This window comes from Pseudorca crassidens, chromosome 11 (genome assembly GCF_039906515.1).
Source record: "Pseudorca crassidens isolate mPseCra1 chromosome 11, mPseCra1.hap1, whole genome shotgun sequence".
Classification (NCBI taxonomy): domain Eukaryota; kingdom Metazoa; phylum Chordata; class Mammalia; order Artiodactyla; family Delphinidae; genus Pseudorca; species Pseudorca crassidens.
This window is the reverse complement of record NC_090306.1, coordinates 40,822,756-40,894,844: the sequence shown is the minus strand read 5'-3', so window position 1 is coordinate 40,894,844 and position 72,089 is coordinate 40,822,756. Positions and strand designations below refer to the sequence as shown.

Sequence of the window (72,089 nt, the reverse complement as noted above, 5' to 3'; positions counted from 1 at the left end):
ATCAGATTTCCAATTGCTTATTTTGTAAATAGCTTGAGAGTCTAAAACTAAAATGTAGACTCTATACCTTCAGCAATATTTAATTTATATATTTCAGGTGAAAAGGCTTTTTAAACCTGTAAATATCTGGTATCTGAGATGATTTTAAGAATTCATTATTCTAAAATGATGACGTTGGAAGTTGAGGATTTTTTTTGATAGACTCAATGGGAAGTTGTAACTTATAGCCCAAGTTTTATTCTTAAAAATCTGTAGATATAATATGTGGGTGCAAGATGGCCCTATCACCAAAGAACAGGTCACACTTATATTGACTCAAACCCTGGACAGCAGGAAAATTCAATCTTCTGATCAGCCCCAAACTCTCTCACTTTTAAGGACACTGACTATGAGAAAGTGAAAAACACAGCGGAGAAACTTTTGATAGTAATGCAGGGTTGAGGGCTTACTCTGCCAGGCTAAGCGCTCTGATGCTTTGGGTCAATCCTCCAGCAGCCCTTTTAGAGGAATTATATTATTATCCTTAGTTTACAGAGGGGGAAACTGAGATTTAGAGGGGTTATATGCGTTGTCCCAGGTGACATATCTCGAAAGCGGCAGAGCAAAAATTTGAACCCATGTCTGACTCTAGCAGTGCCCAGTTGTGTTCAAGCATTGCCTTGCTCAGCAGCGATCCTGGACCCATAGGAATGCAAGATAACAGGCAGCCCGGGTCAACAGCAGCAAATTAAGAGTAGAATTCCTATACCTTTGGTGTCAAAGATGACTTTCCTGACATGTTTTATCTGAAATTAACATGACAATTGTCCTACATCCCAACCCACAAGGGTTGCAGTGTCCCTTACTAGTCCTGGAGAAAAATTATATTCGGACACTGCATTCTGTACCAATATCACCTGCTGGGTCATCCTTCCGACTCCTGTTGAACTGCTTTTGCTAGGAAGCTCAGCTCTTTCTGCTCCCTCTGGGCACCCACAAGTCCTCTGTTATCTAACTCATCATCAAAACCAAACCTCTGCTATTACAAATCCAGATGGCTCCCCCACTCAAGACTTCCTGTCTTTAGACAAAGGGGCTAACCCTCTCTTTCAGAGATCTCCCAGTGTCCTAAGCCACCAGAGCAGCCCTTGATTTGGGGCCCAGGCCAGTTTTAAGTGCTTCTAAACTTACTAGACCAAAATAGAAAAAGAGTGGTAAATAGGGTTCCTCTCTTGACCCAAACCGATTAATTAGTAGAACTTACTGCAGGACCACGTTGAAAGGATTCTAAGACTCCATCTAGGCTCACTGGGGTAGAGGGTGATGTTTGGCTAGCAGTGTCTGTCACTGGCCTAGGACAGGAGAGAAGCAGCACATGTACCAGGAACTTGCAATCCCTCAGGGATTGCTCAAGCTCTCCAATGATTGCCCCATGAACTCTCAGGTTCATAAGGAACACGTCAGCAAAGCGAAATCAAAGGAGCCTGGGTGCTTTGCATCACCAACTTCTTGGCAACTTTCACTCTTATTCCCAAGGTAATTAATTCTAAAGTAATGCAAATACCCTCCTTCCTGGATGACTAAGAAGGCTTTTCCCCGGATGGGAGGTCATTGCCACACTCAGAGAAGACACAGGCCTGACTGCACTTGACCACAGGATGACAACAGCCCCCTGAGTCAGCTGCAGAACATGTTACAAGTGAAGGAGGCTAATCAGCCGGCATTCTAGGATGTGATTATGACACTAAGCAGAGTGAGCTCCACAGTCCTGCCACATGTATAATCAGTTCCACGAAGCTCAACAGAAGGGAAGCAGACCTGGTGTGAAAGGCTGACCAATCTGGCTTCTCACCCAGGCTCTTTCACTTACTGAACTATATTACGTGTTCACAGATGAGAAGACGCGATACTGTGAAGATGTGGACTCTCCCCAAATTAATCTATCACTTCCAAATCAAAATCCCAATAGGGTTTTGACAGACTGACTCTCAAACATCTATGGAGCAGTGAAAGACCAATAATAGACAAAACGGTTTGGAAAAAAAAGTCAAGGTATAGGGTTGTGGTAGAAGGAGCAAGGAACTCTCCCAGATATGAAGCCTTTTTTATATCAAAGCTGTGATAATCAAGACAGTGTACTATTTGTGTGGAACAAACAATTAGAATGATGGAACAAAATAGAGAGCTCAGGAACAAATACACACATACGTGGAAGGCTGATATATTTATGTTTATCCATTCACTCATCAGATATGGATAGAACACCTATCATATGTCAGGTACTCTAGGAGGAGGTAAGCAATGAAAAAGGAGGCAAAAACAGATGAAAATCACTGATTTCATTAAAATTGTGTTGAAATATGGGAGAAAAAATCATAATGAGCAAATATTTTGTACGTTAAATAGTAATGTGTTACGGAAAAGCAAAGAAGGGGGATAGAAAGTATTTAAAAAAAAAGGGAGGGGTTGAAATTTTATTTGGAGTGGCCAAGGAATGCCTCCCTAAGAAAGAGGCATTTTTAAAGAATCCCTGAAAAAGTAAGAGAGCTGCCGTGCAGATACCTGAAGGAAGACCCATCCAGGCAGAAGAAACAAGTGCAGAGGTCCTATGGTAGGAACAGGCCTGGCTTAGTCCAGCCAAAGAGGGGCGATGGGGGAGAAGTAGGAGAGGAAGTTAGGGAAGTAACAGGGGAGGAGGGCAGATTATATGGGGCTTTATATGTCATTGAAAAAAAAAACAACTTGACCTTTGCTCTGAGTGTAATAAGCTTTGGAGGGTGTTGAACAGAGGAATGACATGATCTGATTTATGATTTAAAAGGATCACCCTGGCTCTTGTGATTAAAGTAGGTCATGGGAAACAAGGGCAGAAGCCATTGTGACAATCCAGGAAAGAGAGATGGTGGCTTGGGTCAGAGTGGAATCTGTACATGACGGAACTGGGATTCAAAGCAAGGGAGAAAACTATACTGTTAGGAAAAAAGTGCTGTAACTACTGGGAGGAAGGGAAAGAAATTAATTCCAAATGGGTTAAAGATCTATTGAAGAAAGCAAAACTTTAAATTTTTTAGAAGAAAACATAAGGGAGTATCTTTATGACCTTGGGGTAAGGACCTTTTGTGTCTTTGCGACACACAAAACCACAAACCACACAGTAAAAGATTAATAATATGATTACATTAAAATAGAAAAGTTCTAAATGTAAACAGACAATATAAACAGTAAAAAGACAAACCCCAAACTGGGAGAAGACATTTACAAAGCATAAAACTGACAATTGGGGCTTCCCTGGTGGCGCAGTGGTTGAGAATCTGCCTGCCAATGCAGGGGACACGGGTTCGAGCCCTGGTCTGGGAAGATCCCACATGCCACGGAGCAACTGGGCCTGTGAGCCACAATTACTGAGCCTGCGCGTCTGGAGCCTGTGCTCCGCAACAAGAGAGGCCGCAATAGTGAGAGGCCCGTGCACCGCGATGAAGAGTAGCCCCCGCTTGCCACAACTAGAGAAAGCCCTCGCACAGAAACGAAGACCCAACACAGCCATAAATAAAAATAAATAAATAAATTAAAAAAAAACAACTGACAATTGATTTGTATCCTAAATAAAGTACTCTTATAAATCAAGGAAAAAGAAAAGATAAAAAAACTGAATTTTAAAAACGACAAAGGGTATGAATAGGCAACTTTAAAAGGCCAAGAAATATATGAACTAGCATCAGGGAAATGCAAGTTAAAACCTGACATCCTACAGATTAGAAAAAGTTTAAAAGTCTGACAGTTCCAAGTGTTGGCAAAGATGTGGAGAGGTGACTCATAATCTATTGAGAGGAAACATAAATTCATATAAACTCTTTGGAAAGTGTACTATAGACGCAGAAATTACACTTCTAAACATAAACTCCCAAAAGCAGTGATTTTCAAACTGTGGGTCTCAACTCTCGTGAAGTCAAGTTGGTAAATTACAACCAACAGTTTTGGTATAAAGTAAGACAAAATAAGAAGAATAGACTATGTCATAGTGCATTGCAGATAGTAAAAGTATGTATAATTTTGTGAAACTTTTGTTTGAGTTATATTCAGGTGGGTATGTGCTTACACATGTATGTATGGGTTTTCTGCCCACAATATACAGAATTTATTTCTTACTGGGAGTTGTGGTCAAAAATGGCTTAGACTAGCAGTTCTCCAAATGTATGGATACCAAGGGGGAACCGGATGGGGTGGGAGGAATTGGGAGACTGGGATTGACACATATACACTATTGATACTATGTATAAAATAGACAGCTGACGGGAACATACTGTATAGCACAGGGAACTCTACCTAATGCACTGTGGTAACCTAAATGGCAGGGAAGTCCAAAAGGAAGGGGTTATCTGTATGTGTATGGCTGATTCATTTTGTTGTGCAGTGGAGGCTAACACAACATTGTAAAACAACCATACTCCAATAAAACTACTCCAATAAAAACTAATTAAAAAAAAAAGAAGTAGTTTTCAAATTGTGATCTGGAAACTTCTGTGGTCCAGAAACTTTCTGACAAGTGTGGAGTTCTCCAAAGGCTATGTGATGTGCAATATCACAATCAAGTAAATGCAAAAGTAGATATGAGAATTCAGTTACCATCTATGAAAGAGATTTACAAAAATCTAAAGCAATGCCACTCTTCTCACTATTTTTTTCCTTTTGTAAGATAGTTATTTTACAGCATGCTTTATACTATCTAAGTTATTAAAATAATTGTTATTTATAGTAACATAATTGGTTTATTCTGTTATTTTAAGTAATTTAATAAATTTTATGGCAGAACACTCGCTGACATAAATGGCAGCAATATTTCTTTTGGGTCCGTCTCCTAGAGTAATGGAAATAAAAACAGAAATAAACAACTGGGACCTAATCAAACTTAAGTTTGCACAGCAAAGGAAACCATAAATAAATGAAAAGAAAACCCACAGAAGGGGAGAAAATATTGCTACTGACAAGGGATTAATTCCCAAAATATATAAATAGCTCATGCAGAATAATATCAAAAAGCAAACAACTCAATAAAAAAAATATGGGCAGAAGACCTAAATAGACATTTTTCCAGAGAAGACATACAGATGGCCAACAGGCACATGAAAGGATGCTCAACATCACTAAGTATTAGAGAAATGCAAGTCAAAACTACAATGAGGTATCACTCCACACCAGTCAGAATGGCCATCATGAAAGAATCTACAAATAATAACTGCTGGAGCGGGTAGGAGAAAAGGGATCCCTCCTAAACCATTGGTGGGAATGTAAATTGGTGCAGCCACTATGGAGAACAGTATGGGGGTTCCTTAAAAAACTAAAAATAGAATTGTCATATGATCTTGCAATCCCACCCCTGAGCATATATCTAGAGAAAACTCTAATTCAAAAAGATACATGCACCCCAATGTTCATAGCAGCACTATTTACAATAGCCAGGTCATGGAAGCAATCTAAGTGTCCACTGACAGATGATTGGATAAAGAAGATGTCGCATATATATACAATGGAATATTACTCAGCCATAAGAAAAGAATGAAATAACGCCATTTGCAGCAACATAGATGGACCTACAGATTAACATATTAAGTGAAGTAAGTCAGACAGAGAAAGACAAATATCATGTGATATCACTTATATGTGGAATCTTAAAAAATTATACAAATGAACTTGTTTACAGAACAAAAATAGACTCACAGACATAGAAAACAAATGGTTTTCTATGGTTACCAAAAAGGATAGCAGGGGTGGGGGAAGAGAGATAAATTAGGAGTTTGGGATTAACATACACACTACTATATATAAAATAGGTAAACAACAAGGACCAACTGTATAGCACAGGGAACTACACTCAACATCTTGTAATAACCTATAATGGAAAAGAATCTGAAAAAGAATATATCTATATACACATATATATGTAAATATAACTGAATCACTTTGCTGTACACTTGAAACTAACACATTGTAAATTAACTAAATTTAAATAAATAAATATTTTAAAGCATAAATAATAAATACTAACAGACATAATAAATACTAACAGACAAAATTCACAGAAAGAAAGATCTTTGGGATTCTTAATAACTTTTAGAAGTGTAAATCAAAAAGTTTAAGAAATGCAAGCTCAAACACAGTCTCCCAATTGTTCCCAAGGCAACACTTATGAGAATGTTCACTGGCACATTGTAATAGCAAAAGAAGGAGGAGAAAGGAAGGAAGGGAGGAAGGAAAAAAGGAGGGAAGGAAGGAGGAAAGAAAGAAAAAAGAGAAAGATGAAAGAAAGAGAAAAAATAGAAACAACATAAATATCCATCAACAGGAAAATGGATAAATTAATTTTGGCATATTCATACAATTGAAGACTCTACAAACTTGAAAATGAACTAGAGCTACATATAACTCACAAATGTAATAGTGAGAGAAGAAAGAAAGTTTCAGAAAGGTACATACAAGGATGATGCCATTTATATAAAATTTTAAACCACTCAAAATAGTAATATATGTTTTTCATATGTATATACAAATAAGAACAAAAAATAAGTATTAAGTCATGCGGGGGAAGATAAACACCATATTTGAGATTGACGATTCACTGGAGTAGTGGTGATAATCAGGGGAGTAGGTTGGAAGTGAAATGAGATTGGGAAGAGATTCAATGAGAGGCTTCAATCATATTTGTAAAGTTTTGTTTATTAAGCTAAATGATATGTACATAACTATCATTCTCTATACATTTGTATTTCTTAACTGTTTCAAGAAGAGACTGAATTTGTTTTGACTTTGTGCTATATAACTTCAGCCCCACTCCCATTGAGTTATAATAACTTTATTTAACTTTAAACTATGCCACCTGTGAAAACTGAAGACCTATGGGAGCAATGGCAAAAGGAAAAGGGAACTAGCATTTGTGTATCTACCTACGTACCATCACTGCACTGGATATTATTTTTTTTCTTATTTAATCTTCACAAAAGAATAATAAAGTACTGAGTTTAAGAGGAGCAGAAAGACTTTAAAGTTGAGCAATCCCCTCAAAGACACGAGCAATCATAAATAATATGACCAAAACATTTGGGTTGTACCACATCTGTGGGGTACGCCTACATGAAATTGATTTTTGACATTGTCCCAGAACACACAGAACTGTGTCTTCTTTTTCACAACTTGTGGGGTTGATTTCATGTATTTTTGACATTTCAGAAAATGAATTTTTTTTCTTTCTGATAAGTTGGGATAACTTGTCCCTCTCCACCTCTATGATATAGGAGCAATGATGAAGCATGTATTACACCAGCAATAGACAAAAGGGCCACATCCAGAATGAGGGATTGAGATTTAATCTCCAAAACTGCTAATTGTCAAAATTAGAGATGTGAAGTTTTCCCCCCAAACTAAAGCCTCTCAAAATAAAGAGGAGCAGTAGAAAAATGAGCAAATGATAGTCATATATATATATTGCCATATATATACTCTATCTATATTCACATATATATAATATATGTGTGTCTACACGCACACACATAATGTGCCTTGCAGCAAGAATGAGATGACACATATGAGGTAAATTAAGACATTTCTGGAAAGGGACAGAAATATATAAAATATATACCATATATATTCTATATATGTATACAATATATACAGTATATATTCTATACATACATTGTATATACATTGTATTATGTATATACAACATTATGTATATATATGTGTGGGTGTATATATAAAAATATATATATACACACACATATATATATACATAATGTTGTATATATACACTGAAAATATTTATAGCCTTTCACCAGTTATTTCATTTCCAGTAATCTAGCCAAAAGAAATAATCAGTTGCAATCAAAACATATTTACACACAGACTTGTTCATCACACTACTATAAGAGCAAAAACCAAGAAACAACGTAAATGCCCCAAAATGAGGAAACAATTGCACAAACCATAGCATTTTCACAAAATGAACTGTTACTTAATATACTAGGAGAAACTGAAGCTTTCCAAAGGCTAAGAAAGTTAACAGTGATAGAGATAAGATTTGAACCCTATTTGACCAGGTCTGTGCTCTAAAAGATGGGACGGATGTTTCCCAGAGTTTCTTTGCAAAGCCATGGGTAGGTACAGTGCCATCTGGAGCACCTAGCACTGTGGGCTGTTCATAGGTGTTTGGTGACAGGATATTTTCCTAATGAAACTGGGAAATACTGGGTTAAACAACCTTAAACAGATTTCCTGTGATAAGCGAATGTGCATCACGAACCTCCAAGAGATGATCGTTTTATAGGCAACAGTTCCCAAATTTATTTAACTATAGTGCTCTCTTTTCAAGGAAATTCCCTTGGGAACACAGTCTAGGAAATGATGTACCTCGCCGTCCTACACTGCCCCACATCTCAGTAATCTCATCCTCGGAATCACAAAGGGAAATGGCACATTGTATAACAATTCATAAGATTTTGCGGGGTGGCAGTTAAATATAGATGTTGTCTTGCTATTAAAAATAATCAAATGTTTAGGATTCTGCTGATATTCTTTGAAATAAAATATCACTCTTTATGATGAAAATTTAAAGTTCCCAAGCTCTCCTCACTTATTGTATTCCTAATGGGAAGATTTCTTTTCTGTGGAAACCCTCACAAGGAAGATAGACACATAGGAAAGTTGGGGCTTCTCCCACTTGATCAGCAGAACACAGAAATGTTTCTAGAAATTTTTCTTAATACAATTTTCCCATAACAATGTTAAATACCCAAAAGAGAAAGTTCACTTTTCAGATGTCCACATGTGGATCAGTTCCTGGTGTGTAACGTCTGATTTCCTGTGTCAGTAGATCAGCTGTTAGCCTTGCTACTCCAGGGAGGGATAGAGTAGGGCCTGGGGTGGGGGATGGATGCCTGTCAGCTGTTGCATGTGGCCTTGAACCTATGTGCTTACCCATAGCTTTTCAAAGAAATGTAGTCCTATTTAGAATACTTCTAGTCACTTGAACAATGGTGAAGAAAAGTACATCACTCCTTTGCTTTGACAAAGATGCCCAAAGGATGCCGATTCATTTTCCTTTGGGACTCCACAGAATGTTAATTTCAAGTCTTCTGGAATTCAGGCTATGCTGGAAATGGTAGAGATTTTTTTCCAGCCTTTTCTAGGTACCTCCAACTATCCTTTATTTCCCCCACCCCCCAGAGGGGTCCTAAACCCTCTCTGTCTTTGATTTCCTCTACCCAGGCAACCCAGATGACCCAAACTTGTCATTCAGTGGATCTGTTATACCCAAATTCTTGACCACGGCCAACCATCCTTTGCCTCCTCTTCTGATCTGATTTGCTTTCTTGTCTTCCTTTTTTCCCTCCGTTGAGATCTCAAAGTAAAACCTGTTTCCTTTATTTTTGTTTGCACCCTCTTTATTATTTTTAGCGTGAAGTTCCCACCCGTCGTCCTTAACCTCCCCCGTGCCACCTGTTTCAATCTGGAGAAGCAGGAAATGTTCACAGAACTTCCGTGGGCCTTGGCAACAGATAAACCTGGGCTCTGACTCCAGCTGGGCCACTGTATGGATTGGACAAGTTGTTTAATCTCTGCGACCTTTGGTTCCCTCATCTGTACAAGAGATACTTCAATAGCTACTTTGTAGGGTTTGGAAAGAAATAAATGACTGAAAAGTGCCTGATACTTAATTGGTGCTAAATAAATGGAACCTATTATTATTGTTGTTACTTTAATTATTATCGTTTCGATCTGCGGGTGATGCCTTTCCCTGGACTCCCCCTCACCACCTTCCCAATCATCACCCCCTCCCTTCTCTGTCAGGAGCGCCAGAGCACAGATCCACAACCCCAACGGCTGTTTCTCTCGGCCAAGGCCATTTGGTTACTGAAGAGAGCTTCTCTCCTTCCCACGCATTTGACCCACAGGTCAGATTATTTGCTAAAAGGCAATGATAACTAGATGAGCCCGGGAGACTCTCACATAATCAAGCTACCACCTCTCTGACCAAAGTGAAAATGTACCCACCTGGGAGTGAGGACTTCGGGTGATGATGTAACAGGTCTTTCAAGGCCCCATCTCAGGTATCTCCACAGCAACAGACTTTCTCCCTTCACATTTTAACTGTAGCCACGGGCTTCAGACCGTCCCTGCATAAAGAGGAATGTGGAGAACTCCTTGTCTGACCAGAATTTGCTAAGCTGAGGGAGCTCGTTTCGTCCTTGCTAACGGGCAGCCCTGGTCCAGTTCTCTAGAGAACTCAGTGCCCCGGGGGAGGATCCCACAGCTGCGGCCTGCAGTGAGCCAGCGCTCCTCGGACCAACTCCACTTCCTTTGCCTGAACAGAGAGGAAAACTAGGCCCCGGGGCTCTGGGCCAGAGGAATTCGAACGCCTTCTCTCTGTCAGGTCAGCCATTTCCCTGAACCCGAAGGACCTCCCCTGCCTGCTTCCCTCTGCCTGTCTTTCAAGGCAAGCTAAGCCCCGCCCCCCCAAGCCAGCCCCCTTGACGCCGGAGCCTCCGCCCAACCCCGCCCCAACTCTCACTTGCTCTTCCCTGTGCGTGGAAAATTCCAGTATCGTCCTTCCCGTTGGACCTATTGCCCTGAAGGTCACCATAGAGAGGTTTCATCACTGAGCAACTATCCTGACACCAGCCACATTTGCGGAGAAGGGAGAAGGGACTCCCTCCACCCCAACTCCCTCACCCCCAATTCTCAGGCCTTCCTCATTACGACCCAATGAGCAGAGCCGCTAACAGTACGGTTGTCAGAGTAGTACGGCTCTGCCCACTGGCCTGAAAGAGGCAGCTCTAACTTCCCATGGGACCCTCACTGCACTGGCCACAGCTGATTGGATCATGGATAAACTGTTGACCCAAGAGGAGCCCATCCATTGGCTGGGCGATGGCCTGTGATTTACATGAGGGGCTCACACAGATAAGCTGGACCAATCAGATTTCTCTCCCAAATTGCGTGTCAAGGGACACACAAGCCTGTTGCTATCAGTGGTGGCTGGGAGCTCCCAGGGGCCACCTGCAAGATGAGTAGGCAGGGGAATCTGGCAAAGACAGAGGAGGAAGGAGTAAAGTAACACAGCAGAGTTGGGAAGGCCATGGGGAAACTGAGGGACACGAAAACTTACCCCACGGGAATAACTCCCAACTCCCAGCATTACCTGTAAGCTTGACTCAATCCTTCATCCTTTCTTTTTTTTTTTTTTTTTTTTTGGCATTCGGGGGGATCTTCCCCCACCAGGGATCCAACCGTGCCCCTGCACTGGAAGCACAGAGTCTTAACCACGGGACCACCAGGGAAATCATCAATCCTTCATTTTTGTTCTGTGAGATTCTCCTATAAAATTTCATTCAAGCCCTCCTGACTGGAGCTAGCTGGACCAAGGTTTTATTTCTTTGCAACCAAAAGAGTCATAACAGAAACATAGTTTCCCCCAAACAGATGCCTATGTCTACAAAGCTCTTCCAGACATGCTGCATTGTAGTTTAAGTCTCCTGTTAGCTTGCCTGTGATCGTAAACACGGCTATCACTTATTGAACACTTTGTTTTTTGCCAGGCGGTATGCTAAGAGCCTCACACACACCCTCTCACTTCATCTCAGCAGCCTTGGGATGTACTATCATTATCCCTGTTTTACATGTAAGAAAACTGAGACTAAAAGAGGTTAAGTAAAATTTCCCAAGGCCACTCACTTTCCAGGGGGCAGACCCAGCATCTAAGTCTAGTTGGTATGATTCCAAGTCTGTACCCCTATCCATCCCCAGGATGGCATCTCCTACATAATCTACGAGGCAGGATGAAGCCACGTCACTGCTCCCTGCAGGCGTGTGGTTACAGGCCTCCAGAGGCTCTCCTGGGAGTAGCCAACATCCCAGTGCTACAAACCAACAGGGATGCCCGGGTGGAACTGAGAATTATGGAAACAGCCACAGATACTGCTGACACTCCTGATGTCCCACTGTGGATCCCAAAGGACATCCGACATGTACAAGCCCCAGCCCCTGCTCACTGCAGGCTTTTGAAAGGAAATGTGGAATTAGAAGCAAATTAGGAAAGGCAGTGATGCCTGCAAAATTACCTACAGCATTGAAGACCTCCTGAGGAACAATTTCCAAATGTATTGATAGATTGATTTGATTTTTTTTTAATTCTCCTCCAATCTACCCCTTGTTAACCCTAAACATCATTTAAATTTAACAGTCTTTATTCTTTTTCATTGTAAATCAAGTGTACTTCAAAAAAATTAGTCTGTAAAATAAATTCCTGCGGGGGCTTCCCTGGTGGTGCAGTGGTTGAGAGTCTGCCTACCGATGCAGGGGACACGGGTTCGTGCCCCGGTCCAGGAAGATCCCACATGCCGCGGAGCGGCTGGACCCGTGAGCCATGGCCACTGAGCCTGCACGTCTGGAGCCTGTGCTCCGCAACGGGAGAGACCACAGCAGTGAGAGGTCCATGCACTGCAAAAAATAATAATAATAAAATAAAATTAAATAAATTCCTGGGGATGATTTTCTCTGTGAGGCTTCTAGTTCATTAACCTACAACCCATGAAACATGTTCATTTGTGTAGGAAGAGATAAAAATAAATGTAGGTGACACTTTAATGAAGTACAGGTAGTAGCATAATATTTACCAAGATGTTCAAGCCCCAGTTCTGATTAACCACTCTTGATTGTTCTCAGAGTCTCTTCTAGGGTAATAGAAGTAAGAATGTTTTATTCAAAAGCACATCTATTTTTCAGGGCAGATAAATGACTGATATTGGGGGTCAGTGCATATTAGAACACTCCAAAGGCCGGAAGGCAATGATAAAGTCAGATAGTAATTAAATGTGCCCTAGAAGTTGTTGGGTTTTTTAACTAGAACTGTAATTACAGGGCTACTAAAGATGTGAAGGTTATAGTTAAGGTTTCGTCAGCGTTTTTATTGTAATACTTAGTGAGATTAGTCATTTTAGTTGTTCCCTTTCTATTCCAAAAATGGAAGACAGCTGTTTGTGCTCTAAAAACTGTTTTCTTAAGGATAGTTCTCTCTGTTTATCAAGTGTATTTTGCCACCAGGGAAACATATTTTAAAGCTTTGTGCACCGTCAAAATGAAGTGAGTAGGAATGATTGCTTTAGCTGTTACTCCTGGATAATGACAGAAAGCTTGAACACATAGAAAAGCCACACAGGGATGATGCAGAATATCTGGATGCACAAATATTCCAATTTCCGTCTCTACCTGTAAAGAGGGATTTCTGATGGCACTGATCATTCTCCAGATTTATTCCCTGAGCTGGAGAGTTACTGCAGCAGTATTTAGAGGCAGTTCTGTGAAGGCCGGTAACCTAAATCACCATGAGCAGAAAGCCAGCTTCTTTTCATAAAGCTGTGCTCGAATCTAAATCCAGGAGTTGTGACTGGCCTACAGGAATCCATTTCCCAAAGTATAATAACCCCCAGGAATTTGTTTCCACGAGTATCTTAAATATCTGTAGCCTAACACACCTTAAAATTTGAAGCTAAATTAAATTTTAAACAAAGCCCATGTTTATCATTTGTTCTTAGTGCCAACTTGTCAAGTTTCTCTAAGAAAGGTAAGATTTATCTCTCTTTGTGTGGTTTGATGACCATCATTCTTTTTATTCCAGAGGCATCCAGTTATTTTTGTTGCCCAGTTCAATCAATGATCTAATAAGAAACCTCAGGTGCTGCTTTGCAGAAGGGGTTAAAAAAAATCCATAAAATGGCGGACTCTTTTTTTGTTTGTTTGTTTTTACCATATATTACTTTGGGGGGTTGGTTGTTGTCCTGAGGCCCTAACTCTTTTTTTTTTTTTTTTAATAAATTTATTTATTTATTTTTGGCTGTGTTGGGTCTTCGTTTCTGTGCCAGGGCTTTCTCTAGTTGCGGCAAGCGGGGGCCACTCTTCATCGCGGTGCACGGGCCTCTCCCGTTGCGGAGCACAGGCTCCAGATGCGCAGGCTCAGTAGTTGTGGCTCACGGGCCCAGTTGCTCCGCGGCATGTGGGATCTTCCCAGACCAGGGCTCGAACCCATGTCCCCTGCACTGGCAGGCAGATCCTCAACCACTGCACCACCAGGGAAGCCCAGCTCTAACTCTTAACAAGGTTATAATCTAGTTAGTGAGGTAAGACCTCAAGACAGAAAACAAATGACAACACAAATCAGCAGACTGAAAGATGCAGCTCAGATCCCCCCTTCAGGAAAGAAGTCCCCGCCGAGCTGTGAGGACCATGGTGAGCTGACAGCCTCCAGCTATGAGCCCCTTCAACTTTTAGCCAGGGTCACACTCTTCTCAGGAGCAAAAGCCCCGCCACCTCCAGAGAATAACTGAGCAAGGTAGCACTCAAGGGCCTGGCCATTTCCACCTGGTGAGTATTCCCCTAACAGCCATCTCTGCTCCAGAACTCTCCATAGGGCTGGCAGGGACTATATCACGTCTGCATGAGGTTTGATGGTCCCCATGCCCAGTCTTGCGGCCCCTGCTTTTCCTCTTACAGTGGCCACTCCCCAATAAACCTTTTGCAATCCTCACTGTGTCTCAGAGTTCGCTTTCCGAGATCCTAATCCCAACAATGTCAAACTATAAAGAGAAATCAAGAAGCGGGTGGGACCAAGACTCTGTGTGTGCCTTCAGGGAAGTGAGAGGTGTTGGAAGAGGTATTTAAGTCCTCGAGGGAATTGTGATGATTAATGAGCTTTGGGTTCCACTGCCTGAAATGATACCTGCTCTTGGAAATCTGGGGAGATCAGGAACAAGTGAAGGAGAGACCTGGGTGGACCAATCCAGTGTAGGTCAAAGAAGGGCACCCAGGAAGAGAAGAGCTCACCCTCCATCATCCGTCCCTTATCCCTCCACTGAGGAAAACCTTGCAGTGATGTAGTAGAGGAACGTACCTATCCTGCATTCAGAAAAGCTCAACTTGTACCCTAGATCACACTTTGATGACCTGTGTGGCACTGGACAGGTCACTTCATCTGAGATCTCCCTGGACCTCCCTTGTTCACTGGGAATGATGCTGATTCTCCCGACACTTACATGGAATCAAGTAAAATGGTACACATGAAAGTGTCTTATTGGCTGAATGGCCCCATGAGAACTTAAGTTATTACCTTGCCACATCTCAAAGGCTAGGAGGAAACCATGGAGCACCACCTACTCCTCCTCCAGACATACTGTGTGAGGCTCATCCACCCTGGTGTGCTCAGCTCCCCACTCCCAGCATCACAGCCCCCAGTCTGAGTACTTATGCTGAAAATATAGTTAGCAGATACCTACCTTTCAAATGTACATCAGTTAACCATTTTATTATCTTCTTCCTGGTGTATTTATAGTTTAATTTGGTGATCCTGGCACAAAATATACACTCAACAAATATTTGTTGAGTTGAACTGATTTGATCCTTTAATTTGTCTCTTGGTCTCTAAATGTTTTGTGATAGCTTTTGCAAACTAAGTTTTTTATGATACTGTAACATCCTGTTCTTTATGTCAGAGTGAATGATTTAGTCACTAGTTAAATAACATGTTAGTTACTCCTTGCATTAGGAGATAATGACTTGAATTTAATGTCAATTTATCAAGGCTGCATGAAAAATAAATATTCAGGGACTTTAGCTTATCTTTAGTGAATTTTGTCCTAAAAAAAAATTTATTTTTTTTTATCCTAGAATAAAAATAAAGAATTTTATCCTAAAAAAAAAAATTACTTAAAACCCTAAGATAGGGACTTCCCTGGTGGCGCAGTGGTTAAGAGTCCTCCTGCCAGTGCAGGGGACACAGGTTTGATCCCTGGTCCGGGAAGATCCCACAAGCCACAGAGCAACTAAGCCCACGAGCCACAACTACTGATTCCCTGGGCCACAACTACTGAATCCCGCGCGCCTAGATAGAGCCTGTGCTCTGCAACAAGAGAAGCCACCGTAATGAGAAGCCGGCGCACCGCAGCAAAGAGTAGCCCCCGCTCGCCGCAGCTAGAGAAAGCCCACGCACAGCAACGAAGACCCAATGCAGCCAAAAATAATAAATTAATTAATATTTTTAAAAACCCTAAGATATTTCTTATGATGTATAGTCTTAAAAATAAGTGTCGTCTAGACATGGGGGAGGGGGTAGATATTTTATTTTGTCTTTGTTTTGTCTTGCTTTTTCCTGTTCAGCACCCCTTCCCTCAATTTCTTCTGATAATAACACTCCCACTTTGCAGGGAGAGCCACTCTCCCTACCTCCATTTAGCTTTGGTGGAACTGCCAACCACAGTAACTATGGCCCTGGCCTCAGGGTGAGCTCACAGCCCAGATGGGCTACACCATGGCACTCATCCCTCTGGCCTGGGTGACCGACCCAGGCCCATAGACACAACCCAAGCTGGGCTAATTGAAGTGATTTATGGATGGATAGTAGGAGAGCGGGGGGTCAAGATTGGGCAGGGGTAAACTTAGAGTGATCTAAAGTCAAATTCCTGCTTTTCCTCACCACGTGGAGGTCTGTGCGAGGTGGGAGAAATGAGCTCAAATTCCAAAAGAGCAAGGCTCGGGGAGGAAGAAGGGAGAAGAGAGGCAAAGAGAGGGACAAGGAGAGGGAGAGAGGAAGAGGGAGATGGGGAGGGGAAGGGGGAGTGGGAGTGTGGGAAGGAAGAAAGATGGAGGAGGAAAGGAGAGAATGAGGAGAAAAGAGAAGAGGTTTAGAGAGAATGAGAAAGAAGCAGAGGGAGGGTTATAGAGAAGGAAGAAGAGAAAGGGGGTAATAGAGAGGAAAGAAGGGGAGAAAAGAGGAGAAGGGATTGGAGAGACAGAGAGAGAAGAGAGGAAAGAGGAACAAGGGGGAAAGAGAGGTCAAGATTACCGAGGACAGTTGTATAAACACACTACAGACAAAGTGAAATGTTTCAGCATTATCATGTTGGTTTACTTGTTAAACCCCAAAGAATTCTGAGAAAGTACATTTTGTGATTGAGAAAATAAGACTTTTCTAGAAGAGAGGGTACAAATCATCATAGAGTAATTTTAAGATCATGACATTGAAAATTTTTGAAACAGTATGCAAAACAGAACAACGTTACTATTTTTCCACCTTATGTAATTAAGATTCCTCAGTCAGAAATTACACCTTTGTATTCCCTTCAGTGCCTTGGACATAGTAGATACTCAATAAATGGATGTTAAGTGAACACGGGATAGATGGACAGAATAAACACGTTAAAATTTGGAGGCTCTCAAATGGCACAGCCAAGGCTACAGCTAAGACCCCATAAGACAGTAAGACTAACATTTGCCTGTGGCTTTCTCAGCCTCCTCTTTATGGACACTTTCATGCCTTTTTGGCAGCCACCATGCCCCCCACTGCTTTTCCCACTTCCCATCTAATAAAACCTGCTTTCAAAGGACAATCCAACACTCCTGCTATAGAGTTGTAAAGGCCCAGGAGAACTTAATGGTCTGTTCTCGATGGGGCCCTTCTAAGGGCATTTTAAACGGAGACAAAGGAAAGAAAGCTTTAAAAACCACAAAAATAAATGTTTAATTCTGGAATTTCTGGCCAGTGCTGGAAGCATTTCGAGATGATGGCGCAGGAAGGCAGGGGCCTTCTGGGGCCCCGTGGTTGTACAAGTGGTCACCTACATGCTAATTCTGGGTGACAGTGGTGCAGAGTCAGGGTTCAGACTCCAGATTCCTGAAATCCTGACCACCGCCCCCCGGAAAGAAACCCATCTATTTGAGTCTGATTTCATTTGTTTATGTTTTGCATTTTTCTTGTAGGAAAGTACGTAGTTAGTTTGGCCACGTTGTGCCCACTGAAATCGCAGAATGTTTTCCAGTGCTTTTAATGTCCACCACAAAAAGAACAAATTTATAACTATTCCACAACTCCAGAGAGTTTTCTCAGGACCTAAAACCAAAATATTTCTTATTAATAAGCTAACACACACAGAGAGAAACCAAAAAGGGGGCAACGAAAAATGCTCATCAGTGATTAATGTGAACCACCTTACCATAGGATTCTTTTAGTCTGTTTCTGCCTTGAGTTACTGGTGAGGAAAAGAATAGCTTTTTCTAGAAATTTCCAGGTATTTTTGCATCAAGGGCAGTGTTCATCTTGCTTGGCAACTCTGCTGCATTGTTAGTGGCTGACTACAGCACTGCATTGACAAGGTTGTCAAGACCACATCCAGGTACAGTGAGACAAAGTACCATGACTGCTGATCAATGTCTGCCATGGGTGCAGGAGGGAAAAAGGTGGCTCCCAGGACATCAATTGTTCTTACCGCTTGGCATTCATTCACTTTTCTCTTTGTAACTGAACCCAGATTTCCCCCTGGGAAACAAGTCATCCTTCCAAACCAGCCCATATACTCAGGGCTCAGAGTAGAACATAAGACCTGGTCCAAGCTAATCAGTATTTCCTGTTCTCTGAATCATAATGACAGGTTTATGGTGGTCAAACGACCCTATCAGAGCCAATAACACTTCAGGAGGAGATGCCACAACAGGGACTCTCACTTTTTTCTGCAGGGTTTCACTTGGAAGGATTCTATAGCTCCTAGTAAATATCTTGCAACCATGAAAGAAGATTCTGCCTGAGAATGAATTCAACCCAGAGGAAGTGGAACCAAAATTGACAAGGGTAACTCTCCATGGCCTTATCATTGAGCCTTATTTAAAGTCACACCTGAAGTCATATTTTTGCTTTGCTTAAGTTGCTTTGGGTTAGATATTCTATTACTTGCAACCAGAAGATTCCTAACTGAATAGCCATTAATGCTATTTCCTCCCCTGGCTATGCCCTTTAACCAGTACATTTTAAAATTAGTTTACCCTAAGGAAGACATCAAACAAAAATTGAGGGTGAAGAATTGTTGATAGATTGTTAAGGGGCCTTTTTCACAACTTGGGGGGGGGGGTCCCAAGAGGTCAGAGAATTTCCAAGCACTCCATACCAGAAAAATTTAAGCTTCACAAAAAGGATCTGGACCTTACCTCCATCCACACTCCCGGACATCCTCTCTACACGCTGAGAAATCAGAAGTGATTGGACAGCACAAGAGGGAATCCCTAGAATATGCGGGGGTTCTGTTAAAGAACCTCGATAACAATCAATAGGATATTTACTGAGCACCTGCCACGTGCTAGGCCCCGGGTCAAGGGTCTGAGTCTACAGGGATGAAGATAAAATATAATCTCATCAGGGAGCCGATGAGGTAGCACAGGACAATAGCCCACATTAGCCACCTGATCAGCATTCCAACAATGCCTTCTCCAGCCCTTGTGGGAGAAGCAGCTTGTCCAGATCATCAAGGTTCCATGCATATTAATGGAGAGCATGCACTAGAGATTTTTTTTCACTCTTAATCATTCATTTGAGCACACACAGTACTCTGTCAGGAAAGAGAAATCTCTTCTTCGCCTTTGCATCACCAGAAGTTTGCCTTGCGAAAGGGAGGGTTCCCTGGCCAGTTTAGGTTTGCTTCAGCCACACCAGGGATAATTCTCAAAGGTGCCAATATCAGAACTCCCAACACCCTTCCCCTAAAGAGACTATGAAAACCTTATATCTTTATAGCATCACACTTTAGGGGTCCCATCAAGACGGAGGGAAACAACAGCTCCTTCTAACACCTCTCTCAGGGCACTCCTATCTACTCTCCTGACTCCCTAATATAAATCTCCAGCCCACATCCTTTTCCTGATTACGAGACCTGTAACGACTACTGGACACCTCTACTTGCTACAACATGAGCATTTAAAGCACACCATGCCATAAACAGAACTCACTATTTCTACCCCGCCCTGCCATTCCCCGTCTCAGTGACTGACCCTGTGGTCCACTGGGTTGTCCACGCCAGAAGCCAGGTCCTCGCCCCCATCTTTACTCACCACTCCCTGTTTCTCATCAAACAACACTTCCTTTTTAAAATTTTTTTTTTTGAAGTATAGTTTAGTTACAATACTGTGTTAGTTTCAGGGGTACAGCAAAGTGATTCAGTTACACATACATATGTATATATAAATAGTCTTTTTTTATTCTTTTCGATTATAGTTTATTACAAGATATTGAATATATTTCCCTGTGCTATACAGTAAATCCTTGTTGTTTATCTATTTTACATATGGTAGTGTGTATCTATTAATCCTATACCCCCAATGTATCCCTCCCCCCCATTCCCCTTTGGCAACCATAAGTTTGTTTTCTATGTCTGTGAGTCTGTTTCCGTTTTGTAAATAAGTTCATTTGTATCATTATTTTAGATTCCACGTATAAGAGATATATATTTGTCTTTCTCTGTCTGGCTTACTTCACTTAGTACGATAATCTCTAGGTCCATCCATGTGGCTGAAAATGGCATTATTTCATTCTTCTTATGGCTGAGTAATATTCCATTACACACACACACACACACACACACACACACTTCTTTATCCATTCATCTGTTGATGGACACTTAGGTTGCTTCCATGTCCTGGCTATTGTAAATATAGCACTGCTATGGACATTGGAGTGCATGTGTCTTTTTGAATTAGAGTTTTCTCCAAGTACATGCTCAGGAATGCGATTGCAAGATCATATGGCTACTCTATTTTTAGTTTTTTAAGTAACCTCCATACTGTTCCTCCATAGTGGCTGCACCAATTTACATTCCCAAGTGTAGAAGAGTTCCCTTTTCTCCACACCCTCTCCAGGCTTTATTGTTTGTAGATTTTTTTGATGATGGTCATTCTGAACAGAGCGAGGTGATACCTCACTGTAGTTTTGACTTGCATTTCTCTAATAATTAGTGATGTTGAGCATCTTTTCATGTGCCTGTTGGCCATTTTTCTTTGGAAAAATGTCTATTTAGGTCTTCTGCCCATTTTTTGCTTGGGTTGCTTGTTTTTTTATTATTGAGCTGCATGAGCTGCTTAAACAACACATCGTATTGATCTCTCATTTTCATCTGCTTCTTTCCATCGCCACTAGCACCACTTTGGACCAGCCCACTGCTGTCTCTCTTGCATTCCTGTTTTTCTCCTAATTAGCTTCCCCATCTCCAGTCTTACCTGCTCTGGTCCAGCCTCCACAGTAATTTTCATAGTTCAAAAGTATTATCATGTATCCCCCATTTAAAATACTTTTTTTCTTTTTTTTTTTTTTTGCCGTACGCGGGCCTCTCACTGCTGTGGCCTCTCCCATTGCGGAGCACAGGCTCTGGACGCGCAGGCTCAGCGGCCATGGCTCACGGGCCCAGCCGCTCCGCGGCATGTGGGATCCTCCCAGACTGGGGCACGAACCGCGTCCCCTGCACCGGCAGGCGGACTCTCAACCACTGCGCCACCAGGGAAGCCCTAAAACACTTTAATCAGACCTCATTGGCCTCAAAAGAAAGTCCTTAGTGTAACTCACCATACCTTTCATTATCTAACCTCTGTTTATCTATCTCGCTTCACAGGATCTTCCCACCTTATTCTCCATAATGCATACTGTTCTAATTGCAGCTCTTCAAATGAAAATGCCCTCTATCGTCTCTGGGATTTTGAACGTTTCTGATTGAAATGTTCTTTCATTGCCTTCTGTCTGTTCTCTCTATCAACTCCACATTCCTTCAGTTTCCCACTTTTTTTTCTGCTTAACCTTCTAGGAAGCCTTCCCCAGCACCCAGACTCCTACTTCTGTGTTGATCTCTGAAACATACTCCCACAGTGTGCTCAACTTACCTTAAACTGCAGCTTGAACCCACTGAATTGAATGGCCTTCTAGACTGTAAACTTTTTGGGAGCCAGAGCTATGACAAGTCTATTGTTTAGTTCCTGATGATTAATACAGAGACTGACACAAACAGAACATCAAGAAAGGTGAATCACATCACAGGATGAATTAACAAGGACTCTTAAATACCCACAGGTGAAGCAAAGGACATACGCATATCTGGATTTTGATGTCACATATAGTGTTTTAGCTTGTATGTTTACTCACAAAATATCTGTTATATGCTGTTTCCCATTTATCACACTTCTATTCCAGTGACCTTGTGAAGAGTCTGACAAGAGAGTGAAAATGTTTCTCAAAACTAATTACCTGGTGTTGCAATAATTTCTCCCTGAAACTATGCTAACCATAGCTACAGAGTGTGTAAGAAACCACCTGATTTTTTTACTATATGTGTACACATACACAGATATATATATATATATATATACACTCAAAACATTCCAAGTTGAAGTTGAAAGCTACAATTTCTGAATTCAGTGCCTCTCATGGTGGCTGCCCAGCTACTGTAAGTCACACGCGCTGTCCCTCTCGGGGCCCTGCCCATGGTGTTGGCAGGCTTCTAGAAGCCTGGTCTGTGCTGCGTGGTCCTGCCCCTCAAACCTCAGCTCACTGATCCGAGGTGGACATTGACCCTCACTGGCCCAATAAGACTTTCTCCCAAGAGTTGGGAATCTGGGGTTAATCTGGTGTCCATGGAACTGAATCGTTTGACTTGATCTCTATAAATTTCCACGGTGCCTCCCCTTCCCAAGGCCTCCCTGTGCAACTCTTGCTTAGGGCCTCTGAGGGTCTTCAGAATCATTTTAATAAATCACTATTTTTTTTTTGTTTGTTTCTGTTTTTTTTTTTTGCGGTACGCGGGCGTCTCACTGCTGTGGCCTCTCCCGTTGCGGAGCACAGGCTCCGGACGCGCAGGCTCAGCGGCCATGGCTCACGGGCCCAGCCGCTCCGCGGCATGTGGAATCTTCCCGGACCGGGGCATGAACCCGTGTCCCCTGCATCGGCAGGCGGACTCTCAACCATTGCGCCACCAGGGAAGCCCAATCAGTGTTTTTTTAACATCACTTTCTGTGACTTCTCACCAAAAGAAGTCACTTCTCACTAATACAACAGCAATGTTACTGAAAACTATCAATAGTGTGTTTTCCTTGTTGGTTCAAATTTCTCAAAGGCTATATTCTCTATTATTAAGCACATTTCATTCCATGAGTTATAGAATGCCTTGTTAGATAAAAGGGAAATAATTGGATTGCATCTTGTTAGAAGTCTAAATTTCAAAAAGAGACTTTATAAGAAAACCTTTCTCAATCATTCTTACAGGAAAACACCTTACACCCTGAAGCCTCACTTTAACACTCTACTCACAGCCTATGCTGTGGTACCTAGTGCAACCCTAAAGGAAGAAAGTGGCCTGAAAGATCTACAGGATGGCCCATGCCAGTGGAGCAATCCTTTTTAGAGCATTCCTGGCATATAATCTATCCCTAAGTGAAAACACTGGTATAATTCATCAGGTTCTTCTGGCAATGACCAAGTATGTTTTGAATACCAACTCTTTTTTCAGAATCCTTTCTATATTGGAAAACATTAAAGCAAACTCTAATTTATAATTTAAAGCAGGCATTGAAAATCTCAGTGATAAGGCAGTAAGAAAAATTTCTAAATTCTGAAAGAGTACTAAGTCTCTATTAATTGATTCCTGTATATTTACTATATATGCTGCTATTATTTATACTAAGGGATTTTTTAAGTGTCCTAAAACCAACCTTTTTGCATCAGACACAAATCTCTAATTAGTTGAGAATAAGGCGACAAACAACTAATGCTTAAGCATAACTTTCAATATATGTTATCTATTGACACAAACACAAGAGAAACTCAAATTCCAGAGGTTTGAGTGAATATTTTATTTTTAAAACAAACACCCCCCCAAAAAATCTTCCATTTTTTAAAAATAAATATACAAGTAAGACAAGATTAAGTTTTAATGAATGTTCTGCCATAGTGATAGACCAGAGAAATATACCTTTATCACCAGCACACAGCACCTGTTTTTTTCCAAGCCCACCTGTTGGCGGTTCTCATGACTTCTATAGCAAATGTACTTTTAACAATACTCCATAGATTAGCAGTAGACTATACAAGTAGCCAAAATTCTCCTCAAAGGCTTTGTGAATGAGTGTATCCCTTTCTGGGTTAACACTAAAAGTCCCATGGAAAGGGAATTTACCACAGAAGTCCCAAAGATGAGACTGCTCTTTCCAATAAGAGAGATCATGAATGCCCAAAGCTTTGGAAACATTAATTATTTGATTAAATTTAGGGAAATTGGTATTACCAAAGAGTCCCTGCAAATCTAACTGAGTCTGTTTCAGAGAACAGTGATACTGGCTGAAAACCATGGTTTACATTCCATCTTCAAAGTGAGATAATGCAAGAATGCCAAAAATTCCACAGAGCCTTCTCAAGTAACAGTTTTGTCCTTGAGAAAGCATTGGGATTCTGAGTTGTGGAATTTTCCATTCACTTATTCTTTCATTTTCCATCTCCCTTTGCCTTCAAGTGTCAATTGACTTCTCTCAGTCACAGCTGTACAAATCACAGGACTTTTTTTTAATTGACGGAAGACATACATTATTCATCGATTCAGTTTCATCTGAAGGAAATAAAAAAAAAAGACACAATTTTATTTTCCAACAAAATATTTAAAGCTGCTTTTTCCCCATGAAAAACTGGACAGAAGACTTCATCCGTGATCTATGTAAGTACAACATTTTTTGCCTATCAGAGCATGTATGAGTTTGATTTTACTAAAATGTAGGCCTCCTTTTTTCCTGTTATGATTCATAGTACTTGCATATAAATATGTAGCAAATTCAATGTTTTTATTAGTTTGTGAAGCGTCACATACCATAATAATACCAAGAACACCCTGTGCTTTTCCCAGCAAGTATTGACTTAAAAGGACACTTTGTTTACATTTGTGCTACATCCTTGATAGAAAGCACGTTGGTATTGCATTGCGGGATGTGTTATTCTCTAACTGTAAATACAGTGAAGCAGAAAAGTCAAGTAGTAACTCTACACCAAGTAATCACCTTGGCCTCTGGGTTACTGATTGAACCAGACCGCAGGTTAACGTCATGACCCTCATTTAGAAAGCTCTCCTGTAGCTAGAGAAAATGACCTGTGTCCAACTCAACACGCACACACCTTCCTATTTGACAAGCCGGTTCTGAGTCACAAAAATCCCATATGAAATGAAGGAAGAAAATGATGTTCACGTTGGTAGTGAGGTGTGTATCAGCCTTGCACCCTGGCCACAGCGATAGGTGCATGATATGGTATAAGGATAAAACTTTCTCTCCTCCAGGAGATAGTTTACTACCCTGCTCTGTAAAAGTCTTGTGGGACACACAGAACAGCAGAGAGAAACGTCCACCTGCGTCCCCATCTTCAACCCAGCTCACCGTGACGGGAGAACTCAATCCTTGAATAGTCGCCACCAACTACTAACAAAAACACAGAGCTCCAAGCTCTCTGTCAGAAGATAAAAGCTCCATTATAAAAGAGACAGTCACGGCTTTACAAGCCAAACAGAAATTTCTCAACATATCACAGGCATCTCATAACCGATGCTCTCTCATCATGAGTGATCATGGTTATTTAGAGTCAGAAGCAAAATATGGAGAGCTCTGTCTACAGGCAAGTGGAAACAAGGCATAATAAAGGAAGAGCTAGGTGTGTGAGGAAAGTGATGAAGTGGGCATATTTTAATGCTTAATTCATAAGGAAGAAAACGCAGCTCAGGCAGGAATTTAACCCCTTTCTGGTTGGAAGTTCAAATAGACACATAAACAATTATTGCTATTTCTTTCGACATCAATCCGCCCTATATGGTTTGAAGGTCTCTTTTGCCCCAATACTTGCATGTCTTTCAAGGCTTGGTAAAGGCACCTCATAAAAGCCTTTCACATAGAAAAAGGTACAAATTTCACCATCTTTAATTGTTTCTGAAAACTCATTGATTCTAAGTGGAAGAAGTTATCATTTGTGATGATTCACTCCCAGTGGCATCAAGTTTACCATTGAACTCACAGTTGGGCATCTCAAATGAGAGATGGAATTTTGGGGGGACCTCACACTTCAGGGGCAGCAAGGAGGGTGGCCCCACAGTAGCTGATGTTGAAAAAGACTTTAAATTCAAATAATACAGGGCACCCAGAACACACCCCAGCAGCATCGCGAAAGCGGCAAGCCTTATCTGTTCTGCAGGGGCTTGTACACAAGCCTGGAGGTTTATTTGGTGATGTCACCTTCCTGTTTCCCCATTTCAGGTTGCCCTCCTGTTCATTTTAACCTAGTATTGTCTGTGTACAGTTGTTGGCGCAAAGGAAAGAACTGTGCGATTTGGGACTTTATATTCTTTCGTGGAGGATTTTGCATTACCTTTGAGTAAAGAGTTTGCTCGAATGAATATTTTAAGAAGTAAAGGGGGAGGGAGGAGAGAAAGAGTGGTCATTGTTTCCCTGTTTTTCCTAAGTTAAAATGTTTAGAAAGTTCGTACGTTTAATGCTTATTTATATATAAATAAAAATGATAATGATATGTGACTTTTGTTTATCTCTGGAAATAGGGTAAGATGGAGCAGAAAAAGGTAGAATAAGGTGTGATGGGACAGCCTAGCTTCACAGAGCCTATGGTAGCCGGTGAGGGGACAATAGTACTAGAACAAACTCTTAAGACCTGCTAGTTCAACACAATCGTTTTGGAGCTGAGAAACTGAGCTTCAGTGAGGGAAGGATCTTTGCGCAAAGACAAATAATTGAATGGCTAGGGTTATTATATGAAAATACCACACATTTTTAATAAGAAAAACAAAAATGCAGATTTTACTTACCTGCCATTTACTAGCTGTGTTACCAGGAGAAGGTTACTTAACCTCTCTGTGGTTCATCCGTAAAACTGAGATATAATGGTCATAGGCTTACTGGGAAAAGCAAATCAGTCAATACTTGTAAAGCACCTAGAAACAGTCAGTATTTGATAAATGTCAACTGTTTTTATTATTATTATTACCGCTACTAGTGTGAATTCAGCCAGGCCTTTTTCAAGTAAGTGAGCTTTTGTTGGTTGATGAACTGGAAAACTCAAGCCACTATGGCTTGGCATGTCACAGTGGTGTAGGTGTCAACATTGTAAGATACACTGAGGCAGAGCCTAGCTTCAGCATGGAGCCGAACCAAGTGGGGGGTGCCTGGGGACTCTTGTCCCCATGACTAATGGTCACTTGTACTTAAAAACACACAGGTAGCAACTTTCATGTAGCATAAAAAAACCCTCCAAGAATGCAGTTGAGGGCTTCCCTGGTGACGCAGTGGTTGAGAGTCCGCCTGCCGATGCAGGGGACGCGGGTTCGTGCCCCGGTCCAGGAAGATCCCACATGCCACGGAGCGGCTGGGCCCGTGAGCCATGGCCCCTGAGCCTGCGCGTCCGGAGCCTGTGCTCCACAACGGGAGAGGCCACAACAGTGAGAGGCCCGCGTACCGCAAAAAAAAAAAAAAAGAAAAAGAAAAAGAATGCAATTGAAAACCCAAACCTTTCTTGAGTCCCAATTTTGATTTTTGGAAACCTTGACCAAGCCACTTCCATATCTGGTGTTAATAACAATCTTCACCTGAATTGTTATAAAGATTAAATGTATTTGAAAGCACTTTATGACCTATAAATTCTACAGAGAATTGTACGTTCTTAAAAATGTAATGATAAAGCAGAAACTAACACACCATTGGAAAGCAATTATACTCCAATAAAGTTGTTAAAAAAAAGAAAACACAATGTATTACGGTTACAAAATGTTTCTCTTATTTTGAAATCGCAGGGAAAAAAAATCATTCTTGCTTTCTTCCAGGGATTTAGCGTTGACCATGAAAGTAGGGTATATGGCCAGAATATTCATGGAAAATGTCTTCGAAAGAAAGAACACTGAGCTGGGAAGCTGGGAGGTTTGGGTTCCAGCCCCAGCTTTTCCATGGACACAGCATACAGCCTCAGGCAAGTCGTTTAGTCTTCCTGGCTCCCAGCGTCCTTTTCTGTAAAACACAGGGTGAATTAGATGATGTCCCCCACCTCATTCTATAATTCTAAATGTCATACGTACATTTGCATGAATCCTTGAGGCACGAAACCTGGTAAATTTCAGAAAATTATTTAATAAACAAAATGTCTCATAAGCAATCCGAGCGATCTTGGAACTGACTCCCCAAATATTGCATAATTGTGTTTAGGCAAAGACTTCAAACCCAAGACCAACATCTTGGAACCGGGCCTCTTTTTACCACCACTCGCAATTCACAGAAGACAGGCTGTCCAGTTCCTGTGTTCACACTCATTCTGCCCTAAGGGCTCAGATCATTTTGAAGGTCTCTCATTAATTTGGCGGGGGTGGGGGAGGGGGGGTGCTTAGTAAACAGAAAATCATATAGCTTCTTTCAAAAATGAAATGAAAGCCTGCGAACGTGTTTTACTTCTATAACAAGTTCAGCATCTCCAAATGCTTTGATAACAACTTTAGCTTTTCCGCCCCCCTCATTTCTGACTTGATCACTATAACAACTTTGTGAGGTAGTCTGGGCCCAGGAATTTTTGTGCCCGTTTTACAAATGACTATCCTGGGGACAAAGAAATAAAGTAACTTGCTTTCCTCTTGGCATTGATGGTCCTCATTCTTGGATCTCCTGACTCTCACGTGAAACCCAACCCCATCTCGGAGTAACCTCCTCGCTAGGGTCCACCTGCCTGCAGATCAGCCCCTGGAAATGCCTGCCTCAGTTCCCTTCACGAGCAAAAAGCTCTCCTCTTCCTTACTGCCCAAATCATTCTCTGGGACCCCGTATAGAACTGAAGTGGTTCTCCGAGTGCTTTAGCCCTTTGAAAGAACTTCCATGGAAAAATAAAATTCCCAAGATAGAAACAATGGACTTATTGAGGACCGAATTAGACCCTGCCTCCATGCCCTGTGGTTTTGCCCTATAAATGTTTTTCCCGTAATTCACTGGCTGCTTTGGGAGAGCTGTCCAGAACTCTTTCATCAGAGTTATTTTTTCAGCCTAAGATTTTGGCCATCTCTCAGTTTATTTTGAAAAAGGGGAAGGGATGAATCATGTCCTAGAAAGAAAGATCTTACAAGGTCCTCAACATTTTATATCCATGGGGATAATTAGGAAGATTGGAGAATTATAGCCCTCTCCATTAACTGACTGAGGAGTAGACCAACTTCAAATCACAAATACAGGATTCTGAACACAAAGTATAATTTTATGGAACTCACTTCCCGGCCCCTGTGATAGAGACAAGACAGTGACATGTTGGAAGTGCCTGCCCTGCGCTTTGCTGACAGATGGAATCCGGCAGAGGCAGAGGGCTCTGAAAGACCACACAGGGATTAGCTCCACAAGGAACGTGCCTGTGTTTGCATAATATTGACGTTTCCACCTTCATAATGGCCTCATTTCCTTTATCCCCCAAATTAAGTGGCAGAGACAGCTACTCCTGGTGGCAAACATGGTTCCATTGCTTCTTCTGCTGGACTTGTGAGGAGGGCACTGTTGCTTCCCTTCTGGCCACTGAGGCAGCATAAACACAGCTCCCCATCTCAGACTCACTTTTCACTTAAAATGGAAGATACTGGCAGCCATACACATCCCTTCACCTAATTCACCTAATTTAAGAACCTACTGTGGGCAAGGTGGTGTGTTAGGTGCCTCAGGGGACCAAAATCTGAGCTCAGTCGAGTGCGTGATGGCTGGGACGGGACTGTGGCGGGCTGGCAATGGGGGAGATGAGTCTTCAAATTACTGTTTAGAATCAAAGGTTTTATAACAAAAGCATACCTAATGATCAAACACAACAAACTGGTCCTATCAGACTAGGGACCATATCTCCTTTGAAATATCCTTGCATCCCACTCTGGTACTTAAAAAAAAATTTTTTAAGCAAAGGGAAGAGAGGTATCTTGAGGGTTCAGAAAAAGGATGATTCTTAGGGGGATAAGTAATGGTTTCATGAAGAAAGTGGCGCTGGAAATGAGTTCTGAAGGTTGAGTAGATTTTAAATAAATGGGTAAAATAATAACAAATATATATATATATATATATATATATATATATAATGCACAATATTTTTTGGCCATGCCACGTGTGATCTTGGTCTCCCAACCAGGGATCGAACCCGTGGTCCCTGCAGTGGAAGCACAGAGTCCTAACCACTGGACCACCAGGGAATTCCCAGTGCACAACTTTAAATGGCACTATTTCATATCTCACGTTACTTCTTAAGACAAAGAGAGGAGGTCCCTCCATGTAGGGAGCTCACCAGGAGCAAAGGCAAGGGTCTGGGAAGCACCAGACATCTGTAGGAACCAGCAAATACTTTTGCGTGCGCATGCCAGACCTTTAGTGAGCACCTACTATGTTCCAGGTGGGCAGCGTAGGTGATACAAGGATTCTGAGGCACAGAGGTCCGCCTCCAAGTGTCAGGCAGCCTGGAGAAGAGGTTGACGTAGTTGGTGGAAGCAGGAGATAAAGGTGGGAGGCTACCTCGGGACCAAGTGAAGAGGGTCTTTAAAACTAGGCTAATGGGGTTGTACTTATTTCAGTGGCAAGAGAGGATTATTAGAGATTTGGGGCTGAGGAGATAGGACCTGGGTTGAATACATGATTCATTTAGTGCAAACGCATAGGATTCATTCAGAACACAAAGAAATGAGGAAGAAAAACTAGTTGAGAAATGAAGGCAAAGTTCCCAGGCAAGAGATAATAGGGCTCTGAATATGGTAGCGCTAAAGAGGGGTAAAAAGAATGGAAAAAAAGAGGGGGTCAGCTAAAGTAAACAGTGTAGGACATTGAATTGTTTGAAAGGAACAGGACATGTCTGATATGGGTCATGCTGAGTTTGGAATGCTAGCGGGATGCAGAGAGGAGGCGTTTAGCCCACAGCTAAAAAGACAGTTGGGTCTGCGGTATTTAGGTGCTGGCCAGAAAGATACGTTTTGGTACTATCCACAAGGGGGTGACTGAGAAGATCATGGGACTGAACGAGATAGCTGAGGTAGCATGTATAGAAGGGAGAGGAAGAAGACATTCCTGGGGAATATGTACGTTGATGGGGTAGAAGTAGAAAGAGAAGCACATGAAGAAGACAGGAGAAAAGAGAAAAGAGATAATGCAGTGCCAGGGAACGCAAAGCAGGAAAATGTTTAAAAGGGGAGGTATCAAGAGTCAGATGCTAAGGAGAAGCCGGGAGGTATAGACTGAGTTGGGATGAACCACAGGATCTAGTGCTTGGGGAGGGCAGAGTGGGTCACTGGCTGCCTTTGAAAAAGAAATTTCAGTGAGGATGAGAACAGAAAAGTCAGCACTCATCAGCAGAAAGTGAGCGAGTGGACAGAAGGAAGGAGACTTTAGAAGATGGATGGAGGGATGGAGAGTAAAGACGCACATGAGGAGGGAAGGAGTGATGGGCAAGGGGGCAAACGAATCAGGTTTGCAGATGGACGGGTGAAGTAGCAAGGACAAGGGTGTGTACAGCCAAAGGCAAGCTGGAAAGAAGGAAGCATGAAGGGGACAGTGAAAACACAAAGGTTCTCTCCCTAGACAGTCTCGCCCATTCCGAAGGGCACAATCACCACCTCTCCCTGGGATGACTCACACATTTCTATCTCCCGCCCTAATCTCTTCCTGCGCTCCTGATCTATATATAATATGATCTGCTAGACACCTCCTGGGTTCAGGAAGGCACCTCAAACTTAACTGGCCGGAGTTAAGTGCACGGTTTTTCCTCCAAGCCGCATCACTCTTCCCTTCTCAACACATGGCATCTTTGCCCACCGAATTGCCAAAGTCGGAAACTTAGAACTTATCTCAGCACCTCGATTGCTCTCAAACGCCTCACCACCACTAAAAGGTTTTAATGTGTCTCCCCAAATCCGCCTTTGCCCCCATCTAACCTCTATAGTACAGCGAGGGTGACTTTTCCAAAACGCAAGTCTGATCACGTCCAACCCCTGCCTGGAGGCTCCGGTGGCTTCCTGTCGGGCAGGGCCAGAACCTGACACGCCTCCCCGGGGCCGCAGCCTGTCCCTGCTCACCTCCCAGCCTCGCCTGGCGCTCTCCCCAGCCTGCACACCCAGCCACACCACCTCTCTTCGCTTCCACCTCTGTGCCCCACACATGCTGTTCCACCTGCCTGGCATCGCCATTCTCTCCACCTGCTTAACTCCTATTTCAAGCAAGACGGAAGACGGTATAGCCGAGTGGTTAGGACTCCAGACTTTGCAATCAAACTGAGTTCCAATCCCCATTCCTCTACTCACAGCTGGATGACCCTAAACAAATTATTGTCTCCAAGCCAGAGTTTTCTCACCTATATGTTAACATGAGTCCATAACACACACACACACACACACACACACACACATCCATATAAAACACTAAAATCTGGACCTTTTACATAGGAACCACTTGGTAAACATCAGTCAATGGTATTAATGTTCTTTCCAAGTGTGGGTCAGTCCTCCCTTCCTGGAGATGCCTCCAGTGACCAGGTCACTGCCCCGTGCCATCTGCAGTCTCAGCCCCCTTGCACCCTCCCTTCCTTGTACCCATCACAGATTTAATGTTGCATTTACCATGAGATTTTTAGATCATGTCTGTGTTCTCCACCAGGCTGAAGGCTCTTTGAGACTCTGCCTCCTTTGTTCATGCAAATAGCCCAGCCTCTAACACGCCACCGCCGAAGTAGACATTCAACCAATACCTGTCCAGTGAATGAATGAATGAACGAGGAAACAGACATGGCCCAACTGTGGTTAGCGTGTGTAAGGGTTGGCACGTTCAGCTCATCGGCTATGCAACAACCCAGTATTTTGTCACTTAGCCATTTCATCCTCGCTTTAGGGAGGGCCAGATAAGCAGCGTGTCATCTCATCTGTGAGTACCAGCACATTGTTATTAGCCATATTTATTTTTCAGAAACCAGGTGAGTCTGGGGTACAATCCGTATTTGTGCAAGCCTCATTGATCAAGGACATTTGGTAATCCGTCGCTGAGGCAGACGATGACAAAAGGATGATCATCTCATAATTAAAAAGGCTCATGAATATTAGCACATTAAGTCCCAGAACACATTGGTCAAGTGGAAAGGACAGAACAGAAGCTCCTGAAGGCCGTCTTGTGTGCCAAGTGAGGAACACTGAGGGAGAGCCATCTCCCGGGCTCCCTTTAACCCATCTTAATTTTCTGTGTTGTAGATACAAACACAGATGTAGAACTGGACCCCTCGCCGGGATGTGGCTTCTGCAGGTTTCTGACTGTGAACCGTGACTTTTGGGCTCGTGAGGTAGGTCCCATCCTCCCTTCCTTTCACGTCACCTTCCCTCTGGGTCTCTTCCGAGGAAAACATTTTATTCTAGGGAATATTTTCTGAAGAATTCTCTTGGTGTCTGCTGGTGGGCACATCCTAAATCCATAGGAAATTCTATACAATCCTGGACAAACCTTTTTGAAGAAACCCATTATTTCCCAGAAATTCTAGTATAAAAGCACATTAGGGTTTCAAAATGCAAAGTGACTGGGAAAAAAGGCTCATGTAACATTAGAAGCAGAAACCTGATTGTAAAGTCACGTCTACGCTAAGGTTGTAACTATAGGAAAATTCTATAACATATTGATGGTAACTGGGAGGAAACATGAAAACAGCTGGTTTTTAGAATGGCAAGATTAGAGATATGTTTTCTTTCCCTTTTTTTCTTGCTTGATTTCTGTTGTTGTTATAGTATTGTTTGTACAATACACAGTTGTCAGCTAAAAATTTATATTATGCTTAAAATATGGTGGGAAACCATAATCACTTGTAGTAGAGACATTAAAAATTATACCCCACCTTAAAGTTGAATATGGAAAATATGGAGCTATTCTACCTTATCTTTTAAAACTATTACTTATTCTACAAAACAAAGCGGGAACATCTTCTAGCATAGTTCTTAAAATTGGCAGAAACGAATTTCATTTATCTCCTTCAGCATCACGGCAACAGCCTCAAAACTTTTATTTTCTTCAATGAGAAATGATAGAACAGAATAAATTTTTATTAAATTTTCTGTCTGATTAGCTAGTAGACAAGAAAACCTGTCTAGAGAAACTACCCTATGTTGGAGGAATCCTTCGTAGGGCAGAAAATGCTTCAGCGTATATTTGCCTCGTGGCAACAAATGCTTAAAGAGAGAATGCTTGTTGGGTGCTGGCAGCCAGAGTTGAAACACTGAATTACAGGTCTGCAAATTCAACTCAGAAAATAACCACAAAGTCTCCTGTTTCTTAAGCCTTCTGTTTATTCCATGCTTCATTCACAGGGACCTATTTCCTGTAAACAATACAATGTAGGGTTAGGATAAATCTCACACTGAAGGGGCATTTCCTTCTGTCCAGAAATTTCCACTTGCTTCTTCAATGAACTGATTCCTATCCCTAGGAACTGACTGCCTTGGCCCTCTGGAATGCCATTAAGAGGTTAAGAGGGCCTGTGGCTAGTTTAGACTTTATCTGTCTTAGAACTCAGGTCTCTCCTGTGTCCCTTCCATGCACGTCAGTCCAGCAAAAATGTATCCAGCTGAGTGACTTCCCAGAGCTGTTGAGTCAACAGGCTCTACCAGGAGGCTATGGAAACACCTTATTGGCCCTTGAACGCTGCCTCTCACCCACTGGTTAGTTAGCTCGGTTCATGCCGGACTTCTAAATAGTTCAATCCGGAGTCAGCTGGACTGCGTGTTCCTAACTTTCCTCTTCACATGACTGGTTATATGTGGTAAAAGTTATCAGCTGCGAAAACAAATAAGTCCAGTGCCACAATAACAAGTGATCTGCTGACCAACAAATGAACGACTCAATACTGGTAAGTTGATTGCCACACTAACGTTCATGAACTTGATTCTGGAGGCAAAGGGGACCACAGAATGATTTTTAAGAACAGGAATAATGTAACCTGGGTTTGAGATAGGAACTAAACGTAGAGGCTAGAGGAAAATAAACTGGAGAGCGTAGAGATCGGCTGGAATCAGGAAATGAAGAAGAAGCAACTGGAATAGCTGAATTGGCTCAAACCAAGGCAATGACGACAGGCATAGAAACCAAATAGATAACAGAATAAAAATGGATCAAATGATGCAACAGTTTGATGCGGATTAATGAAGAAAAACACCTGTCAAGACAGAGTTAAGGGGCTTCCCTGGTGGTGCAGTGGTTGAGGGTCCACCTGCCGATAGGTTTGTGCCCTGGTCCGGGAAGATCCCACATGCCACGGAGTGGCTGGGCCCGTGAGCCATGGCCGCTGAGCCTGCGCGTCCAGAGCCTGTGCTCCGCAACGGGAGAGGCCACAACAGTGAGAGGCCCGCGTACCGCAAAAAATAAAAATAAAAAGACAGAGTTAAGAAGACATTAAGTTTTTAGCCTAGGTTATTGAGTTGTTGATGGTGTCATTAATATAGCTGAGGAACCAAGAGGAAAGGTTTGGGGGATGAGACAGTGAACTTCTGGTTTTAGGCCTGAGAGTTTTAAAGTGTCTGGGAGATATCCATGAGGAACATTCTAGCGGCCCATAAAGAGATGCCAGGGCTACACACTTCCTTTAGAATAGAAAGGTCAAGAGGAGAAACACAAAGATCGCCAAGTGAATATCACAATACATGGGTAAAGATATATTAATAGGGTCAGTTGCTTTCTTAATCCATAAACACTCTTTCTATTTTTTTAAAGATTTGTTATATTTCTGTTGTAAGAACAGGGAGTAAAAATACGAAACACATGGTGAAAATCTCTAGTTTTTGTCATTGTTGTTTTAATTAAAGCCTTCAGTCCTAGACAGGAAAAAAAAAAAAAGATATGCCAGGGCTAGAAAAGCACTTAACAGTATAGACTTTGAGATTAAACCTTACTTCTGCCACTTAGGTTGAGTGGCCTTGGATAAGATAGTTAAACTTTTGAGCCTCTAGTTTCTTATCTGAAAAATGAAGATAATAATTACGTTATAGAATTGTTGTGAATATTGAAGAAGATCATGCATGGAAAGCACTTACAATGTCTGAAACATAGTAGGAACTCAAAAAAAGTATCTACCCTTGGGCGCCTGCAGTAATCTCTTCCTGTTCTCCCTGTTTCGTCCTTTACCTTCCTCAGTTCACCTCTGCATGGCAATCACAGAGATCTTGTTATAATAAAAATGAGCATCCCATCACCCCTCTGCTTAAAAGCCTCTAAGTACTCAGCATTCCTATCCTCCAACATGACACTCTTGTCCTAGCCCCAGGGCCTTTGCATTTGCTGTTCCCTCTGCCTGGGGTGCTCTTCCCCAGATTTCTCAAGCTTGGCTCTTTTATATCCCTCTGCTATTAGTTTACCGGACACCATCTCATGGAAGCCTTTTGATAATACTTTCTTCATCTTCCCCAAGCACTCTACATATTCTTACTCTGTTTTTATTTTGTCTGTAGAAAATTAGTATTTGAAATGAAAAATTCGTGTATGTGTTTACATTTTCTGTCTGTTCTCCCTCTTCAATAGGAATGTGAGTTTCTTGACAGCATGTCTGTCTTAGCCCCCACTATAACCAATTCCTGGCACACAGTAGGATCTCTATAAATAATTGTTGAATGAATGAATGAATACATATGGAAGTATATGGATCCTCAAATATAAAACATGCATTTCGGGGCCTTCCCTGGTGTCGCAGTGGTTGAGAGTCCACCTGCCGATGCAGGGGACACGGGTTCGTGCCCAGGTCCGGGAGGGTCCCACATGCCACGGAGTGGCTGGGCCCGTGAGCCACGGCCGCTGGGCCTGCGCTTCCAGAGCCTGTGCTCCGCAACAGGAGAGGCCACAACAGTGAGGCCCGCGTACCGCAAAAAAAAAATAAAAAATAAAACAACATGCATTTCTTCCCCAGTAAGATTGAACAGTCTAACTCAGAAACATAATCCTGTGATGTTGAGTTACTCTAACCTGGGTGCTTCACCGAGGTAAGCCAATTAACCTCTCTGGCCCCCATTGTCCTTCTCATTATGAAAAGGCCAACAATTGTCACTCTCCTGCCAAAGGCAGACGTAGTGAAGAATCAGCAAGATGAAATCTGGCCAGCGCCTGGAGTTTTACAAGAGGTAGACACTCTACTTAACTGTTCAACCCACAGTAAACATGACAGGCACAGGCCAAAACGACAGAATCAAAGTCCCCAAAGTCACACCAAGTCACTGGACTACAAATCCCCAAATGGCCCTCAAACAATAGTCTGTCAGAATTTCTACCAAGCTACAGGATCACAATTCAGTGTGGCAGTTCCTGAAATCTTATGAAAAACAAGGCCACTCCCCTAATGGATCAGTGATCACAAAGAAAATGCAAAATGCCTTCTGCCGCGGCACGGTCAACGCCCCAGTTCCCAAGCTCCTGGCTCCCCTCTCTCCATGGACAGCACCCATCCATGCCCCTCAGGTGCCCCGGAGCCCACTGCAGGTATTCAGCCAGCACCCCCTAGGAGCTTACTCTCAGAATACCTTTTCGAGATCCACCCAACCAAACGGAAGGAAATAGTTCAGTCTTGGGCATTATTTCAAGTTCGGCAAATGAAAGTTTATAAGTCTAGGATAATGACTCAGCTCAGGACCACTCTGACGTGAGCAGCATCCCTTTGCAGTTACAAACCCATTGCTGTCTGTGAAGTCTCCGTTAGAACAAGGGAATCCAGGAAGCTCATCACACCTGGTGTTGGGATTAAGAAAATGGATTTTGCTTTTTGTTTTACTTGGGTTTTCTTGATTTTGTCTTCACTTGCCAGTTGTGTAACTTCGGGCAAGTTATTCTAAATCCTCAGGGGCTTCAGTTTTCAATTTATACAATGAGGATAAGAATGCCTATCTTAGTGGGTTGTGGTAGAGGAGATGAAGGAGATAGAGTAAAACGCTAAGCATACTCAATGAATGCTAGCTATTATTGTTAATCAGTAGGTAATCATTAATTGTCAATAAAAATATCTGAATTCATGTTATTTATTTTTTATTCATCCAGCAAATATTTACTGAGCATCTACTTGATGCCCAGCATTGTGGTAAGTGCTGGCTATGCATCAACAAACATGGGAGACTGAGCCCTGCCCTCGTGCAGGCAACAGATTTGTAAATAGACAGTTACAGGGTGGTGAAATAAGTGCTACATGGGGATGGTTCAGAGTGCAGTGAGAACACCTGAAGGATGTCAAACATGGGGCAGGGAGTCATGGAAGGCTTCTTGGATGAAACGTTGCTTAAGCTATATCCCGAGAATGTCATCCAAAGGTTGGAGGAGATAGAGTAAAGAAAACCCTCTGCAGAAGAAACACTCTTCACAGATGCTCAAAGAATAGACAGCAAGGCATTTTCAAGTTGCTGAAAACAGACTTGAGCAAAGCACATTAGGCTGATAAAGGTCCTAGTAAGTCCTTGTTAAAGAGTTGCTGTCTTAATCTGAGTGCCTTGGAACACGGTAAGATTTTAAGTCAAAGAGTGGCATGGTTGCATTTGTATTTTAGAATGATCACTCTGGCTGCCGTGTGAAGAATAGATTTAGACAAAGAAACCATTATGAGTCCATGAATCAAGAAAATATCCCACAAGGCTGTGGAGAAGTGGTCATACTCCAGGGACATTTAGAAGAACAATGACGGGACTTGACAATTGATAGAGTGAGGGAGAGGGAGGGGAGGAAGGTAATGCCAGGTTACATGGTGGTTCCACTCACTGAGCAGGAAACACAGAGGAGGAACACCTTTCAGATGTTCAGTACAGAATAAGCTGAGTTTGAAATGCCTGCGGGACGCTTGGGTTGGGGCGGGGGGGCATAGGTGCGGATACTCAGCGGCACAGCTACCTTCCTTTAGTACTTACTCACTGCCACTATGTTCCAGCCTCATAGGACTTCTCTTCCTCAAACACACCAAGCTCATTTCCACTTGCAGGCCTTTGCATCTGCTGTTCTCTGCAGCGGGGATCCTCTTCCCTCAGATGGCCAAATGCCTAGCTCCTTGAAACTCAGATGTCAAATCAGACATTACCTCCATCGAGGGGTCTTCTCTGACCGCGCAGCCTAGACTCTTCCCAAAGTCACTCTCAGTCACTCCATCCTAAATAACATCATCACTGCCCTGGTAAGTGATAACTCTTGGAAATTATCTTGTTCTTTTATTCACTTACTTTTTTCGTTTGTCACCCACACGCTAGAACTGTTGTCCAATACCATAGCCACACGTGGCTTTGTAAATTTAAATACATTAAAATGAAATACAATTTGAAAATTCAGTCCCTCATGTGCACCAACTACATTTCAAACACTGAAGAGTCACATGTGGCTAGTGGCTACCATATTGGGCAAGACAGATACAGAACATTTCCATTATTGCAGAAAATTCTAATGGACAGCTCAGCTCTGGGAAGAAAGTTCCGTGTGGCCAATGCTTCCATATTCCCAGAGCCTAGAAGAATGTTTTCTAAACTGTAGGCCATGTTTCATTTGAGGATTGGGAAATTTAGTAGATAGTAACCAGTATAAGTTTGTGAAATAGAATAGAAAATAACAAAGCATATCACATTAAACATAAGAAGAGTAAGAATCTCTGAAGGAAAATTTGTTTGTATGTACGTGTGTCCTAGTGGCGTTATAAATGGTATTTCTTATTGTATGTCACAGTCCAGAAAACCTTGTACATAGTACCTGTAATATAGTATGGGCTCAGATTATTTTTTGAAATTTTTGTTGAATCAATCAATAAAACGTTTTATAGTTTATCTGAATACATTGACTCCCAACTCACACCCCAGTGAAGTGGGAATTATTATGCTTATTTTGAAGTCGAGAAAATGGAGGTTATGAGAGTTAAGTGACTTGTCCAGATGACAAAACTTAAAAGGGCTGGAATTAAGTGTCAAATCTGAATCTGGCTGACTCTATATACTATGGTTTTAACCATGGATGTGGCTGGCTTACATAATGGGAGAAGAGACGAGGAGCTTGGAGAGGACTGGAAGGGAACCTGGGCGTTGGGAGATAAGGCAAGGAGGAAGAGTCTGGAAGACAGAGAAGAGCGTCAAGTAGGAAGAGGGAGCCTGTTGGGAAGGAGGGAGTGGTGCACACTACAGAGGGGTCCAAACCTCAAGGAAAATGGAGCCTGCAAATTTCAGTAAAGTTATCATGGAAGAGGTCGTTAAAGACTTTAGCAAGAGTGATTTCAGTGAAGCGATGGGTTCAGAACCTACCACTGAAGGCTGAAGGGGAAATGAGAGGCGAACTACACTTCTGCTGGCTGGGAGGAAACGAGGTGCCGTCGAGGCAGAGTTACTGCTGATTTATTTTCAAAATAGGACCTTGTGAGCACGATAATATATTGATACGAAGGGAGAGGTTGATATAAAGAGAGAGTTCCTGAGTGCACAGGAGGAGGTGAAATCCAGGGAAGAGATAGAGAGATAGCTCGGCATAAAGGGAGGACGGCCCCTCTGATTTAACAAGGAGGAAAGGGAGGGTCGAGAAATGGGTCAGAGACAAACTAGAAGCAGGAGGTTGCCGGAGCTTCTCCCCACTGGTCTCTTTTCTCTGGGAAACAGGAGAAGTGCTATGAATGAAGAGCAGGAAAAAAAGCGTGGAAAGGGTATTTCCTTAAATTTATTTTTATTGAAGTATAGTTGATTTACAAGGTGTTAATTTCAGTGATTCAGTTATACATATACATGTATCTATTCTTTTGGAAACGGTATTTTAAAAAAATAAACAACAAGATTTTATCGACATTCACATGTGCATAAAACCCTCAAAAACCTGTTCCTACTTCTCCTAAATCAGAAAGCCAAAACTTCCCTCCATCACAGTGCCCTGAAGGAGAGGTACTATAAAATGTTGAGAGAAGGGTACTCTGATCAGGTGAAATGGATGACAGGGCTGACCCAGAAAGCAGGAATGGGGGGCAGCACAAAGGGGCCCCGGGGAAGCTGCAGCCGTGAACGTTCAGTGACACCAGTCAGCAAACTTCCTGGAAATGCCTGGACTCTGACTCTAATTGAGCTGTTTAACACACCAGACTTGAGCAGTAAGAACCTGACCTCATTCCTCCCGAGAAAACTAAAAGCTGAAAGAAACAAACCTCCAGCAGAGAGCAAAAGAGAAATATAACCAAGGGAGCCATTGTTGTGGGATTTAGACCCTCAAGTATATAAAAATCTAAACTAAACTTGTACCCTTTTTGCACCCTCCTTTTTGCCTTATGCAGTCATTGAAAGTTTCCAGTCCTGCACTTATAGGTACCTAAGATGATGTTAGTATTACAAGGTTTGTTTAAAGTTAGAGAAACATAAGCCCTCCGTATTATAAAAACTGTTCACTCTACCTCCTGAGTCGGGAAAAAAACATTTTCTTTCCTACCGCGTGTTTCTTTCCTGTCTGCCTCCTTCACTGCACACTCACTCTCACTGCACACTTCACTTCTGGTCACCAAATGTGTGGGAGGTTTTACCCACACCAAGCGCTTCTCCATGACACCAGCTGGGTATCCTACAACTTAATTATGACTCTGTCTACCTGGAGAGGCATCTGATCCCACATGCTACTAGCTCAGTCCCAGCAGACTGTCTCCCACTTTAGAGGGCTAGAGCGAGTCCGGATTGTCACCTGTGCTTCTGACCAATGGGCTATAGACCAAAAGCTCTCACAACTCCTCCTCAGGTTTGATTAATTTGCTAGAGCAGCTCACAGAACTCAGGAAATCAGTTTACTACATCTACTGGTTTATTAAAAAAGGAAATGATAAAGGATACAGATGAACACCCAGATGGAAGAGATGCACAGGGCAACGTATGTGGGAAGGGGTGTGGAACTTCCGTGCCCTCTCCAGGGGCACCATTCTCCCCACGCCTCCACCTTTTCCCCAGCCTGGAAGCTCTCCAAATCCCCTACTATTGGGATCTTACGGAGGCTTCCTCATGTAGGCATAAGCAATTCTTAACTCCATTTCCAGCCCCTCTCCTCTCTTTGGGTGGTGGGGTTGAAAAATTCCAAGCTTCTAACCAAGGCTTGGTCTTTCCGGTGACCAGCCCCCATCCTATCACTTAGGAATTTACAAGGATTTTAGGAGCCCTGTGTCAGGAACTGGGACAGAGACCAATATATACATTTTCTATTATCTCACACCCTCAAAAACTTGTGTGGAGTTGTCCTAAATCCAATTTTAAAAACTTCCTCCATCATTGTGTAGTGAGAACAGCATTCAACAATCAGATTGGCAAAGATCAAAATATTTGAAAATACGATGTTGGCCAGTATTTATAGAAACAGACACATTCCTGCATTGGTGGTGGGAATATAAATTAGCATAACCACTTGGAAAGCAATTTGACAATAATCACTAAAATTGAAAGTTCACGTATTGCTCAAACCAGCTGTTGACTCATGGATATCTATCTCACAACTGTATTCCCACAGGTGAAAATGCACCTTTGTTTGTAATATCAAAAGATTGGAAACAACCTAAATGCCTTTCCATGGAAGACTGAGACAGTTTTTTATGTATTGAGATGGACAGACCTCCAAAATATAGTTAAGGGGGAAATAGTATAGTTCAGAACAGTGTATAGAGTATGCTACAATCTGTATGAAAAGAAAAAAATGTATATATACACATATACTTATCACCTATATGAATATATATATATACACATATACATATATATGTATATGTTTGTGAATATGTAACAGAACTCTAAAAAGATATAAAGTAACAGTAATTGGGAGAGGAATTAGATGGCTAGAAGATAAAGGAAGATTTGCTCTTCAACATCTCTATGTGGATGTTTCGAAATTTTTTATTGAAGTATAGTTGATGTACAATATTATATGTTACAGGTGTAAAATATAGTGATTCATAATTTTTAAAGGTTATATTCCATTTATAGTTACTATAAAATGTTGGCTGTATTCCCTGTGTTGTACAGTACATCCTTGAGCCTACCTTACACCCAATAGTTTGCACCTCCCACTCTCCCACTCCTATATTGCCCCAGCCCACTGGTAACCACTAGCTTGTTCTCTACATCTGTGCATCTGCTTCTTTTTTTGTTATATTCACTAGTTTGTTTTAGTTTTTAGATTCCACATACAGGTGATATCATACAGTAGTCGTCTTTCTCTGTCTGAGTTATTTCACTTAGTAGAATGCCTTCCAAGTCTATCCGTGTTGCTGCAAGCAGCAAACTTTCATTCTTTTTTATGGTTGAGTAGTAGTCCATTGTGTGTGTGTATATAGCACATCTTCTTTACCTGTTCATCTGTAGATAGACACCTAGGTTGCTTCTGCACCTTGGCAATTGTAAATAACAGTGCTGTGAACATTGGGGTGCAGGTATCTTTTCGAATTAGTGTTTTGGTTTTTTTTTTCGGTTATACACTCAGGATTGGACTTGCTGGGTCATATGGTAGTTCTATTTTTAGTTTTTTCAGAAATGATCGTATTGTTTTCCACCACGGCTGCACTAATTTACATTCCCACCAACAGTGTATAAGGGTCCCTTTTCTCCACATCCTCGCCAACATTTGTTATTTGTGTTCTTTTTGATGATAGCCATTCTGATAGGCATGAGGCGGTATCTCATTGTGGTTTTGATTTGCATTTCCCTGATGATTAGCGATATAGAGCATATTTTCATGTGCCTGTTGGCCATCTGCCAGTCCTCTTTGGGAAAATGTCTATTTAGGTCTTCTGCCCATTTTTAAGTCAGGTTGCTTGTTTTTCTGATGTTGAGTGCCATGAGCTGTTTATATTTTTGGGGTATTAACCCCTTATTGGTCATATCATTTGCAAATATTTTCTCCCATTCAGTAGGTTATCTTTTCATTTTGTCAATGGTTTCCTTTGCTGTGTAAAAGCTTTTAAGTTTAATCTGGTCCCATTTATTTATTTTTGCTTGTATTTCCTTTGCTTTAGGAGACCAATCCAAAAAAATATTGCTAGATGTTTTGAATTTTTAACAGGCACTAACCAATTAAAATTATCAATGTCCAGCGAACTAAACAAGAATACCACCAACTCTTATAAACACAAAGCTCACTTAACACTGTATAAAACTATAGGAAGTCTGATCAGTGATCAGTTGGAATCACCTCCAAAAGATCAGAGCTTAAAATATGGAACCCTGAAGTTCATCTCTAATTATGAATTCTGGCTGAGCATTACAACTTAACGTTCTTGTGAGTGCAGAAAACACACGTGTGCAGTGACCAATAGCCCCACTGCTCCCAGTGAGCAGAACAGAACAATTCAAGGAGCTGATCTACGAGTCAAGGATGCTTCCTTGCCAGCCGCCATTATGTGACTGTGGCGTACTTCCAATCTCAATTGAACATTAATTTTTTAATGATTCGAATAAATATAATCACAAAAAGTAAAACAATCAAAGGAAAAAAGAAAATCCCCACATTGTCCTGAGCCAAACTAGAGGAGTATTTCCTCTGGCCCACTCAAGGAGAAGCCAAAATAGCCTCTGAATTATTTTTGAGTCTGATTAAAACCTCGCTCCCAAGACTGTACTTAGGCCCCTTTGTGAACTGCTTGTCATCACAGAAATCTGGCACATTATGTCCAAGACAAGGATTAATATGACTCCCAAGTAAACCTCACAGTGACGTTCAGCCACAGTTACTCAAGTTGAATAATTTGCAGCACCGGCTTCACTGTTGTAAGACACAGTTGACTGTTTATAAGACAGGGAAGTGATTTCTTTTCTTGCATTTTCTTCTCCAGCCTTTCTGAGCAGTTACATTAGGAGGTGGCTGTTTCCCCCTGCTGCTGGGCTCTGTACCTCCAGCCCTTGAGGAGCAATTCCCTGTGCTACAAACGCCTAGAGGCTGGTTTACTACAAAAGAAGAACTTCTGTTTGGTAAGTGAGTCGTAAGAACAGACTGTAGACCACGCACTAAACGCTAGCGTTAATCACTGCCACAAAGGCAATAGTTGAATGCAGGTAGTTTGATGAAGTTAAATACAAACTTATTTTGGTAAAATTCAGTACCTTGGACTCTAGGTCATAGGTGAACAATGAGGCTATGGGGCCAGCACACGTGTGGCAGACAACTTTCTTTTCCCTTATAATTCTAATAATTTATCTTACTGAGCTGTAGTGACACCTCTATTTTCTCATCTAAAAAATTAAGCCTGGACTACCTATATTAGGGTTGTAGTGAAATTCAATTTACTGTGCCTAACGCCATGTAAATTCTGGTAGAAGTAGCTCATAAAAATAAATCTTTTAAAACTTGTAGGCAAAAACAGAAAGTAGAAAATATGTCATTTTGTGTATCACAAAATTTTATAGCTAAAAATAACAACTGTACTCACAAATACATATGTAGTGATTTTTCCCCTCATTTGCTTGCACATTTCCATTCTTTTCTACCATAAAACAAGAAAAAAATTATCCCTGGATACTTCCCAAAGTGGATGCAATTTTTTTCTTGCCTGATGTACAGCCAATAAAGATTAAACTGGTGACCTTGGGCAAGCACCTCAGGATGCCAGTTTCCTCTTCTGTAAAATAAGAAAACTGGACAAGTAAGTCCTTCTGAAACCATAGTGTGTTCTGAAATCACCTAGGGACCGGGTATCTTGGCCATTGTAGTAGGGTCTATGCAATTACATTTTTTTTTTCCGACTCCCCAAGAGATTCTGATGCACACCAAGTTAGAGAATCGTTAAATTCAGTGATCTTTGGGTCACTTCTGGCTCTAACAATTATTAATCTTTTTGAAACATACTTGCTCTGTGTATATAGACAATTTCATAAAAATGCAAAACTGCAACCATACACACGCTCTGGGGACATTTCTTTTCTCTCTTCCTTTTTCTTGAGGTTTCTTCTGCTGCTCATCCTGTTCTACCCATAACAGTCACCCTCCTCCCACAGGACCCCATGTGAACGAACCCTCTATCAATGATCTTAATACATCAAGCAGAGGCCTGCCTGGTCCCTTATTCTAGATTTAGTGTGCTGACTCCCAAGCTTTAAGTATATTTTTTAAAATCTAACTGAAAATATCAATGATGTGCCGGTTCTCTGTCTCCTCTCATTCTGTCTCCCTTGCCGTCATCCAAGTAACCTCATGGAAAAGCAGTTGCTCCTTCACAATCACAGTTGTCTTTGCTTCTGCGTCTCCTGAGCCCCACTCAGTGCTTAGCTGGCACATGGTATTGTTTGTTGACTGACTAACTGGCTTTGGAAAAAGAGAAATTTCAATCTTTGCGCCTGATTGTTTTGTGACTCGGTGAGTCATTGTCTTTACTGAATAGATAGGAGTAAGAATGTCAGAGATGAATGAAGGCTGCAAAGGAGATGGAGAGCCAGAACCCAGAGTCTCCCATGATTCCATCTGTCTCAATTCACAGGCAAAAGAGACTCTGAAACTGGACATTGTGTATATAAAAAGAAGCAGCAGAAATAACAACTCCCTTCAAACTAGGTAAATAGATCGGACCCAAATCGAAGTACATACTAGGTGGCATCTCATAAAAGTTTTTTACCTTCAATTTAATTTGACTGTATTTTGTTAAATTTTTACATTTGGCAAGAAATTGGTAAATATTTTACTGATAGGTGGATTATCTTCATGAGACTGAAATCTGATTATTTCCTTTGGCAAACGTCTATGAATGGGAAGTTGAGATAGGACTGTGCACCCTACGTCCCCCACAATGTATTAGTGGTCCCGCTCCACGTTTGACTCTGTGTCCACCCAAATCACCCTGCTTTATAACCAGGCGTAAGAGTGGACATAACATTGCATCGCTCATCTCTGAGATGCCAGGAAGGATTCTTCCAAAGCCATCAAGAAAATGGACCGTTCTGCCTACCTTGGCATCACAAACCCATGCATAACAGCTCTCCTAGTTAGGTCACTCTTCCGGTGCTGTTAATGTCTATTACGCATTTAATTAAGAATTCAGCAAAGGAGCCAAAGATCAAAAGAGCATGGCGGATGACACACCCTCAGATCCCTAAAAAATCAATACAGAGCCCATACATTGACCTGTTCTGGAGGACATTTCCAGTGCTGTCACACTTGCCAGATAGCTCTGCCCAGAAAAGACTTTGGTCTTCAGGGCCATCGGGCAAACCTCCTGACACGACTGCAGTCAACATCAATCATAGTGACACTATTAAGTCAGATCTTTAAACAGCTTGGGACATTATTCAGAATGCCTCAGAGTCACACTTCCATCCTATGACCTTCCCACATCTGTGAGCCACGGTGACTACGTCCAGGATTGGGGTGAGAAGAGTCAGTGGAAGCGCCACAGGAAGGGGACTCTTCCACAGCCCCTTCTGGGGTCTTTTGGTGGCTTCTGTCAAGTTCTCCTCTTGTTCTTGAGAGTCTTCATATAAAATAACAGAGTTACCTCCTTTTCTCCAGATGCACAATGAACCACACTATTCTCAGGACCTAGTGTAAATGGGTGTGTATTCAATCCTCACTCGCTTAAGAGGACCAGAGCTTAGTGAGGGGTGCAGATCTTGGAACGTAAATATGTCTGAAATGTTTAATATGGCTAATCCATATTGTTTTGACAAACTTTCCATATAGTTGCTCAGTTAATGTAGAAGTGTGAACTTGATCCAAGACAAAGCAAGGAAGTCAAGCAGTTACTGCATGTGAGATCTAAACATAAACAGATAGCTAGATTCTATTGTCACTGGCCTCCACATCTGGAGAAATAAATCTAATTTAAACTAATGCCCACCAATTTTTTAAATTCCGTAAGAGACATCAATATCTGGAACTACAAAGATATATACTAATTATTATTTTTATGAAAATAAATATGAGCTATAATATGCTATTAACATTCATTTACATTCATGGTCACCAACCCTTCCATCAAATTACCCTTCGCCCTGTTGTTCAAACCCAAAACTATTATCAATAGTCTCCTTGGTTCCCTGCTTTCCCTCAATCCCACACCCAATCCACCATTAGCTCTAACACAAAATATATCCTATATTTTCCCACCTCTCCCCAGTTCCCTGGCCCCTGTTCTAGTCTGAGCCAAAATCGTCTCTCTCCTGGACCACTACAATAGCTTCCAAAATTTGTTTCTGTTTCCCTTCCTGCCCTCCTCAAAGCCATGCTCCATTAGCAACCAGAAAGATCACTGCATAACTCAAACTTCCTATGGCTTTCCTTTACACTTAGGGTAAAACCCAGACTCAGCCTGGCCTTTCACAATCAAGCCCATGTCTACATCTTCAACTCCATCACCTATCACCCTCCCCTCCCTCAGTATCCTCCAGCCACTTTGGCTTTCACTCTGACTTTTCTACCCACCTCCCCCTACTCTCTTTTGCCAGCAATCCTGCCCATCATTTAGTTTTCTAGGTCTCAATTCAATGTCAGCACTCCCCCAAAAAGCGTTTCTGAACCACTCTTTCTGAAGTAGGCTCCCAATCCCAGACTCTTGATTACATCACCCTGATTACTTCCTCCAGCAGTAATCATTCCTTTGACTGTCTTTAGCTAAAGAGAGCTGTCTCATCCAGGGTCACACCCCCTTCCTGTGGTCAGTCTGTATCCACTGATTGGTCCATGCAACAGTGGAAAGAAGAGCCCATTCTCCACAATGAAGGCATCTATGAAAAGCCAGCCCAGTCTCAGATCTCCCTGCAGAGTTGGTGGAGAACTTCCCTGAGTTGCAGCCCAATTTCCTGCTGCCCAGTCCTACTTCCACCCCTCCCATCCACAGATAGGTGACCCCGAGAGCTCTCCCTAAGAACTTCCTACATGCTAGTTGTTTCCTGAGTCAGCTTCCCAATCCCAACCTATAACAGAATTGCTCATATTCTGGATGTGTCTTGAAGGTAAAACCAACAAAATTTGCTGATGGATGTGATAGAGGGTGTGTGAGAAAAAAAGGGAGGCAATAATAACACCAAGATTTTTATCTTAAGCAACAGGAAAAACCAAGCTGCCATTTACTGTCATGAGTAGCTCTGCTGGAAGAACATGTTGGGGATGCGGATGGGACTCACTGTTTGGTTCTGTTCCAATCATGATGCCTACAAGGCACCTAAGAAGAGCATCAAGTAAGCACTTGAATATGTGCTCAAGGGAGAGGTCAGGGCAGAAGCAGAAATGTGGGAGTTGTTAGCATGTGGATGGTGAGTACTCGCAACTGGATGAGAAACTTTTAGATCAAAAAATATATCCAGGGCTTCCCTGGTGGCGCAGTGGTTGAGAGTCCGCCTGCCGATGCAGGGGACACGGGTTCGTGCCCCGGTCCGGGAGGATCCCACATGCCGCGGAGTGGCTGGGCCCGCGAGCCATGGCCGCTAGGCCTGCGCATCCGGAGCCTGTGCTCCGCAATGGGAGAGGCCGCAACAGTGAGATGCCCGCGAACCGCAAAAAAACACAAAACAAAACAAAAAAAAAATCCATTATAATTTTGGTCAGCATTCCCAAAGTAGACTATCTGCATTATGATTACAGTATTTTAATTTTGATTAATTTTAATTAATTTTAATATTTTCATGAGATGTATTTTGTCACTAATTAGCTATTCTACCTTGAACAAGTCATTTACTTAACTTATTGGCCTCTTGGTTTCTTCATCTGACATGTGGAGATAAATTAGAGATAAATTATAATCATAAACTCCAACTTTAGGGGTTAATCTGAGGGTCAAATTAGAAGATAGATAGGAAGACACTTAAAGAGTTAAAACTTATCCTAATGAGACATCTTATTTCTGTTAGGTTTTTTTTAGAAATATAGTTTCTTTGTTATTAAGAATGAAAGTGAAACAAGAATTAAACATCTATTGAATTTCATGTGGGGGACATAACAAATGAATCCAAAGGAAAATTAAGTAAGTGAAATAACATTAGCAAAATGGAAATAAACACATTGGAAAACATTAAAATTCTCGACCAGATAAAACTCAAATTTTCAATAAGCTAAAAAATACAAAAACATTTTGCAAACTAGGAAAAACAAAAAATGAGTTTACGCATTAAATGACAATTGAATAAACCATAAAAGATTTTTGAATAAAAGCGAATATTTATCAAAAGTAAGGATGTTAATTTACATATAAGTTTCATTAAAATGATAATTTTTCTTCTTAAAAAGAAACATAGAAACAAACTTGTTTCTCCTAGAAGTTAATTGGAGTTCCTACATACCTGAACAAGATATCATTACGTGTTGTCATCCTTGATCCATACCACTACTTTTTAAACCGGGAAATGCAATTTTACTTGTCTACAGAATTATCTTTTTAAAAATATTTTTAATGGGAAAATCTGAAAAGAGTAACTTAAAATATAAGTCAGTCCTATTCTTCTGATGCCCCATTTCAATTATGCTATCTAGATGTACCTCATCCTGCTCTACTCACTGCATCCTTGCTTGGGAGGATGCAGGGTGGGAGGTCCATAGAAATCCTTTTTAATTGACTTACAATATTGTATTCATTTCAGATGTACAACAAAGTGATTCAATATTTTTATAGATTACACACCATACAAAGTTATTATAAAGTAATGACTAAATTCCCTGTGCTATACATTACCTTCCTGTGACTTATTAACTTTGTAACTGGTAGTTTATATCTCTTAATCCCCTTCACCTATTTCACTACTTTCCCCACTTCTCTTCTCTGTAGTAAACATTGTTTGTTCTCTGTATCTGTGAGTCTGTTTCTGTTTTGTTATATTTGTTCATTTGTTTTGGTTCTTTTTTTAGATTCCAGATATAAGGGAAAACATACAGTATATGTCTTTCTCTGTCTTAATTATATTACTAAGTATTCAGGTCCATCCATGCTGTCACAAATGACAAAATTTCATTCTTTTTTATGACTGAGTAATACTCCATTGTGTTCTTTACCTATTCCTCTGTTGATGGACATTTAGGTTGCTTCCATGTCCTGGCTATTGTAAATAATGCTGCAATGAACACTGGGGCACATTTATCTTTTCAAATTAGTGTTTTTATTTTCTTTGGATAAATGCCCAGGAGTAGAATTGCTGGATGCTTTGGTAGTTCTATTTTTAATTTTTTGAGGAATCTCCATATTGTTTTCCACAGTGGCTTTACCAATTTACATTCCCACCAACAGTGTGCTAAGGTTCCATTTCCTCCATATCCTTACCAACACTTGTTATTTGTTGTCCTTTTAATGACAGCCATTCTGACAAGTGTAAGGTGATATCTCATTGTGATTTTGATTTGCATTTCTCTAATAATTAGCTATGTTGAACATTTTTTCAAGTGCCTGTTAGCCATCTATATGTCTTCTTTAGAAAAATATCTATTCAGGCCTTCCACCCATTTTTTGATTGGGTTGTTGGTTGTTTTTTTGTTTTTGTTTTTTTGGATACTGAGTTATATGAGCTATTCATATATCTCGGATATTAACCTCTGGTCAGTAACATCATTTGCAAATATTTTCTCCCATTCTGTAGGTTATCTTTTCTATGGCCATACCTCCCTGAATGCACTGGATCTTGTCTGTAGGTTGTCTTTTTGTTTTGTTGATGGTTTTCTTTGCCATGCAAAAGCTTTTAAATCCAATTAGGTCTCATTTATTTATTTGTGCTTTTGTTTCCCTTTCTTGAGAAGATAGATCCAAAAAATATATATATTGCTAAGACAAATAGCAAAGAGAGTGTTGCCTGTTTTCTTCTAGGAGTTTCATGGCTGGAGATTTTACATTTAAATCCATTTTGAGTCTATTTTTGTATATGGTGTGAGAAAATATTCTACTTTCATTCTTTTCCATGTAGTTGTCCAGTTTTCCCAACACCAGTTATTGAAAAGACCCTCTTTTCCCCATTGCATGGACTTGCCTCCTTTGTCATAGGAGGCATTGACCATATAAGTGTGGGTTTATTTCTGGGCTCTCTGTTCTGTTGCATTGATCTTATGTGTCTGTTTTTGTGCCAGTACCATACTGTCTTGATTACTATAGCTTTGTAACATAGTTTGAAGTCAGGGAGCATAATAACTCCAGCTTTCTTCTTTCTCAAGACTGCTTTGGCTATTCAAAATCTTTTGTGATTGCATACAAATTTGGGGATTAATTTGTTCTAGTTCTGTGAAAAATGCCATGAGTATTTTGACAGGGATTGCATTGAATCTGTAGATTGTTTTGGAGAGTATGAACATTTTAACAATATTAATTCTTCCAGTCCATGAGCACAGTACATCTTTCCATTTATTTGTGTCATCTTCATTTTCTTTCATCAATATCTTATAGTTTTCAAAGTACAGGTCTTTCACCTCCTGGGTTAAATTTATCCCTAGGTATTGTATCCTTCTTGATTAGATTGTAAATGAGGTTGTTTTCTTGAGTTCTCTTTCCAATAGTTCATTATTAGTGTATAGAAATGCAACAGATCTCTGTATATTAATTTTGTATCCTACAACATTACTAAATTTATTTATTAGTTCTGGTAGCTTTTTTGGTGAAGTGTTTATGGTTTTCTATATATAGTATCATGTCATCTGCAAATTAGTGATAGTTTTACTTCTTCCATTTCAGTTTGTATGTCTTTTATTTCTTTTTCTTGTCTAATTGTTTTGACTTCAACTTCCAATACTATGTTATATAGAACTGGTGAGACTGGGCATCCTTGTCTTGTTCCTGATCTTAGAGGAAAAGCTTTCAGCTTTTTACCATTGAGTATGTTAGCTGAGGTTTGTCATAAAAAACTTTTTTATGATGAGGTACATTCCCTCTATATCAACTTTATTGAGAGTTTTTATCATGAATGGGTGTTGAATCTTGTCAAATGCTTTTTCTGCATCTACTGAGATGATCATGTGATTTTTATCCTTCATTTTGTTAATGTGTATAACTTTGATTGATTTGTGGATTCCTAAATTTTCCTACCTGTTTTCCCCTTCATCATCCTTGTATGATTTTAAAGCTGCAAATAATTTCTTAAGAATTTAAATAAACTATTAATTATTAATAAATATCTCCTGTTTCTTTATGTATTCTTTTTAAGAATCTAATCTAAACTTGCATCTTTTTAGAGACTTTGTAAAACATAAGAATACTGCCATGTTTTTTTAAGAATACCTATTTAAAATAACATTTTAGGTCTTGTAACTAGTTTACATTATTCCAGGTCATGTAAGCATGACTTGAAAATGACTAATGATGACCAATTCATCTGGCTCATCCATGCAACTCTAGTCAAGTGACCCTCTCTGTCACCACGGGTAACTCATCTTTCTTGGCATGGCAGCAGTCAGTTTCCATGTCTGTAATACAGAGACTGTGAAGGTTCAGAAAAATGTGTCCTCAGTAGAGTACACACCCTGAAAATCTTTGCTCAAGATAGCCCAGCACATAGTAGGCATTCAGTGAATATGCAATAAGTAAATCAAACTGGTAAAATTACTGACCAAACTCACAAACATGATATCTCTAGGTGTTAAAGTTCTAAAAATTTTAACAGTTCAAAGATACTATTTCAGAAAGTCACACTTACTCTGAGTTGTACTTTTTTCACTGGATTCAAGGAGGACTGGGATAATGGAAACTAACTCTTAGATTATCAGAGTGGAAGAAAAAGAACCAAGAACACCTTAAGAGGTATCAAATCCAATAACCACTTTTTTAATTAAATCATAGTTTGGGGGTTGTTTAAATGACTTAATTTCTTTTAGTATGCCACAGTTAGATACTGAATGAAGAGTCTGGTTTCTCCTCAGAATGAAGCAGATTGCTCCCAGCCGGTGAGCTCAGTCTACTTTCTCCCAGTGTATTTTTAGACTGCACAGGAAACACTCGAGACTAAGGAAGTTGGACTGTGACTGACATTTTACCTGTAATGATACTGGCAACACTGGCATTTGTCACCAGTGTCGTGGAACAGAGCTGACAGGCACTCTTTGCTCAGCAACTGAATGGCTTTTCTTCATTTGACCTGATATCTATCCCTGCAGTTTTGCCATGTCCTATAATTACCTCAGACATCATTGATTTTAAAACAGGGCATACCACACTTTATATTATCTACTCCTTTTAAAAGGAATTGTTAAGCATACTACCATCGTTTTGGTACCCTTGACTGAAGATCCAAACAGATGAATGAAACGGCAGTCCAGCAAGATTATCCTCAGCGTATGTAGCTCGATCATTCTCTGTACATCAATTTGAGGTCTCCCTGTGTGAGGTGTCTCATTAGGAGAGGCTGAGTAAAATGTCTGAATCATTACAATGTCTGATCACATAACATAAAGAAATTTACCAACATTTTGGTCACTAATAGGTAACAGTGCAGCAAAATTATGCTTTAAAAGTCTTTCACACTCAGCCATTAAATAACTATTGGAGAACTTTGGATCCAATTCATAGAAAATCTTACATAATACCTGCTTCCTTCATAGTTCTAAACCAACAGAAGATGACATATTCTTTCTTTCCTCTCATTTATTTATATGAATCAGAATCAGACTTTTAATTCACAGAAGGTAATAAGTATACAAAAGCACCTACAGACATTTTGTATATATTAATTGAAAACATAAATTTATTCCATTACCCTAAAATTCCCCTGACAGGGTTCTGAGGTAGCAATCTGGGAGCTTTCTGAAAGGCAAGTCTGATAATGCCTCTCCCCAACTTAAAATCCTTCAATAGATTCCCACTGCTCTAAAATACAGTTCTGACTCTTGAAGAGAGTCTAAAAATGACTGGATCCTTACTGCTTTCTCCAGCCTTCATGCCTCACCCTATTGTCAAACCATGGCGTGTTCTTACTTTCTGGAGCATTCGCTAAAGAAAATTTATGTTTTCATAATGTTCAGGTAGCAGCTAGCTTTTGTAATAATAGGAGATGGATACTTTATATTATTATACAGAAAAAGCATCTTTATCAAGCTTATCGATCCCTAACCAATGAATCATTTTGGTGAAAAGGACATGAATGTGGCAAAGAGGCACATATTTTAAGTGACTAGATGATTTTATGATATAATGGCTACAATTTTTGAGCTTTAAATATGTGCCAGTCATATATACGTGCTTCACATATATTAAATCTCATCTAATTCTCCCATGAGCCCTTTGAGGTAGGTAACATACCATTTTCATTCTATTGAATAGAGTTGAGATAACTGGGTGCTGGGACCGAATCTGCTCACTTAATTTCCATCATTCTCATTGAAGAGGTTGCAAAGACAAAAACTAGATTTCCAGCTAGGGTACCGGAAGAAAATTGTGTCCCGAAAGGTAGATACATGCAAGTGAGACATGACGATATAGAAGGCGGAAGTGAGGAAACCACTTTCTTATCCTTTCTTGACTGTTTCTTCTGGCAAAAAATGAAGGCTCCTTGGCACCATGCTCCAGCATCCACTCTATAGATACTGTGGTGTTTAGAGACAGCAGCAAGTTCTTGATCCTGGCAGAGTTTTGCGGCTGGTCTCAGAGGTAGTAACCTCCAGTGGGTCAGTTTTGTAAAGTTTTGTGGTCAGAACCTGTTTCTTCAACCCTTCTAATGTTTTTAAGTGCCTAATCCCCTGTATTAAAACCCTTTCAGTTTAAAATACTTAAAGTAGGGCTTCCCTGGTGGCGCAGTGGTTGAGAGTCCGCCTGCCGATGCAGGGGACACGGGCTCGTGCCCCAGTCTGGGAGGATCCCACATGCCGCGGAGCGGCTGGGCCCGTGAGCCATGGCCGCTGAGCCTGCGCGTCCGGAGCTTGTGCTCCGCAGTGGGAGAGGCCACAACAGTGAGAGACCTGCGTAACACAAAAAATAAATAAATAAATAAAAATAAATAAATAAAATACTTAAAGTGGTTTCTCCTTTCTTGTATTGAACCTGAGAGTGTGCAAAAGCCTACGTGTTCATTGGACTACAGGTTAAGCTGAAACAAAGGCACTTAAAAAATACTGTGGCTTAAATAAAACCAAAGTCTGTTTTTCTTCCATGAAACAGTCCAGAAGTGGGTGATATCACACAGGTGGGATGGCTCTATTGTCATCAATATGCAGCTCTTCTCTTTGGCCCAGGGAAGCTCCAGTTTTTGTCTCTTCAAAGACATGGGAAAGGGGGCGGGGTGTGGAGAGAGAGAGTAAATAACCAATGATTTTCAAACATACAAAACCCCCTCTCACATACCATTGGCTAGAAATGAGTCACATAGTAAACTTAATCCCAAAGAAAGCTGAGGGAATATAGTGACTAGGTAGGCAACCGTGTGCCCTGCTAATACTTGCCAGGGGGAATTGGATATTTTGTTAGAAAAAGAAAGTAAGTAAAAATGGTTATTAGGGTAACATCACTCTCTTCCATGTCTACCCCTCTGCCTGATAGTCATGCCTACCCTTTTTTCTGCAAATAGATCACACAACCCAAGTGGAATTCTAATCTACTGGCTTCCATGTGAAAGTAACGGTAGCCAAAGATCTCTCTGGTCACAGCTCTTGAGCCTGGCCTCTCTGTTCAGCCTTTCCCTCTTTGCTTCAGTTTAATGTTGGCTACCTTTAGTGGCAACCATTTGAAACAGTTAGGAAGGCAATGTCTTTTATCCAGTCTTTGCTTTGGCCTGATATCCATTTTCTGGCCAAGTAAAATACTTAACAGCAGGTCCATGAGAAAGACCTCCATCATCAAACTTATCTACTGCTGTCTGGGGACACAGATCTTCCAACCCTGCATGGCCCAACTTTTAAGCTCTGAGCCATATTAGATTGCAAACCATAAATGAGAGCTATATTCCCTTATCAGAGCTATATTCCCTTCTATCTCTGCTTACTGACTAGTAATTACCTAACTTCTGTTTCCTCTTATAATACATTGTTAACAGTAGTGAGGACTAGCCAACATATACGTATATTCTGAGTTGTTCTCCTTGAGCTAAAGGTCAGTAGGCCCATAGCCTGTCCTCCTAGTTATAATAGGTAACTGTCTTACCAAATGATATTTCACAGAATAACAAGTGCTGTCAATGTTCCTAGATGAAATATTGTGCCCACGTCACCTCCTCTTGTTGCTATCCAATGCCACAAAATTTAGGTTTTTTATGTGGTCACATCCCACTTCTGGTACCAATTTTTGTATTCATTGGATACATGCTAAGGTCTCTTTTCAATTAAAAACAAGAAATCCCAAAATAAAATGTCTTCATAACATAGAAGCTTGTTTGTCTTTCACCTGACAGTGCAGAGGCAAGCAGGAAGACTCTGCTACCAATATGTGACTTTCATCTCTGGGACCCTAGAACTAGCTGTTCTAGTGTTATCGCCTCCCAGTCAGCAGGAATTGTCTTTTAAAAGTAATGGCATGGACATATATATACTACCAAATGTAAAATAGATAGCTAGTGGGAAGCAGCCGCATAACACAGGGAGATCAGCTCAGTGCTTTGTGACCACCTAGAGGGGTGGGATAGGGAGGGTGGGAGGGAGACGCAAGAGGGAGGAGATATGCGGATATATGTATATATATAGCTGATTCACTCTGTTATACAGCAGAAACTAACACACAGTTGTAAAACAATTATTCTCCAATAAAGATGTTAAAAAATTTTTTTTTAATAAAAGTAATATCCAGAAGATGCCACATCACTTCTGGTGACTTCCCATTGGCAAGAATTTCTTGTTCTTGTAGTCTCGTAGCTACAAAGGATGCTGTGAAATATTGTCTCTAGCTGAGTAGCTGTGTGCCTTGCTAATACCCAGGAATCCCATCACTAGAAGAAGCAAAGGAAAAGGGACCCTAGGAGATAGTGAGCATTCTCTGCCACACAAGGACCAGAGGATTACAGCTGCCTGACTCTAGATCCCTACGGCAAAACTACTTCCAAAACTCCCTTCCAATATTTAGAAAGTCTCTTATTCTTCCTCAGTACTCTGATGGTCCATATTCTCTAGAATAAGAAAGTCATGACTCTTCGTTTGCCATCTTCTTTTAACTTATTTAATCATTCATTTATTCTAGCAGCTATTATTCATTAAATACCTACTATATGCCAGACATTTAGTTAGACAGTAGGAATACAAAGATAACTAAGACAGAATCATCTGGGATCTTTATTCAAAAGTTTCTATTGATTTGGAATAGAATAGTTATTTAGAAAATTCACTATTCTCTTCCGAACATACCGTAAAACAAAAAATTTGTTTAAAAATAATAAATTCAAGAGAAGCACACAAGAGAAAGAGTTTATTTTTCACTTTCCTTCCCCAATTTTGTATCACTTACACCAACTGGCCTAACTAAAAAGTATAATTTAGTGTAAAATGAGTCACTTGAGGTACAAAAATCTTGGCAATAAGGATGACTTGCAACTCAATTTCACCTACACACTCTTTCTAATCAACTGCTATATTGATACCAGCTTTCATCATGAATATGAGACGGCGATATGCAAAAGAGTTTTTTTCCCTCTACTTCTGTTGGATCTAAGTCAACGTCAAAATATTCCCCAAAAGAAGCCAGACACAGATGAGTACATACTATTTTATTCCATTTATACCTAAAGCACAAAATCAGGAGAAAGCTAATTTATGCTATCAGAAGTGAGGACCGGATGCCCCCATTGATTGGGGACATGCAGGATGCTTCTGGAATGCTGATAGTGCTCTGTTTCTGGATCGGGGTGGTGATTATACCAGTGAATTCAGTTTGTAAACCCCACTCAACACTCTCTACTGAAACTTCTGGTAGCAGAATTTTTTGAAGGCATCTAGGGAGACTTATGGGGTGCTAAGCATTGTACCAGCCACGGAAGGTTTCCAACAACATATAGTACATGTGTCACCTTGCCATTTCCCATCAAAAGGAGGCAGCTGTGATGTGAGGGGAAAGATGGGGAATCAGGAGCTGGCCTGTGTGTCCATGTGTAAGTCCAAGCTAATATTCATCTCTCCGAGTCTCAGTTTTCTGAGCTATAACTGAGCGCTAAGGCTCTCTGCTCTATAATTTCCTCCCGGTCAGTCATGGTTGCCATTTTCCTCTTTTCATCTAAAGCAGGTTTTTTTGGAACTCAGAATATCAAATTAGGTAGACACTGAAAATAATTAATATAACAAATCCACATAGCTCTGTACCAAAGGCAGGACATATGACTGGAAAATCCTGGGACCAGGCACCCCTTGACTCCTGGTTTATGGTCAATGCCTGGTCACTAGTTTACTGCATAGCCTTAGGCAAAGCACTTCATTTTTCTTGACTTCAGTTTTATCATTTGTAAGACAAGGGGGCTTAGACCCCAAAGGTTCTGTTTCTGAGTTAACTTGTTCAGAGTTAAGAAGCAGCAGAACCCAGACTCTGGTTTTATGGCTCAATCCAAGTTTTCTTCCTGCAAATACGTATCTAAACAAAAATAACCTAGGGCTTCCCTGGTGGCGCAGTGGTTGAGAGTCCGCCTGCCGATGCAGGCGACACGGGTTCGTGCCCCGGTCCGGGAAGATCCCACATGCCGCGGAGCGGCTGGGCCCGTGAGTCATGGCCGCTGAGCCTGCGCGTCCGGAGCCTGTGCTCCTCAACGGGAGAGGCCACAACAGTGAGAGGCCCGCGTACCGCAAAAAAAAAAAAAAGAAAGAAAGAAAGAAAAAAAAACAACCTAAATTCAGATTTAAAAATTCTTGTTGTCCAGTATGCGTTGAACATAGACATCAACCACGTGAGGGAGATATATTACCCCTGCTTTTCAGATGAGGAAACTGCCCATCAGAAAGTTAAGTGATGTGTCCCCACATGTGTGCCCTGATCAGTGCCAGAGGCAGGAGGGAAAGTCTGGTCCACAGACTCAGAACTTGCCTTGCCCCGCGGGGGATTGTAATGGGCCCTCAAATCAACAAATAAGCTGAAAATAAATCCAATCCCAAAGCAAAAATAATCTTTCCTTTTTTAGTTTCCTCCAGTTGAGAAAGAAAAACAAGAACTGGGAGTTTCATTAGTAAGTATAAAATTTCATGTCATTTGTTAAAATGATAAAATTATTGGATCGGCAAAAAATTCCTTCGGTTTTTAAAGTAAAAATAAAAGACACACGTTTTCATTTTCACCAAGAACTTTATTGAACAATCTATTCACCATTTTGTTCCACTACCTTCTGCCATTTCTTCAGGCAACTTCACGATTCCATCTTCCCCAAACTGCCAGACGCGGCTTTTTTATCTTTTTGAGCAAAGAACTGTTCCAGGTGCTTTTTACAGTCTTCCAGGGAATGGAAATTTTTTCCATTAAGAGAATTTTGTAAAGACCTAAATAAATGGAAATCCGAAGGTGCAATATCTCGTGAATACGGCAGATGAATCAGAACTTCCCAGCCAAACTGTAACAGTTTTTGCCTGGTCATCAAAGGAACGGTCTTGCGTTATCCTGATGGAAGATTATGAGTTTTCGGTTGACTAATTCCAGACGCTTTTTGGTCAAGTGCTGCTTTCAGTTGGCCTAATTGGGAGCAGTACTTGTTGGAATTCGTCGTTTGGTTTTCCAGAAGGATTTCATAATAGAGGACTCCTTCCAATCCACAATATCCACAACATCACCTTCTCTGGACAAAGACCCGCCTTTGGTGTGGTTTGTGGTGGTTCATTTCACTTGCCCCACGATGTCTTCTGTTCCACATTATTGTACAGTATCCACTTTTCATCACCCATCACAATTTGTTTTAAAAACGGAACATTTTCATTACATTTCAGTAGAGAATCACATGCAGGTATATGGTAAAGAAGGCTTTTCTCGCTTAACTTATGTGGAACCCAAACATCAAAGTGATTAACATAAGCAAGCTGGTAAAAATGATTTTCAGCATCTCCTGCATGGTATAACATTGACTATCATCTCCTGCATGGTATGACATTGACTATCTCCTGCATGGTATGATATTGACTATCTCCTGCATGGTATAACATTGACTATCTCCTGCATGGTATGACATTGACTATCTCTTGCATGGTATAACATTGACTGTTCTCATTTAACGTGTCACTTTGATCGCTTTCAACTTCAACTGGCCTCCCCCACCGTGGAGCATCGTCCAGCGAGAAATCTCCAGCAGGAAACTTCGCAAACCACTTTGACACATTTGATCAGTCACAGCGCCTTCTCCATACACTGCACAAATCTATTTTTTGCGTTTCAGTTGCATTTTTACCTTTCTTGAAATAATAAAGCATAATATGCTGAAAATGTTGCTTTTTTCTTCCATCTTCAATATTAAAATGGCTACACAAAAATTCACCAATTTTGATAAGTTTTTTTTTTAAATGCATGCTGATATGACAGCTGTAACAATACAATCTAACAAAACTGTTTCAAACGAAGTTAAAGACAACTAAGCACTACTAGAGCTATCTTACGGAAAAAACCGAATGAACCTTTTGGCCAACCCAATATATACAGTTGACTAAAGCCTCACGATGGATGCAAGATCCCAGCACACTTTTATACTTGATACACATCATTGTGTGTACTGCAATTCACATTTTATCTGGAAGATAAGCTATTTGGGGCATAAAAGACTTTATGAGCCCAGAGTCAAAGATGAACAAAGATTTTCTTTTTTTTAATTTTTATTTTATATTGGAGTATAGTTGATTTACAGAGTTGTGTTAGTTTCAGGTGTACAGCAAAGTGACTCATTTATACGTGTACACGTATCTATTCTTTCTCAAATTCTTTTCCCGCTTAGGTTATTATAGAATATTGAGTAGAGTTCCCTGTGCTATACAGTAGGTCCTTGTTGGTTATCTATTTTAAAACTAGTAGTGTGTATATGTTAATCCCAAACCCCCAATTTATTCCTCCCCTGCACCTTTCCCCTTTGGTAACCATAAGTTTGTTTTCTAAGTCTGTGAGTCTGTTGCTGTTTTGTAAATAAGTTCGTTTGTATTAAGCGATATCACATGATATTTGTCTTTCTCCGTATGACTTACTTCACTTAGTATGATAATCTCCAGGTTTCTTTTCTTTCTTTTTTTTTTTTTTTATAAATTTCCTGCTAAAGCAGAAAGGCTTAAAGTTGACCACTCAACCTTACACGATGCCCCTGTCAGCTGTCATGTATGACATGGGGGCGTGGCCCCCATGGAAACAACTCCAAAAAGCAGAGGATAAAAACTCTGGGGTGAGATGCTATGAACAGCGCTCTTAGCAAACCTAGAAATGTTTTTAATGGTGTTTCAGCCCAGCTGATGATTGTTTTAGAACAAGTCTCCTGTCAAGGTCTGGCCCTTGATCTGCAAAATTCCTTCAGACACTGCGTCTGGCAGGCAGTAATATATCATCTGCCCGGGGAGAATACAAAACGTCCTGGATGTTGCCATGACTCTCAAGTTGTTACAGTTCACTTAAGTACTTCTAAAAATACAATGGGATAGCCTTCCCAGGCTTCTTTCCTTTAGACACTACACCATCAATTAAGAGGCAAGAAACAGCTATTATAAGATAGCTTTGAGAAAAATGTACAATATTTAATCAGTCCTTAATGTGTGGTTTTTCTGTGCTGAATCTCCATTCAGTTTTTTTTTTTTTTTTTTTTTTTTTTTTTTTTTGCGGTACGCGGGCCGCTCACTGTTGTGGCCTCTCCCGTTGTGGAGCACAGGCTCCGGACGCGCAGGCTCAGCGGTCATGGCTCACGGGCCCAGCCGCTCGGCGGCATGTGGGATCTTCCCAGACCGGGGCACGAACCCGTGTCCCCTGCATCGGCAGGCGGACTCTCAACCACTGCGCCACCAGGGAAGCCCTCCATTCACTTTTTAAGCCCTAAATTCTACCCTAAACTGAAAACTGAGGTTTGGGGTTAACACTATGTATAATAGGACTAGTTTCTAAATCAGGCGTTATGAGCCTGCCTGTTTGTTTGCTCCTGTAATTGTAAACGTCCGGGGTTGTTCCCAATAAAGGCGTGTTCTCCTGTCACTCTCCAACCCCACCCTCCCCGCTGCAGACAGGGCGACCCCACAGAGTGCGCCAATGTCTCTTGGAAACTGCTCATGCCCTGTAGTACTTTCTAGTGTTCCATGTATCATTTGTTAAACATATTTTCAGAATCTATTCTACCAGAGGCCAGGAGTTACAGATGCAGCATAGCAAGTTGGACATAGCCCCGTCCCTGCAGAACTGACCGCCAAGGTGGATATGGCCAGGAGCCCTGGGCTACCAAGTGGGAGGGAATTAGAGGGGCCTATGGAGGATCACTGGAGGCCAGCGAAGGCTTTCCAGAAGAAGTTCCATCCAGGATGAGACTTGAAGGGCAGTAGGAATTCTCCAAGTGAAGGAGAAGTTCAGGGAAGGGCAGGGAAGGGTTGTATAGGGGAAGACGGGAGAAACAGAACATCTGTGGCTGACAGCCTGAGCCTCGGGGCGCCCACACAGGCCTTCATCATGACCCCAGTGCCCAGTCTGAGGCCAGGCAGTGGCTGTGTGCAGGTAACAGCCTTGCTATGACACTAACAACGTCGATAGGAAGTGCTCTGAGGCTCACATACTGAGTCAGACTCGGCACACGGGTTCCCGTCTGCTGTCCCACCTCCTGGGACCGCTCTCCCAGAAACAGGAACCAGAATTCTCCTCAGTACTCTGTACCTCTTATCAGCCTGTGCAGTTTGAGTATGTATGTAGGGTCCCTACAGAGGGAGGGCGCAAGGTGAGAGGAGGGCTCTCCTGCCTGTTGTCTGCAAGCCTGCATCTGGAAAGCACTCACCACGCGGTGGGCAGTCTGGTGGGTCCTGTGAACAGTCACAGCGAATCGGGAACCAGGCACTGTCCTAAGCCTTTTACATATATGCAGGAATTTTCTCTTTTAATTCTTACAGCCTCTATGAGCCTGCCTGTTTGTTTTTTCCTGTAGTTTTTTTCCACACTATGGGATACTCTGTTTTCCCTATTCTACAGATGAGGAAATTGAAGCACAGAGAGGCTGAGTAATTTGTCTGAGGTGGCACAGCTAGTTCCTGAAGAAGAACGTTGGAACCCAGGCAGCCCAGCTCCAGCCTGAGCTCTTAAGTCCTGCCCTCCGTGGCTCTTACTCCAGCACAAGGACGAGCTCGGCAAGCCTCACTTCCCCCCAGGAGCTGGGGGGAGGTGGACATAAACACCTACCCAGAGCACCGGGGCTTGACCAGAAATATGAATCACATGTCTGCAACTCAAAAACCAAACTTCAAGGAGGCCTAGCCCACAGCATGTAAACAAAACAGAAGCGATCCTGCCTGAGAGAAATGGCTACTTCATTTAAATTATCTCATTGCCCTCTCATAAACACTATGCGAGGGAGACAGCATCACCTCATGCGATATAAGAGGAAACTGAAGATAAGATAAGTTGTGTAACCAGGTCCAGCTAGTGAAGCCAAGGTCCTTGCCCTATTCATTGAGGCCTCCTTAAAATACAGAGCGTTGTCTTCACTCCTCAAAGTTGGCAAACATTTCAGGCAACTTCTCTTTGACGTAGAGAGTAAGGGGAAGTGTTTTCGTTTAGGCGGTTACCAGATTTGCTTCCTAAACTCTGCAACGGGAATCTGATGCAAACACACCAAAACATCGTGTTCATGAGAGACCTCTAGCTCCAGACTATTCCATCTGAGGCCGACAGGGACTCTGCACTGTAAGGTAGAAGGGTACCACGTTGGAGTTCTAGATCCCACTTGGTCCGAAGAAAAGGTATCTGAAGATCACTGCAAATCAGAAGAAGATAAAGAGGAAAAAGTGTGAGGGGGAGGGAGGCGTGGGTGAAGGTTGGTTATGAATCAGACATCACAGCACAATCAAAGCTTTGATCCTTCCATCAGGACCTTCCTTTAACTGTAAAAGTTGCCTAGACTATGCTGGTCAATCTAGCGTCTGCTTTGGCTGCAAAGTGTCTTCCTGGAAAAGAAAAAAGAACTATAGAGCCAGGGTTTATAGCCAAGATTTCAGAGAGGAAGGTACACTTTAGCCCTGAAGTACAAGATACATTGCTTCTAAGAACAGGGGGAAAAATGAAAAGTATAACTTTGTTCTTAAACATAGACTCCAGTTTTATAATAACAGCTTCCTTTCTCCTTCCTTCAATCCCCCAACCCTGTGAGATAATGCCAACTGTACTAATTAAATTCGCAGACAGAGAACCTGAAGATCAGTTTATATTAGGTTTTACTCTTTGTGGGGGACGAAAAGGGGCAAGGTATTAGACTTTCCAATGAGTAGAAAAAAGAAAAGAACATAGAGGCATAAAAGTAACCCAGCATTTGGTTAACAAGAGTAGCAATGATTCAAGTAAGAGTATAGCAAAGGAAGAGATATGTGGCTGAGTCAGAACCATAGTGACTTGTGTGAAAAAGAAAGGGAAGTGAATCTCGTCCCTTCTGGCCGAGGAGTGCAGACCGTGTGCGGAGCCTGGGGGCAGCCTGCTTCCCCTTGGGACTGCTTGGGGGATTAGATAAATATAAACTTCTTCAAATAACCCAAGATGTGAGAAATTGAAAACATAGCAAGCTGGAGTAGTCATCGGAGGATATATTTAGGAAGAGCTTATTTTGCAAGCTAGAATTACAGAACAGCAAGATGCAGTCAATTAAAAGTATTTAAGGACAAAGTTTCTATGATTGGGAGGGAGTTGCAATCTATGACAAAGAGCCAGAAGGGACCACCTTTCTCCAAAGATCGGGCAATAACTTTAATAAACTGGCTCATTCACCATTGCCCCAGCAGCCAGTTTCTACATCAAGACTAGTTCAAGATTTCCACAAAAGGAAGTGGTTTACAAAAGAATCAGCAGGAACCCAGAAATGTTTAATGGAAAAAAAAAAAAAGACTGCACAAGGAAAAACTTGCTCTGTATACCATTTAGGTTACACGTTTTTTAAGTAGGGGTCCCAGCAAAGGGCAGGAACTTTAAAAACAGGCACTGCTAGAAAATTCCATTACATTCACAGAATTCTTTATGGCTCTTCAGGCACTGTCGTGTCCCTTACTTCAGTGGAGACTCATAATTACCTACTTAGGTAAAGCATGAATTATGGTCATTTTACAGATGAGGAAACTGAGACTCAAAAAAGGTTAAGGGCTTCCCTGGTGGCGCAGTGGTTGAGAGTCCGCCTGCCGATGCAGGGGACATGGGTTCGTGCCCCAGTCCGGGAAGATCCCACATGCCGCGGAGTGGCTGGGCCCGTGAGCCGTGGCCGCTGAGCCTGCGCGTCCGGAGCCTGTGCTCCGCAATGGGAGAGGCCACAGCGGTGAAAGGCCCGCGTACCGCAAAAAAAAAAAAAAAAAAAAAAAGGTTAAATACATGGATATGGTCACACAGCTAATAGTGCAGGACTGAGATATGAACCGTGTCTGAATCATGCTTGTTTTTCCTAGGCCATATATACCTCAAAAAATAAAATCTGAGCTCAGAGATGTTAATTGCAGAGAATTGATTTCAACTTTCTTGACCTGCTTGGTCAAATTCATCTCCTGTAGTTGCCTCAACTCTTAGTCGCCATAGCTTTATTTGCCTCCTCTGATGCACTTCTCACTTCTTTGCAGCTAAAAGGGGTTCCATCCTCTACAGGGAGCTTTCCTGAAGACTCTGAACACAGTGCCTCTCCCCTTCAGGCCAAAGCAATGATTACATCATTTTCTGCTTCCTGTCAGGTTTTGCTATTTAAGCTTTTTCTATATGTGACTTGCTTTACCCATAAGACTGACACTTTTGGGTGGAAGAACCATCTCTGCGTCCCCTGTTTTGAGCCACCTGCCTTATCCCTCAAAAGGCCAGGCACTGTACTCCACACACAGAAGATGCTCCCTAAATACAAACTGAATTGCAAAGAATCGGTTATTTTCTAACCAGTTCTATTCTTCCCTTGATACATTTCTTCTTGGCATGATATCATCTGGGCACTACAGTAATTTGCATGATACGTTGTGGGAAATTTATCAGTTTTATAAAATATGATGTTTCAGTTGCATGAGGTTCAAGTTGCTGACTTTGCTTAAATCAAAGATTTTATCTTAATCTAATTTGCTATTTTACCAGCTTTCCCCTCTCTCACAGGGAGGAGTAGAAATAGTGACAGTAAAATAATGATGATAAAAATAGCTAATACTTCTTAAGTGTTTATCATGAGCCAGATGCATGCTAAATTATTTATATTTATTATTTCATTTAATCCTCATAATCACTCTCCTCAATTTACAGATGAGGAAATTGAGGCACAGAGATGTGAAACAACTTGCCCAAGGTCACACAGCTAGTAGGTGGCAGATTCAAATCCCCTTCAGAGGCCACATTTTAAATTGGTCATTTGGTGCGATTACAAAAACAATTATTCTGTAGTCTTTTTTTCTTCATGTTGATCGAGATATTATCAATTTACATGATGTTTCTGCTTTAATTTTCACAAAAACACTTTGAGATGTGTAATACTGTTCTTCTGGATCCAGCATTTAAAAAGCTCTGTATCTTTTACAACATTACTGAAGCTGAGGCCCTCTGCCTCAGTTTCTTCCTCTCTAAAATGAGAACATGACTGATCATCATAAAGATTATTCATGGAAAACACTTGTAATTAGCACCAGGTGCCCATGGCAGGGTCCTGTTGGTGTAAAATATTTTTATTATTGCCCGTGGCCTGCCTTCCCCAAGATGGCCAAGAACCTGAGTTGTAGACATTCACTCATTACCAGTAAGGCTGATTCATATGTCTCGCCAGTGTTCAGGATGTGCTTTAAAACAAATTGGTTTTCCAGATGTAACAGAAATATGCTTAAACGAAAACCCACACCTTTATAAAATATAAATGCACCTAGAATGGTAACTGGCACATATTATTAGATCATTGAATATTTGATGATAAATGTATAAATTAATGAATGAGTGGCCAAATAAAGGAATAAATGATCAAAAGCTCAAACAAGAAAGTGAGTGACTAATAAACAAAATTATGAAGTTTAAAATGATCTGCAGGACCTGAAAATAAATACTTCCATAGAGGAGTAAAATGGAAACCACATTTTTTTACTTTCCAAGAAATGCATTTCACTTAATTCGCTGTAAGCCACATCTCTATTAACATGCAATTATTATTTTCCAGAAATAAGTTGGATGAAGTCACATAAAAAGCTCATAAAGTCCACATCCAATTACAAGAGAAACTTACTGAGATCTCACTCAAAATTGAGGAAGGAAGTCTATGGTCAGGTTTTTATTTCATCTTTAACTTCCCACGCTTTTCAAAGAGTCATATGATAACTCTCTCTCAAACATGTGCAAGGAAGTATTGTGATTGTGAAAACAGATACTTCGAATATTTAAGCTAAATATTTACATTCTGCCTTTTTAGTTAAACAATTGACTTTGTTCTTTAGCATTTAGGTCAAAATACTTAAACGTTTTAAAACATCAATAACAAGAGAATATGGTTTTTCACCAGGTAACCTGAATTTACTGTTTTAGCAAAAGTTTCACAAGAAGGAATTGGGCAATTAAAAAATATTAATGCACACACACACACCCTGGAAATAAGAAAAACAGGTGGGGGAGGTGTTGGTCATTTATTTTGGGTGGCACAAAAAACACATCTCTCCTACTTCGCTATGTTTACGTAGTTAAGACTTGCTGAGCATTTACATCTATTTCCATCATTGCAACAATAGCCTCTATTTTCTGACTTTACATAGGATTTACTTCAAAGTAGTTCTTGGATTGGCATGCCTTGGTTTATTCATTTTCAGAGCATCCCTGTCCATAGGCATGGGACTAGCATCTTATCTTTATCCTACAAAATTAAAACTGGAGGTACTAGGGGATGAAGGGACTTGCCCAAAAGAGACAAAGTCACCTAACTATGACTATGAAACTTTGCCTAGAACTCTTATCTTCCTTAATACAGTAGGGTGTTTTCCCACTAGATTATTCTTCCTTTACATAAGGAAGCAGTCCTTTAAGCAGTCAGGTTGACAGCTGGGCAGGACAGGCTGACAACCTGGGCACATTCCAAGAACATTTTTGGAGGTTTGGGTTAACGTGACCCACCAGTGACTCTAAGGCTGGAAAGAAAGAGAAGCGAGGCTGAGAACACTGTGTATGTTTTGAGAAACATGTAACTACTATTAACAGAGCAGTCAGATCAAGCTGTGTCAGAAATGATGAGAAACAGGAGTGTTTTCCAACAAATTTCTTTCCGTGTTAGTTTCACTTGAAACTTCCGCTCGGGCCCTGAATTTTGTGTCTGCTCCTCATGCCAGCCCTGCCGTGTGTTTTTGGAGGAGCCAGAAGACCAGCTTCTCCGGCAGCCAAATCGGGGCAGGTGGCTATGTGGGAAGAGGCTACAGAGGGGAACGTCCAGCTGCACCGAACCGGTCACATTTACCACGTTGGGATGACACCTTCTTCAAGAAGGAAGCCGTTCAGAGACCCTGCAACAGTCACAAGGAAGCATCTGGATTCCCACTGTCACCTCTCTCAAACCTGACTTGAGCTGCCAGGACTGAGTCACTTTCTTTCCACTGTGGCTCACGTTACGGGTGGCAGGTTCCACCTGTTTCAATATTCGGTTGATGACACAAGTGACCCTTGAGAGCTGAGAGACGTGGGCAGCTGAGCAGGCTTCCAAACCAATTGTGGGAGAAACCAAGATAACCTGTCCTCTATAAAAGGGATTACGAAGACAACTAAGGCCAAAAGAGGGTGTCCTAATAGGTTCTTTTGTCTAAAGCTCTTTCTGAGGGTTAACCAGTGTTGGGGGAGAGATCAGTTTAAACAGTAGCAGGAGAGGGCATAAGCTTAAGTTATAGCAGAAAGAATGAAGGTCAGATATATTAAGGACCTTCTGGACACAGGAAAGCTAACACAGGAGGAGAAAGAATAGACCACGGAGATCTCTGAAGCAGATCCATCGCAAGTCCTTCTCATACTAGAATTCTCTACAAGGAAACAGGCTTCTACCAAATGAGGCACCTTGAGAAGAGAGGACGCAAAATCCTTCTTCGCCATCTTGAAATACTCTTCCCCTAAATCCCCTCATCCTTGCCCTCCATGCAAACCCTAAATACAGGTTTCTGAGATAAAAACAGAGAGCCGGGCTTCCCTGGTGGCGCGGTGGTTGGGAGTCTGCCTGCCGATGCAGGGGACGCAGGTTCGTGCCCCGTTCCGGGAGGATCCCACGTGCCGCGGAGCGGCTGGGCCTGTGCTCCGCAGTGGGAGAGGCCGCGGCAGTGAGAGGCCTGCGTACCGCAAAAAAAAAAAAAAAAAAAAAAGAGAGAGACCAGAATTCCTGAATCCCTGGCATGGAAGGATGACTCTATCTCCCCTCTTTTACTGTGACATACATGCCCAAAGGGATATAGCAGCCACCACACTGTTTGTCCCTCAGCCTCTTGTGATTTACAGGTAACACTCAGGCCCACAGAGTTGAAGCCACTTGACCTTGATTACATAGCTAGTAAGAGAGGTCTCCTTCCTACTTATTCACCAGGGCCCTTTCCCTGACATTGCACTGCTCCCTTGCATGTTTCATCCCAGAGCAACTGGAACAGACTCCCTCACTCATTCAACCAAAATGTACTGAGAACCCGCTAGCAGGCTAAGCCCCAGGTGGAAGGTCAATTCTCATCTGCTAAAAAATGTTCCTCTCTCCCCTCAATGGGAAAAAAAAAAGATCAAAAGTCAAACTGTACAGGCTCCTAGGTAAGGACAAGCCTTAGACAGGCTTTAAGGTTAGACAGACCTGGATGTGTAGTCTGTCTCTACACTTGGCTAATGTGTGACATTGGGCTTCTCAGTCCTCTTCCGTAAAACTGTGAAAATTCCTCAGAGGCGTGAGAATTAAATGAGATAGCACTTTTTTTTTTTTTTTAATAACTTAGTGTCTGGACATAGCAAGGGGATGAATAAGCGGTAGCAGTTAGCACTACTACTGACTAAATCGGGCTGGGAGCAGAAGTACTTTTGTCTGTTTTCCTTCACTCTCCCATCAGGTGGCCTCAGAGAACTCACCTCCTGCCTCCTGAACCGCATCACCGCAGAGTTACAGGTCAGTTACAAGCGGCCTTGCGAGAACTCACTTAGTGGGTTCTGTTCGCAGGGCTTCCTAATTCTCTCTCTCTCTCTCTCTCTCTCTCTCTGAGGCTTTCTCACTAAACCATGGCTTTTAAATTCCTTAGAACCTATGAGTCATCCACCAGTCCAAACTTGCACACCTTCCTGCAAGTAAAACTTCAGAACCTTGCCTAATAAATTTATAGTTAATTGTAAGATATCAGATTAAGATGAGAATTGCTAAACTGAAAAGCAGAAAGAAGTGTATTGAGAGTTTCCCGCATACAACCTTTATTTGTTGTCTCTGTAATTCCTTTAAGCCATAACAATGTGAGGCGCTACGTGAAAAGAGACACGGGATCCCGAGCCTCTCAGCTAGGACTCGTGCAGGACTTAGGATAAGGGCTGTTAAACACGGAGTGACGGGCATGGACACACCAAGGTAGTTAGGGCTATATAAAGACAAGCGCGTCGGGCTCCCCTGGTGGCGTAGTGGTTGAGAGTCCGCCTGCCAAGGCAGGGGACACGGGTTCGTGTCCCGGTCTGGGAAGATCCCACATGCCGCGGAGCGTCTGGGCCCGTGAGCCATGGCCGCTGAGCCTGCGCGTCTGGAGCCTGTGCTCCGCAACGGGAGAGGCCACAGCCACAGTGAGAGGCCCGCGTACCGCAAAAAAAAACAAAAAACAGGTGCGTCAATGTTCAGGAAGGGGAACATCTGTAAGACACGGGGATTAGCAGGATGACGGTCAAGAGTGAAGCAAGATAGCACCTGTTTGGAAAGGCTTCAAGGAAAAGAGTTCTGAAGGGCAGTGGGGTGACAGGCACACCTCAGCGTTGACAAGAGGTGGCAAAGCGGAGATGGCAGGAGATAACAGAAAAGGTGACCTCTTGGGAGCAGAGAGCAAAAGGGAGGGAATTTGCAAAACTTTTCCAGGACACCTTGATACCCGCGTAGTCACAGAGAAACAGAGAGCAGAATATGTCTGATTAGAAGCAGACATAATTATGTTGCCCACTTTTCCCCCTTACTTGTTCATCTGTATTAATCAAGCAATGAATTCGCTTTCTACTTATTTATCACAAGTGGGAATGTGAATGCCTCAAAGTCAAACAAATAACTTCAAAACCCCAGAAGTGAACTGTTAGCCCCACATGGATCACTGAAAAGCAGACACATCTAGGAAGAATGGTAGAACTTTTTTTAACTACAGAACTACCTATAATTTAAAAATCAATAAATAAATTTCTA

At 41.6% G+C, this 72,089-nt stretch overlaps 2 long non-coding RNA genes across 3 annotated transcripts; one reads left to right on the top strand and one right to left on the bottom strand.

The window, feature by feature from the left end:
* Window positions 1-24,259: 24,259 nt before the first annotated feature.
* LOC137201826 (uncharacterized) lies at window positions 24,260-49,137 on the top strand. 2 transcript variants are annotated; one of them, XR_010932370.1, is made up of 4 exons: window positions 24,260-24,518; window positions 33,066-33,154; window positions 44,618-44,753; window positions 48,813-49,137. It is a non-coding gene; the product is annotated as an uncharacterized lncRNA (long non-coding RNA). The 2 variants fall into 2 exon arrangements; XR_010932371.1 differs by lacking the exon at window positions 48,813-49,137 and adding an exon at window positions 46,256-46,329.
* LOC137201827 (uncharacterized) lies at window positions 27,438-54,064 on the bottom strand. The gene is made up of 2 exons (XR_010932372.1): window positions 53,943-54,064; window positions 27,438-27,849 (listed from the first exon to the last, which is right to left on the bottom strand). It is a non-coding gene; the product is annotated as an uncharacterized lncRNA (long non-coding RNA).
* Between the last annotated feature and the right edge of the window lie 18,025 nt (window positions 54,065-72,089).